This window comes from Oncorhynchus tshawytscha, linkage group LG08 (genome assembly GCF_018296145.1).
Source record: "Oncorhynchus tshawytscha isolate Ot180627B linkage group LG08, Otsh_v2.0, whole genome shotgun sequence".
Taxonomy (NCBI): Eukaryota; Metazoa; Chordata; class Actinopteri; order Salmoniformes; family Salmonidae; genus Oncorhynchus; species Oncorhynchus tshawytscha.
The window spans coordinates 85,107,645-85,171,440 of record NC_056436.1 but is presented as its reverse complement, the minus strand read 5'-3'; the positions used below and the strand labels follow the sequence as shown (position 1 = coordinate 85,171,440).

The following is a 63,796-nucleotide window of genomic DNA, read 5'->3' as shown; positions in this document are numbered from 1 at the left end:
ATTATTGTAAAGTGTTACTCATATTTAATAGTATATATCTCCAGATACTGATATAGGATTATTGTAAAGTGTTACCCATATTTAATAGTATATATCTCCAGATACTGATATAGGATTATTGTAAAGTGTTACCCATATTTAATAGTATATATCTCCAGATACTGATATAGGATTATTGTAAAGTGTTACCCATATTTAATAGTATATATCTCCAGATACTGATATAGGATTATTGTAAAGTGTTACCCATATTTAATAGTATATATCTCCAGATACTGATATAGGATTATTGTAAAGTGTTACCTATATTTAATAGTATACATCTCCAGATACTGATATAGGATTATTGTAAAGTGTTACTTATATTTAGTAGTATATATCTCCAGATACTGATATAGGATTATTGTAAAGTGTTACCCATATTGTATAGTGTATATCTCCAGATACTGATATAGGATTATTGTAAAGTGTTACCCATATTTAATAGTATATATCTCCAGATACTGATATAGGATTATTGTAAAGTGTTACTCATATTTAATAGTATATATCTCCAGATACTGATATAGGATTATTGTAAAGTGTTACCCATATTTAATAGTATATATCTCCAGATACTGATATAGGATTATTGTAAAGTGTTACTTATATTTAATAGTATATATCTCCAGATACTGATATAGGATTATTGTAAAGTGTTACCCATATTGTATAGTATATATCTCCAGATACTGATATAGGATTATTGTAAAGTGTTACTTATATTTAATAGTATATATCTCCAGATACTGATATAGGATTATTGTAAAGTGTTACATATATTTAATAGTATATATCTCCAGATACTGATATAGGTTTTGGGAAAGCATATGACTTCTGATCTCAGTTTATGATTCATGGCTTAAGATATTTATGATATCTCCACTGCCATACGTATGTATTTGTTATTCAATCTATGCAATATAACAGCATTAATATATCCAGTATGTTGACAAGGTTTTAATAAATACAGTATGTTGACAAGGTTTTAATATACACAGTATGTTGACAAGGTTTTAATATATACAGTATGTTGACAAGGTTTTAATATATACAGTATGTTGACAAGGTTTTAATATATACAGTATGTTGACAAGGTTTTAATATATACAGTATGTTGACAATATATTAATATATACAGTATGTTGACAATATATTAATATATACAGTATGTTGACAATATATTAATATATACAGTATGTTGACAATATATTAATATATACAGTATTGTGACAAGGTAATAATATATACAGTATGTGGTCAAGATATTAATATATACAGTATGTGGTCAAGATATTGACATAGAGTGCGTTGACAAGGTGTGACTGTCTGTGTCAAAATAAACCACATGAAATGCTTAAAGGGGCATTCTTTGGACTTTTAAATTACTTACATTGTTGTTGATTGAATCTGACATTTCCCCTTTCCTGTTCTGTCCTTTGGTTACACTGTCATTAGTAGACCTCCTGTCCATACAGTAACAACTATAACGTAGGAGCACAAATAACACATCACTATAGAAACCACAACTACAGAGCTATAGCTCGTGGTCTGTCTGTGGCGTCCACATCTAACTCGGCATTGCACATCGTTCCTTCATTATCGAAATCAATTACTTCACTAGCCTTTTTTGGGCATGTTTAATTTTTTTCTGATCACTAATTTCTCATTTCCCATAAAGAGCGACAAGAATCACTGTGGACAATGTACCATACTGCAACTCATACTATACTGTTATTTTCCTATGCTGTGGATGTTGTCAAGATCGATTGAATTGTCCTCAGATTACCCTGCATACTACATCAAACCATCTCTTTACTCCTTACCCTAAAGTCCACATCCGGGACCATGTGATACAGGAAGCGGCTACATGTCTACATCACCTATTTACATTTTAATCTGCATTTACTTTACAAGTAAGAATTTGATGTCTTTGAAAACTGATCAGCAGTGGCAGCTTATCGACCTTGACGGATCATCACTAACGCTGCGTTTCTACCAGTATGAGGAGGACTGAACGGAGAGAATCATTATTCTGCATGGTTGAGTGCCTGCATTGAGAGATAGAGCCTCTTTCCCTATGGGATGCTGTGAGACGTGTGGGGGGGGATGACAGTAGTGTGTAGGCAGATGTGATGTGATGTGTGTTTGTGTGTGTGTGTGCATCTTGTATGATAGCATAGCGTGAGGCTTTCGGTGAGGAACCCTACTTCTAGAGATGGAGGATATAGTGCTGTCGTTCTTTTCTTCCCTTCCTCAGAGAAGAGATGATTTACTTGGTTAAGCTGTGACCTCATCATGCTGTGTGTATATGATAGCCAACCCCTTCTCCCTCTCTCCCCCTCCCTTTGGTGAGGGGATGGGGCTGCCTAGTCCAACATTATGGGATGGGCATTTCTGTTTCGGTTCCTCTGTGTGCGTGTGCAGTGAGGACGCGGAGCGAGTGAGCGAGACCAAGAAGACAAGCGAGGGAGGGAGCGTGTGTCATGTATGTGCTTTAACTGAGCTAACAGGGAGCAGCAGGAGGAACATCAGCTGAAACAGAGAGAGAGACATAGAGAGAGAGAGACATAGAGAGAGACATAGAGAGAGGGACATAGAGAGAGAGAGAGACATAGAGAGAGAGAGACATGAGAGAGAGAGACATAGAGAGAGAGAGAGAGAGACATAGAGAGACATAGAGAGAGAGAGACAGAGGGACATAGAGAGACATAGAGAGAGAGACATAGAGAGACATAGAGAGACATAGAGACATAGACATAGAGAGACATAGAGAGAGAGACATAGAGAGAGAGAGGGAGAGAGAGAGACATAGAGAGAGAGAGAGACATAGAGAGAGAGAGACATAGAGAGAGAGAGGGAGAGAGACATAGAGAGAGAGAGACATAGAGAGAGAGAGACATAGAGAGAGAGAGACATAGAGAGAGAGAGAGAGAGACATAGAGAGAGAGAGGGAGAGAGAGAGAGTGTGAGAGAGAGAGAGACAGAGGGAGAGAGAGGGAGAGAGAGAGCCATAGAGAGAAAGAGAGAGAGAGACATAGAGAGGGAGAGAGAGGGAGAGAGAGAGAGAGCCATAGAGAAGAGGGGCATAGAGAGAGAGAGTTGGAGGGAGGAGGAAAATAAGCCCAGGCACAGGGAGACAAAAGCTGCAGAGAGAGAGAAGACTGTTACCTTCTTGCCCTCCACTAAAAGAACAACGGAGGAGGAGGAAGAAGACAAAAGGAGGAGGAAGAGGAAGAAGACAAAAGGAGGAGGAAGGCGTACAGTACTGAACATACTGGAACCGAATTCATAGGCTCCTTTTTCATTACCCTCCTCCATGTTTTAGGGGGATTCTACACTAGTGCATTTGACTGCTGCTGCCTTCTTCATCTCTAAAAAGAAAGAAAGAGAGGAAGAAAGAAAGAGAGGAGGATGTCGGGGAAGAAAGAGTTTGACGTGAAACAGATCCTCAGGCTGCGTTGGCGCTGGTTTAGTCATTCATCCCAGAGTTCTGCTGGTGGTGGAGGAGGAGGAGGAGGAGGAGGTGGAGGAGGAGGTGGAGGAGGAGGAGGAGGAGTAGGTTACCTCCAGGGGAGCTTTGATCACAGAGGGACCCCAGTCCAGGGCAGGCTGAAGAGTCACTCCCGGGACAGAGGTGGCAGCGGAGGGGGACTCTGGAAGCAGAACAGCAACAGTCCGGTCCATAGTATCCTGGCCCCCACGCCTGTCTATGTCAGAGCCAGTAATCAATCATGGCACCAGCAGAACATTATTCAGCACCTGCAGCAGCAAGGTGGCCACGAGCTGCCTAAGAACAGCAGCTCACCTAACAACACCAGGAAGGAGGACTGCTCCAAGAGCAGCCGGGAGAATGTGAAGAGTGTAGAGGAGTCCTCGGAGACGGAAGCAAGACACAGGTATGGCAACGCAAGAGACACGTATGGATGGAACTGAGTCGAAACAATCATAGTCAGATTAAGAACCAAGTTCGGTAAAGCCAGAGGCAGTTGTATTTTCCAAGAGATGACTGCTTTAGCACCTTGTTTACATCCACAGTAGGTCAGTGGTGTAAATGACTCAATAAGTAAAACTACTGGAAAGTATTACTTACAGTATATTGTTTTCTGGGGTATCTGTACTTCACGTTACTATTTATATTGTTGACAGGTTTTACTTTTACTTCAGACATTTTCCCTGACACCCAAAAGTACTTGTTACATTTTGAATGCTTAGCAGGACACGAAAACGATCTAATTCGCACACTTATCAAGAGAACATCCCTGGTCATTCCTACACATGCGTCATTTGTAAATGATGTCTGTGTTGGAGTGTGCCCTTGGCTTTCCATAAATAAATAAAAACTAGAAAATGGTGCCGCCTGGTTTGCTTAATATTTTATTAATATTATATTATAATTATATATTTATTAATATATTTTGAAATGACTTACACTTTTAGCAATTACATTTACTTTGAATACTTTAGTATATTTAAAACCAAATACTTTTAGATTTTTTATTAATTTTTCCTGGTTGACTTTCACTTTTACTTGAGTCATTTTCTACTTTTACTCATGTATGACAATAGGATACTTTTTCCAACACTGCAGTAAGCTATGGTGGAGGTTCACAAAACAAGTCTGCATTGACAAATTGCAAAATGTTAGTCTGCCATTATTCCAAATAGGTGAAAGCCTAAATTGAGTTGCATTATTTTGTGAGTCCATTTTTGTAACATTTGTTTCATTATTACGATACTTATTGTCAGTCAAATACAAATACAAATACAATCAGATTTAATTTTGTATTTTGTTGTTTTATTTATGGGTAATTTTTAGCATGAGTTACCATTGTATATGGATACAGTTCCCAATGATGATTAACTATACAATTCCCCATGATTAACTATACAGTTCCCCATAATTAACTATACATTTCCCCATGATTAACTATACAGTTCCCCATGATGATTAACTATACAGTTCCCCATGATGATTAACTATACAGTTCCCCATGATGATTAACTATACAGTTCCCCATGATGATTAACTATACCGTTCCCCATGATGATTAACTATACAGTTCCCCATGATTAACTATACAGTTCCCCATGATGATTAACTATACAGTTCCCCATGATTAACTACACAGTTCCCCATGATGATTAACTATACAGTTCCCCATGATTAACTATACAGTTCCCCATGATGATTAACTATACAGTTCCCCATGATTAACTATACAGTTCCCCATGATTAACTATACAGTTCCCCATGATGATTAACTATACAGTTCCCCATGATTAACTACACAGTTCCCCATGATGATTAACTATACAGTTCCCCATGATTAACTATACAGTTCCCCATGATTAACTATACAGTTCCCCATATTATTGATTAACTATACAGTTCCCCATGATTAACTATACAGTTCCCCATGATGATTAACTATACAGTTCCCCATGATTAACTATGCAGTTCCCCATGATGATTAACTATACAGTTCCCCATGATTGACTATACAGTTCCCCATGATTAACTATACAGTTCACCATGATTAACTATACAGTTCCCCATGATGATTAACTATACAGTCCCCCATGATTAACTATACAGTTCCCCATGATTAACTATACAGTTCCCCATGATTAACTATACAGTTCACCATGATTAACTATACAGTTCCCCATGATGATTAACTATACAGTTCCCCATGATTAATTATACAGTTCCCCATGATAATTAACTATACAGTTCACCATGATGATTGACTATACAGTTCCCCATGATTAACTATACAGTTCCCCATGATTAACTATACAGTTCACCATGATTAACTATACAGTTCCCCATGATGATTAACTATACAGTTCACCATGATGATTAACTATACAGTTCCCCAGGATGATCAACTATACAGTTCCCCATGATTGACTATACAGTTCCCCATGATTAACTATACAGCCCCCCATGATGATTAACTATACAGTCCCCCATGATTAACTATACAGTTCCCCATGATGATTAACTATACAGTTCCCCATGATTAACTATACAGTTCCCCCATGATTGATATAAGTCCCCCTAACTATACAGTCCCCCATGATTAACTATACAGTTCCCCATGATTAACTATACAGTCCCCATGATTAACTATACAGTCCCCCATGATTAACTATACAGTCCCCCATGATTAACTATACAGTCCCCCATGATTAACTATACAGTCCCCCATGATTAACTATACAGTTCCCCATGATTAACTATACAGTCCCCCATGATTAACTATACAGTTCCCCATGAGTAACTATACAGTCCCCCATGATTAACTATACAGTCCCCCATGATTAACTATACAGTTCCTCATGATTAACTATACAGTAGCTAATAAATGAGCTGTGTAGCTACTGAAGCCCAACTGGTACAGCTGCCTTTATAACTCACCTGGGGTGTAGTTCACTCACACTCTACAGGACAAAGATACACAAACCAATAGAATATCTTAAAATTATTCATTGGATGTTACAGTCGTCATGCATGGTATCACAGACGACTTTGTGCTTTTGTACAGATAAGGCTTCCTAAGCCTTTTGCTTTATTCCTGTGAGAATAAAGAAGTATATATATATATTCAGTTTGACTCAACACGGTCCTCAGCTCAGACAACAGCAGCAACAGAGACTTTAGTGCACGTTTTAATGTATTCATCCTGTGAGTTAAAGTGGTTACAGGACAAACACCCATTACATCAGAGAGAGGAGAGAACACAGTCACAGGCAGACAGACAGGCAGACAGAGAGACAAAGAGAGGAGAGAACACAGTCACAGGCAGACAGACAGGCTTTAGAAAACAGAAAGAGAGAGAGGAGAGAGCACACTAACAGGCAGACAGACAGGCAGACAGAGAGAGAGAGAGAGACAGAGAGAGAGAGAGACAGAGAGAAAGACAGAGAGAGACAGAGAGAGACAGAGAGAGAACGAGAGAGAGAGAGAGACAGAGAGAGAGACAGAGAGAGAGACAGAGAGAGAGAGAGAGAGAGAATAAAGGCAGACAGACAGGCCTTATAAAACAGTGAGAGAGAGAAAAGAGAAGAACAAATGCATGAATATTAATTATCCACACTAGAGGATCAAAATATGACAGTTCTTATGAAAATAGTTTTTTTCAATTGTTCTCCAGAAACATAGTAATATCTCAGATTGTGATATTAAACTCCCACTCCCATATATCTTTTTTATGCTTTATCCGTTTGCTAGTTCATCTCTGGCATATATATTTTTTTCCGTAAAGTAACCTATAAAAGGATCGTGTTCAAATACATACTTGGGAGTTTGTGGGTGTGTTATCTTGCTGAGTACAATTTTTAGCTCATTTTATATTCCAGGTGATTTCTGGGGTGATATCTTGTTCTGCTTGTGTTGTCGCAGGGACGTTAACAGGTGTTGCTATTGAAAGGTAAGCACTAAAGGCCAATCAGAGATGAAGAGGATCTGTTTCCCTTTAATCCTCTACGAGGTTTGGTTGTCCCTAAACCCGGGAAGGTTGCTGCTAACGTGCGCTACTGTGACTAGAATGACGTTGTGTACAACAGTCAACTTTCTGGGACATAGACATGTCTTATAAATGCTTGTTAATCTCACTGCAGTGTCCAATCAACAGTAGCTATTATAGTGGAAAAAAATACCATGCTATTGTTTGAGGAGAAATCACAAGAAAATCACTTATCACGGCAACTGGTTTGATGCACTCACCTCTGAAGGTAAATAATGTACTTACATTTAGTGATCTTGGGGCGGCGGGTAGCCTGGTGGTTAGAGCGTTGGTCTAATAACCAAAAAGGTTGCAAGATCGAATCCCCGAGCTGACAAAGTAAAAAACGGTCGTTCTGCCCCTGAACAAGGCAGTTAACACAGTGTTCCTAGGCCGTCATAGAAAATAAGAATTTGTTCTTAACTGACTTGCCTAGTTAAATAAAGGTTTTTAAAAAGATCTTGCTCTGATTTGTCATCCTGAGGGTCCCAGAGATAAAATGTAACATAGTAAATAAAATCAATTTTAAGTTCAAATGTAGGAACTGGGGTCTAACATTAATAGTGTTAATAGACTGTTACCAATATCAATAGACTGTTACCAATATCAATAGACTGTTACCAATATTAATAGACTGTTACCAATATTAAAAGTGTTACCAGTATCAATAGTGTTACCAATATTAATAGTGTTACCAATATTAATAGAGTTACCAATATTAATAGACTGTTACCAATATTAAACGTGTTACCAATATTAAAAGTGTTACCAGTATCAATAGTGTTACCAATATTAATAGTGTTACCAATATTAATAGACTGTTACCAATATTAAAAGTGTTACCAGTATCAATAGTGTTACCAATATTAATAGTGTTACCAATATTAATAGAGTTACCAATATTAATAGACTGTTACCAATATTAATAGAGTGTTACCAATATTAATAGTGTTACCAATATTAGTAGTGTTACCATTATTAATAGAGTGTTACCAATATTAATAGTTTTATGAATATGAATATAGTCACCAATTTTAATATAATCTTACCAATATTAATAGTCTGTTACCAGTATTAATAGTGTTACCAATATTAATAGAGTTACCAATATTAATAGAGTTACCAATATTAATAGAGTTACCAACATTAATAGTGTTACCAATATTAACAGACTGTTACCAATATTAATAGTGTTACCAATATTAATAGTGTTACCAACATTAATAGTGTTACCAATATTAATAGTGTTACCAATATTAATAGTTTTACCAATATTAATACAGTTACAGAGTCTCCCACATGCCTTTTGGTGAACACCAAACGTGTTTGCTTATTTTTTTCTTTAAGCAATGGCTTTCTTCTGGCCACTCTTCCGTAAAGCCCAGCTCTGTGGAGTGTACGGCTTAAAGTGGTCCCATGGACAGATACTCCAATCTCCACTGTGGAGCTTTGCAGCTCCTTCAGGGTTATCTTTGGTCTTTTTGTTGGCTCTCTGATTAATGCCCTCCTTGCCTGGTCCATGAATTTTGGTGGGCGGCCCTCTCTTAGCAGGTTTGTTGTGGTGCCATATTCTTTTTTAAATTTTTTATATATAATGGATTTAATGTGGGATGTTCAAAGTTTCTGATATTTTTTTATAACCCAACCCTGATCTGTACCTCTCCACAACTTTGTCCTTGACCTGTTTGGAGAGCTCGTTGGTCTTCATGGTGTTGTTTGCTTGGTGGTGCCGCTTGCTTAGTGGTGTTGCAGACTCTGGGGGTGAATACATATGCAAACACCACTTTTTCGTTTTTGAATTTTTTGAATTTTTTGAGACAAGTTTTTTTTTCTTTATTTCCCTTCACAACTATTTAGTGTTTGTCCTTTACATGAAATCCAAATAAAAATCCATTTAAATTACAGGTTGTAATGCAACAAAATTGTAAAAACGCCAAGGGGGATGAATACTTTTGCAAGGCACTGTACATGTACAAATGACCTCAATTACCACTACTAACCTGTACCCCCGCACATTGACTCGGTACAGGTGCTCCCTCTACATAGGGCTTGTAAGCAAGCATTTCATGTTAAATTCAGCGCATGTGAAAAATAACATTTGATTTGAGACATAGACAAATGGTTAAATCACTAACCTAGCTCCTCCTCCCCTCACACAGCACATAGACAGATGTTAAGTCACTAACCTAGCTCCTCCTCCCCTCACACAGCACTTAGACAGATGTTAAATCACTAACCTAGCACGTCCTCCCCTCACACAGCACATAGACAGATGTTACATCACTAACCTAGCTTCTCCTCTCCTCACACAGCACATAGACAGATGTTACATCACTAACCTAGCTTCTCCTCTCCTCACACAGCACATAGACAGATGTTACATCACTAACCTAGCTCCTCCTCTCCTCACACAGCACATAGACAGATGTTACATCACTAACCTAGCTCCTCCTCTCCTCACACAGCACATAGACAGATGTTACATCACTAACCTAGCTCCTCCTCTCCTCCCATGAATATGTATTGATTACTCTGTATCTGTTTTCAATTATTATGTTTTATTATTCATCTGTACACAGCACTTATTCGATCAGTGAAACATTGTAGTATGAGTTGTATTGGAATTAAACATAAATATAACATTACATGTAGTGTAAATGTAAATATAAACATTTTATATGTTTATATGAAACATCATCAACAAGCACATATTTAAAAGCAAGTTTTCTCTCAGGCTGCATGCTATTTAATGTAGTGAACTACAGTGTCTTCGGAAATGATCCAAATCCCTTGATTTTTTTCCCCCCACATTTTTGTTAAGTTACAGCCCTTTTCTAACATGAATTAAATAGTTTTTCCCCTCATCAATCTACACACAATACCCCATAATGATAAAGCAAAAACGGGTTTATAAAAATGTTTACTAATTTACTCAGTACTTTGTTGAACAACCTTTGGCAGCGATTACAGCCTCGAGTCTTCCTGGGTATGACGCTACAAGCTTGGCACATCTGTATTTGGAGAGTTTTGGAGTATTTTTATTTTACCTTTATTTAACCAGGCAAATCAGTTAAGAACAAATTCTTATTTTCAATGACGGCCTGGGAACAGTGGGTTAACTGCCTGTTCAGGGGCAGAACAACAGATTTGTACCTTGTCAGCTCGGGGGTTTGAACTTGCAACCTTCCGGTCATTAGTCCAACGCTCTAACCACTAGGCTACCCTGCCGTCCCATTATTCTCTAAAGGTCCTCTCAAGCTCTGTCAGGTTGGATGGGGAGCGTTGCTGCACAGCTACTATTTTCAGGTCCCTCCAGAGATGTTTGATCGGGTTCAAGTCCGGGCTCTGGCTGGGCCACTCAAGGACATTCAGAGACTTGTCCTGAAGCCACCCCTGTGTTGTCTTGGCTGTGTGCTTAGGGTCATTGTCCTGTTGGAAGGTGAACTTTCATCTCAGTATGAGGTCCTGAGTGCTCTGGTGCAGGTTTTCATCAAGGATCTCTCTCTACTTTGCCTCGATCCTGACTAGTCTCAGTCCCTGCTGCTGAAAACATTCCCACAGCATGATGCTGCTACCTTCATGCTTCACTGTAGGGATGATGCCAGGTTTCCTCCGGACGTGACACTTGGCATTCAGACCAAAGAGTTCAATCTTGGTTTCATCAGATCAGAGAATCTTGTTTCTCATGGTCTGAGATTCTTTAGGTCCCTTTTGGCAAACTCCAAGTGGGCTGTCATTTGCCTTTTACTGAGGAGTGGCTTCCGTCTGGCCACTCTAACATAAAGGTGTGATTGGTAGAGTGCTGTGGAGATGGTTGTCCTTCTGGAATGTTCTTCCAACTCCACAGAGGAACTCCAGAGCTCTGTTAGAGTGACCAAGGCCCTTCTTCCCCGACTGCTCAGTTTGGTCGGGTGGCCAGCTCTAGGAAGAGTCTTGGTGGTTCCAAACTTCTTCCATTTAAGAATGATGGAGGCCACTGTGTTCTTGGGGACCTTCAATGCTGCAGAAATTTGTTGGTACCCTTCCCCAGATCTGTTCCTCAACACAATGACTGTTTCAAAGCTCTACAGACAATTCCTTCGACCTCATGGCTTGGTTTTTCCTCTGACATGCACTAATAACTGTTTGACCTTAAAGAGACAGGTTTGTGCCTTTTCAAATCATGTCCAATCAATTGAATTTACCACAGGTGGACTCCAATGAAGTTGAAGACACATCTCAAGGATGATCAATGGAAACAGGATGCACCTGAGCTCAGTTTCGAACCTCTGTCTTTATCATTATGGGGTATTTTGTGTAGATTCTTCATGATTTTTATTTATTTAATCCATTTTAGAATAAGGCTGTAACCTAATAAAATGTGGAAAAAGTCAAGGGGTCTGAATAACTTTCTGAAGGCAATTTATATCTAATATGGTAAAGTCTTTGTTGTGAAGATGGTGGGCAGGCAGTGCTCTAAGTGAACTATATCTAGTATGGTAAAGTCTTTGGGTAGGCAATGCTGTAGAACTCTTGAACTGCTCGTTCAATGAACTGGTTATTATGTTAATTATCTGGACTCAAACAGAATGGGTCAATCAGGATCAAAAACACAGCTGATTCATTTTTCTCTCGCTGCTTTATGCTATTCTTCCAAGATGAACAAATGGTCGTTTGTGGCTCAGTTCGTTGAGACTGGCGCTTGAAACACCAGGGTTGTGGGTTTGATTCCCGAGTGGAACCAGTATGGAAAAAGTTACAAAAAAATGTATCCACTCATTACTGTAAAGTGCTTTGATGAGAGTGTCTGCTAAATTATGTAAATCCCCTGTTACTCTGTGTTATTCTACCATGAGGATCAAATCCCCTGTTACTCTGTGGTATTCTACCATGAGGATCAAATCCCCTGTTACTCTGTGGTATTCTATCATGAGGATCAAATCCCCTGTTACTCTGTGCTATTCTACCATGAGGATCAAATCCCCTGTTACTCTGTGTTATTCTATCATGAGGATCAAATCCCCTGTTACTCTGTGCTATTCTACCATGAGGATCAAATCCCCTGTTACTCGGTGGTATTCTACCATGAGGATCAAATCCCCTGTTACTCTGTGGTATTCTACCATGAGGATCAAATCCCCTGTTACTCTGTGCTATTCTACCATGAGGATCAAATCCCCTGTTACTCGGTGGTATTCTACCATGAGGATCAAATCCCCTGTTACTCTGTGTTATGCTATCATGAGGATCAAATCCCCTGTTACTCTGTGTTATTCTATCATGAGGATCAAATCCCCTGTTACTCTGTGTTATTCTATCATGAGGATCAAATCCCCTGTTACTCTGTGGTATTCTACCATGAGGATCAAATCCCCTGTTACTCTGTGCTATTCTACCATGAGGATCAAATCCCCTGTTACTCTGTGTTATGCTATCATGAGGATCAAATCCCCTGTTACTCTGTGTTATTCTATCATGAGGATCAAATCCCCTGTTACTCTGTGTTATTCTATCATGAGGATCAAATCCCCTGTTACTCTGTGATATTCTACCATGAGGATCAAATCCCCTGTTACTCTGTGGTATTCTACCATGAGGATCAAATCCCCTGTTACTCTGTGGTATTCTATCATGAGGATCAAATCCCCTGTTCCTCTGTGCTATTCTATCATGAGGATCAAATCCCCTGTTATTCTCAATCATCTCTAATGAAATTCCATGAGCTCCCTCAGTGGTCCATGATAAGGGGCCGTTTTAGTGAACTCCTCAAAAATGTAATGACCTTCCAAGTTGACAGTACAGTGCAGATCAGATAACATAGATATGATGTATTTAAAATATATATATCTTGTAATATCAAGTCAATAATATCTATCCCAGGATGGAGAGATAAACAGTTGATTGGAGATGTATTTTAATGCATGGTGGAATTTGTCTATTATATATCATTTATTTAACTAGGCAAGTAAGTTAAGAACAAATTCTTATTTTCAATGATGGCATAGGAACAGTGGGTTAACTGCCTTGTTCAGGGGCAGAACGACAGATTTTTACCTTGTCAGCTCTGGGATTTGATCTAGCAACCTTCCAAGTTACGAGTCTAACGCTCTAACCGCTAGGCTACCTGCCTCTAACCACTAGGCTACCTGCCTCTAACCGCTAGGCTACCTGCCTCTAACCGCTAGGCTACCTGCCTCTAACCGCTAGGCTACCTGCCTCTAACCGCTAGGCTACCTGCCTCTAACCGCTAGGCTACCTGCCTCTAACTGCTAGGCAACCTGCCTCTAACCGCTAGGCTACCTGCCTCTAAACGCTAGGCTACCTGCCTCTAACCGCTAGGCTACCTGCCTCTAACCGCTAGGCTTTGTGACTCTAACCGCTAGGCTATGTGACTCTAACCGCTAGGCTACGTGACTCTAACCGCTAAGCTACCTTCCTCTAACCGCTAGGCTACCTGCCTCTAAACGCTAGGCTACCTGCCTCTAAACGCTAGGCTACGTGACTCTAACCGCTAGGCTACCTGCCTATAACCGCTAGGCTTCCTGCCTCTAAACGCTAGGCTACGTGACTCTAACCGCTAGGCTACGTGACTCTAACCGCTAGGCTACCTGACTCTAACCACTAGGCTACGTGACTCTAACCGCTAGGCTACCTGACTCTAACCGCTAGGCTACGTGACTCTAACCGCTAGGCTACGTGACTCTAAACGCTAGGCTACATGACTCTAACCGCTAGGCTACCTGCCGCTCCATCATTGGTTTCACACGCATCAAAAGCTAAGCGAATACATGTAGTATTTAATAAAGATATTCACATTAATTCCCTCTACCATCTGGGTGATGATCCAATTACTTTTCACATCATCAATTGGTTGACGTGTAATTTCGGACAATCTCATAAATCTACCAAATGAATCATCTGGATGTCAAAAAACATGAATTCCAGTCTCTTGCCACCTGCACATTTAAGTCATAGTCATTAGTCAAACTTAGTTCCTCTCAATAAACCCACCACAAACCAATACATCACAGTGTACCATTGGATTTCTCCTTGGACCACTTGGATTTCTCCACATCACTGACATCCAAACGACCTCTCATTGCTGCCAAACAAACAACTTCTCATCAACCTGCTTTCTCTGAAAATATACGACACAACCCAAAAGAAATCGAAACCCTGACCCCTTTTCCTTATAACATTCTAACAAGAGGTTTGAGTCAGCAGCTGTTACCATGAATGATATCTCAATTCCACCCTCAATCGCCTTGGAAGAGAAATACCACCACCATCTCCCTGTCAATGGCAGTAACTCAGTTGTTTTTCACGATGGCTTATAGGCTCTCAGTTGGTGGTTGACACCCAGTCTGACGTTAAGATCCATATAAAACATGGGGAATAAGCGAGCAGTAGGAGGATGTATTACCTAGTAAGAAAGGGAATTGTTAAAGAATCTGCAAGATACGAAAAAATCGAACAATCCCTTTTCCAATTAAAATGTTATGTTTGTATCCTTTAAATGTGTTGCTAGGGACCTTTCCAAACAGGTATATGTAGGAGCTGTTTTATTGTGAGTTAATACATTAAATGTGTTGCTATGGACCTATCCCAACAGGTATCCCCGTGGGAACAGTCTTATTGTGCATATTTTGCCAACTAGGTAAAATGGTTTGCTAACACCTGCTAATTTTCCACTTAAATATGCATTTCCCCTTTCCTGAAGTCACACAGGCCTCAGCAGAGTAACCATATAGGTGATCTATGAATGTGGAATGCAAACCTCACTAAGGAATTGAATGTCGTTTTCACTACCAAGGTAAAACCTATATTTCTACATGCAATACATTTTCAGCATATTTTATACACACACACATATGACATATCAGCAAGCACTATGAACACTCACACCCCTGTAAATATGAACGGTTGAATCAGCAATGAAACCACTAATTCTAAAGGGTTGCAGATGGCCTAGAAGTTTAGAGAGTTGGGCCAGTAATCGGAAGTTCGCTGGTTTGAGTCCCCTAGTCGACTAGATTCTATTTTTTTTTTAAACTGCCAATGTGCCATTGAGCAAGGCTCTTAAACCCTAGTTGCTCTGGATAAGAGTGTCTACTAAATGAGTCAAATGTAAATACATGTCTGATTCTATGCCTCTTCATTTAAACCAAACTGACGTACTATGAATCAATATCTTACCAGCTGTATCCTACATTATCTATCAAGGCTGTGGAGACATTACGCTGACAAGACGACTTTACTGACACGCTTTGCAACACGCAGTGTTGTCTCAAATAGCACCCTATTCCATATACAGGGCACTTCCATTGACCAGAGAACAGGGTGCCATTTGGGACGCTATAGTCCCTGGTCAAAGGAAGTGCATTATAGGAAACAGGGTGCAATTTGGGACGAACCCAGGGGGGTTCATAATAGCAGCGAGGGAGAGATGCAGTATACTGATATAGTATATTGGTACAGTATACTGATACAGTATATTGGTACAGTATATTGGTACAGTATATTGATACAGTATATTGATACAATATATGGGTACAGTACATTGGTACAGTATATTGGTACAGTATATTGATACAGTATATTGATACAGTATATTGATACAGTATATTGGTTACAGTACATTGGTACAGTATATTGGGGCAATAACCCTTCTCCATTAATAGCCGATGCCCCTGGTAGATACAGACACAAAGAGACCTGATACCTCTGGTAGATACAGACACAAAGAGACCTGATACCTCTGGTAGATACAGACGCAAAGAGACCTGCACCTCTGGTAGATACAGACACAAAGAGATCTGATACCTCTGGTAGATACAGACACAAAGAGACCTGATACCTCTGGTAGATACAGACACAAACAGACCTGATACCTCTGGTAGATACAGACACAAAGACACCTGATACCTCTGGTAGATACAGACGCAAAGAGACCCGATACCTCTGGTAGATACAGACACAAAGAGACCTGATACCTCTGGTAGATACAGACACAAAGAGACCTGATACCTCTAGTAGATACAGACACAAAGAGACCTGATACCTCTGGTAGATACAGACACAAAGAGACCTGAAACCTCTGGTAGATACAGACACAAAGAGACCCAATACCCTGCAAAAAAAGATAGTAACAATAGTAACTTACTGTACCTCTTCAATAGTAACTTACTGTACCTCTTCAATAGTAACTTACTATACCTCTGACATAGTAACTTACTGTACCTCTGACATAGTAACTTACTGTACCTCTTCAATAGTAACTTACTGTGCCTCTGGTATAGTAACTTACTGTACCTCTTCAATAGTCACTTACTGTACCTCTGGTATAGTAACTTACTGTACCTTCAATAGTAACTTACTGTACCTCTTCAATAGTAACTTACTGTACCTCTTCAATAGTAACTTACTGTACCTCTGACATAGTAACTTACTGTACCTCTTCAATAGTAACTTACTGTACCTCTGGTATAGTAACTTACTGTACCTCTGACAAATGAACCTTGTGCTCAACTCATTGTTTTTTCTTGTATTCCTGCCTACATACTATATGTTACCCCCTCACATGTATCCCGAAACAATGCCTAGGTATTGTGGCATTAAGAATTCTTGATGGAGTTTTCAAAAGATGCTCCTAGTTTAGAGGCTAATTTAATGGCTGATGAAACAACACCATTCTGAAAAGAAAATAAACACCTAATGAAAATGTACTGCTCCCTAGAGCGCTGTTCCAAAGCAATTAGTGTCCTGGAGATTGGTAGGCATGAAAAATCCTTACAGCGTTCCTTTGAGCCCAAACAGGAGGTGATACATCTAGGTTTTACAGCCTCAGTCCCTTATTCAGTCTAGTTTAGTGTTGCCAACCAAGGCTTGTGTCCCAACTGCCCCCCTATAGTCCCTGTTCAAAACTAGTTCACTATGTAGGGAATATGGTGCTATTTGGAATGAGCTCAAGACTCTCTGAGTCAAACAGGGATAAATGTGACAGGGCAATAAATTACAGCAGTATTTACCATAAAGCATCCCAATAAATGTTTATACTATAGGCTGTGGACCCGGCTTCCTATGTACAGTTGACGACAGAAGTTTACATACACTTAGGTTAGAGTCATTAAAAGTAGTTTTTCAACCACTCTCCACACAGTTTTGGCAAGTCGGTTAGGATATCTACTTTGTGCATGACACAAGACATTTTTCCAACAATTGTTTACAGACAGATTATTTAACTTATAATTCACAGGATCACAATTCCAGTGGGTCAGAAGTTTACATACACTAAGTTGACTGTGCACTTAAACAGCTTGGAAAATTCCAGAAAATGGTGTAATGGCTATAGAAGCTTCTGATAGGCAAATTGACATCATTTGAGTCAATTGGAGGTGTACCTGTGGATGCATTTCCACACCTACCTTCAAATTCAGTGCCTCTACTTGACATCATGGGAAAATCAAAAGAAATCAGCCAAGACCTCAGAAAAAAAATGTAGACCTCCACAAGTCTGGTTCATCCTTGGGAGCAATTTCCAAACACCTGAAGGTACCACGTTCATCTGTACAAACAATAATTTGCAAGTATTAACACCATGGGACCACGCAGCCATCATACCGCTCAGGAAGGAGACACGTTCTGTCTCCCAGAGATGAACGTACTTTGGTGCGAAAAGTAAATCAATCCCCGAACAACAGCAAAGGATCCTGTGAAGATGCTGGAGGAAACAGGTACAAAAGTATCTATATCCACAGTAAAATGAGTCCTATATCGACATAACCTGAAGGCCACTCAGCAAGGAAGAAGCCACTGCTCCAAAACCGCCAGACTACGTTTTGCAACTGCACATGGGGACAAAGACATCATTTTTGGAGAAATATCCTCTGGTTTGATTAAACAAAAATAGAACTGTTTGGCCATAACGACCATCGCTATGTTTGGAGGAAAAAGGGGGAGGCTTGCAAGCTGAAGAACACCATCCCAACCGTGAAGCATGGGGGTGGTAGCATCATGCTGTGGGGGTGCTTTGCTGAAGGAGGGACTGGTGCACTTCACAAAGTAGATGGCATCATGAGGTAGAAAAATTATGTGGATATATTGAAGCAACATCTCAAGACATCAGTCATGAAGTTAATGCTTGGTCGCAAATGGGTCTTCCAAATGGACAATGAACCCAAGCATACTTCCAAAGTTGTGGCAAAATGGCTTAAGGACAACAAAGTCAAGGTATTGGAGTGGCCATCACAAAGCCCTGACCTCAATCCCATAGAAAATATGTGGGCAGAACTGAACAAGTGTGTGAGAGCAAGGAGGCCTACAAACCTGACTCAGTTACACCAGCTCTGTCAGGAGGAATGGGACAACATTCACCCAACTTATTGTGGGAAGCTTGTGGAAGGCTACCAGAAATGTTTGACCCAAGTTAAACAATTTAACGGCAATGCTAACAAATACTATTTGAGTGTATGTAAACTTCTGACCCACTGGAAATGTGAAGAAAGAAATAAAAACTGAAATAAATCATTCACATTCTTAAAATAAAGTGGTGATCCTAACTGACCTAAATTAGGGAATGTTTACTAGGATTAAATGTCAGGAATTGTGAAAAACTGAGTTATGATGTATTTGGCTCAGGTGGTACGTAAAACTTCCAATTTCAACTATATAAAATAAAATGCATTCAGCAAAATTAGTTCGACAGATTTTTGTTTCTGAAAAGAGGAAAGCGACCGTTGTCCCGTGTGTGTGTGAATTCTGTTCCTGTTCTCTTTTTATATGGTGGTGTGGACTGATATATAACGTCATAGATGTTGACATTTCTTACAGTCTCCATGTACAGTGTTGTTCTTTGAAAACTATGAATCTCCTCATAGAAAAAAAGCTTTTAGGATCAGTTAATTCCCCCTGAGAGTTGAGATTGTTTACGCAGTGTAACAAACAACTTAAATGTCAGCAAGTGGATTTTATCCCTTGAAGGACACTAAAGTAACTGGTCTGAATTATTTGCCACAAATCTGAAGGATTATTTTGACTGTGTAAAACAGCATGTAATCTATCGGTCTTTGGGGAGCGGGGCTCAGAATACAGCATTAACACAATACTGTGAAGGGGAAGCCAGCTCAATTGCTTAGTCCATGTCTATAAAAAAAAAACACGTTTTGTTTGGCAGGCGAGGCGGATTTGCTCAGATTGTCAACAGACTGTCCCGCTGGAGTTTAGCGCTCAGTTTCTTTACCACTTAGGTACGCAGTTTAGTTGTTAGACTTTTAATCTGGCTCAGACTGGTGGGGAAAGAAGACGGTTTAGTCAATATAAATGATGTTTGACTGCCGCATAGCAAGTTGCGTTTCATCGAATCAATATAATTGTGTTACTTTGATTGTGATACAATATACCTTTTAGGTCTGCTAGGTTCACTCTTCGCTCCAAAAAGGTTATTTGTCTGTCCCCGTAAGAGAACCTATCTTGTTACCAGGTATAACTCTTTTGGGTTCCAGGTAGAACCCTCGGTGTAAAGGGTACTACGTGGAACCCAAAAGGGTTCTACCCGGAACCAAAATGGTTCTACTCAAAGGGTTTTCTTTGGGACAGTCGTAGAACCCTTTAAGATTCTAGATAGCACCTTTTTTCTAAGAGTGTATGCTGTATCCAACTTCTCATACTTGGTTAAACAAAACATTACAGTGATGCTGTAGGTCTCTCAGTTTTTGTTTATGGGGGTTCTACCAAATGGGAATTGCGTTCCACTTATTAAATAATATGTTATTCACAGTTCATATGTGGTTCATAAAAATGCTGATATAAGTTGCATTATATGGTCATATAACTTCTTCCATGTAGGGCTATAACCATGATTACTTACACATATCCTTCTTCTTCTTCTGCTTCCCCCCCCCCTCCTCCTCCTCCTCCTCCTCCTACTCCAGGATGTGCTCCAACGGCTCGGATGAGTTCTTCCAGGCTACAAACCATGCGGAACAGACCTTTCGCAAGATGGAGACTTATTTTCAGCACAAGCAGCTGTGTGATGTTGTCTTGATAGCAGGAGATCATAAGATCCCGGCTCACAGGTGAGTGCTGCTCTTCATGTAATTACACCTGGTGAAATACTGGCTCTGCTATACTGGCTCTGTTCCAAGTGACACCCTTATTCCCTGTAAAGTGCACTGCTTTAGACCACGGACCATAAGGCTCTGGTTAAAAGTAGGGCACTATATAGGGAATTTGGTGCCATTTGGGACATAGACTATATGATTAATCTGGATCAATAATATTATGATAGCCACCTGTGGGAATCTTTTCACTGATTACCACCATAGATAACACAAGACTTAGATTATCTGTTCAATCAATTTTTACTATCTAATAAAACAAGGCTGCTCTTATTTCAGAAGGGCCTGCTTCAGATAAGAATTTGAGGGTCCAGAAAATCCAGAGGAATTTGTATTTATTTATTTAACCTTTATTTAACTAGGCAAGTCAGTTAAAGAACAAATTATTATTTACAATGACGGCCTAGGAACAAGTGGGTTAACTGCCTTGTTCAGGGGCAGAACGACAGATTTTTACCTTGTCAGCTCAAGGATTCAATCTAGCAACGTTTCGGTTACTGGCCCAACGCTCTAACCACTAGGCTACCTGTCTCCTCTACACTCTAACCACTAGGCTACCTGCCGCCCCTACACTCTAACCACTAGACTACCTGTCTCCGCTACACTCTAACCACTAGGCTACCTGCCGCCCCTACACTCTAACCACTAGGCTACCTGCCGCCCCTACACTCTAACCACTAGGCTATCTGTCTCCCCCACACTCTAACCACTAGGCTACCTGCCGCCCCTACGCTCTAACCACTAGGCTACCTGCCGTCTCTACGCTCTAACCACTAGGCTATCTGTCTCCCCACACTCCCCACACTGCCGCCCCTACACTAACCACTAGGCTACCTGCCGCCCCAACACTCTAACCACTAGGCTACCTGCCGCCCCAACACTCTAACCACTAGGCTACCTGCCGCCCCAACACTCTAACCACTAGGCTACCTGCCGCCCCTACGCTCTAACCACTAGGCTACCTGCCGTCTCTACGCTCTAACCACTAGGCTACCTGCCACCCCTACACTCTAACCACTAGGCTACCTGCCGCCCCAACACTCTAACTACTAGGCTACCTGCCGCCCCTACACTCTAACCACTAGGCTACCTGCCGCCCCTACACTCTAACCACTAGGCTATCTGTCTCCCCACACTCTAACCACTAGGCTACCTGTCTCCCTATACTCTAACCAATAGGCTACCTGCCACCCCTACACTCTAACCACTAGGCTACCTGCCGCCCCTACACTCTAACCACTAGGCTACCTGCCGCCCCAACACTCTAACCACTAGGCTACCTGCCGCCCCAACACTCTAACCACTAGGCTACCTGCCGCCCCTACGCTCTAACCACTAGGCTACCTGCCGTCTCTACGCTCTAACCACTAGGCTACCTGCCACCCCTACACTCTAACCACTAGGCTACCTGCCGCCCCAACACTCTAACCACTAGGCTACCTGCCGCCCCTACACTCTAACCACTAGGCTACCTGCCGCCCCTACACTCTAACCACTAGGCTACCTAACCCGCCCCTACACTCTAACCACTAGGCTACCTGCCGCCCCTACACTCTAACCACTAAGCTACCTGCCTACCTACACTCTAACCACTAGGCTACCTGTCGCCCCCACACTCTAACCACTAGGCTACCTGTCTCCCCACACTCTAACCACTAGGCTACCTGTCTAACCACCCCACACTCTAACCACTAGGCTACCTGCCGCCCCTACACTCTAACCACTAGGCTACCTGTCTCCCCCACACTCTAACCACTAGGCTACCTGTCTCCCCCCACACTCTAACCACTAGGCTACCTGTCTCCCCCACACTCTAACCACTAGGCTACCTGCCTACCTACACTCTAACCACTAGGCTACCTGCCGCCCCCCTACACTCTAACCACTAGGCTACCACTAGGCCGCCCCCACACTCTAACCACTAGGCTACATGCCTACCTACACTCTAACCACTAGGCTACCTGCCACCTCTACACTCTAACCACTAGGCTACCTGCCGCCCCTACACTCTAACCCGCCCCTACACTCTAACCACTAGGCTACCTGCCGCCCCTACACTCTAACCACTAGGCTACCTGCCTACCCCCTAACCACACTCTAACCACTAGGCTACCTGCCTACCTACACTCTAACCACTAGGCTACCTGCCACCTCTACACTCTAACCACTAGGCTACCTGCCGCCCCTACACTCTAACCACTAGGCTACCTGCCTACCTACACTCTAACCACTAGGCTACCTGCCTACCCTACACTCTAACCACTAGACTACCAGCCGCCCCTACACTCTAACCACTAGGCTACCTGCCGCCCCTACACTCTAACCACTAGACTACCAGCCGCCCCCTACACTCTAACCACTAGGCTACCTGCCGCCCCTACACTCTAACCACTAGGCTACCTGCCTACCTACACTCTAACCACTAGACTACCAGCCGCCCCTACACTCTAACCACTAGGCTACCTGCCTACCTACACTCTAACCACTAGGCTACCTGCCGCCCCTACACTCTAACCACTAGGCTACCTGCCGCCCCTACACTCTAACCACTAGGCTACCTGCCGCCCCTACACTCTAACCACTAGGCTACCTACCTCCCCTACACTCTAACCACTAGGCTACCTGTCTCCCCCACAAACAGGAATGACTGTTAACTGAGTCGGTGAAGAAAACAACAGAAAAACATGTTGCATGGCCTCAACAGGGCAATCGAAGAAAAGGAGTCATGACTCCTTGCCATAAGCATTCATAAAACACTTAGTACAAAGCGTAATACTACACGATCATTACACATGCATTTACAAAAGTTTTATTATCTGCTCTGTAGAGGACAGACCATAATATCCGCTGTTTCATTTAATAACACATTTCAAAGAAAACTCATTTCCTTGTGCTAGCAGATTTTGATGACTCTCCACTTCAGTCCTTACATTAGCAGACTTGTGAAGCAAACCAGACGGAGACATTAACACGATTAGAGCTCCTGAGTCTTTTCTCTATTAGAAATAATTGTAAATGTTGTTCATGAGATACTTTCATTTGTATTTTTTTCATATGCTGCTTCAACCAATAGGATGTGTAGTCAAGGGGAACACAAAGGGTTGTTAGGGGCGGTTAGAGAACCACTGAGCTGAACATCCACTGAAACACCCAGCCAGTCAGCCATTCAACCTGTAAATCACTGAGCTGTGTCCCAACATCATCTAAAACACCGGGCCAGCCGACCGTCCAGCCGACCGGCCAGCCAGCCAACCAGCCAGCCATTCTACCTGTAAATCACTGAGCTGTGTCCTAACATCATCTGAAACACCGGGCCAGCCGACCGTCCAGCCAACCAGCCAGCCGACCAGCCAGCCAGCCAACCAGCCAGCCATTCTACTATAAATCACTGAGCTGTTTCCCAATCATCTGAAACACCCAGCCAGCCAGTCAGCCATTCAACCTGTAAATCACTGAGCTGTGTCCCAACATCATCTGAAACACCGGGCCAGCCATCCATCCAGCCGACCGTCCAGCCGACCAGCCAGCCAGCCAGCCATTCTACATATAAATCACTGAGCTGTGTCCCAACATCTGAAACACCCAGCCAGCCAGCCAGCCATTCTACCTGTACATCACTGAGCTGTGTCCCACATCATCTGAAACACCCAGCCAGCCAGCCAGCCACCTTTCTACCTGTACATCACTGAGCCGTGTCCCAACATCTGAAACACCCAGCCAGCCAGACAGCCTACCTTTCTACCTGTACATCACTGAGCCGTGTCCCAACATCTGAAACACCAGCCAGCCAGCCAGCCATTCTACCTGTACATCACTGAGCCGTGTAAATCATCTGAAACACCCAGTTTACCTTTCTACCTGTACATCACTGAGCCGTGTCCCAACATCTGAAACACCCAGCCAGCAAGCCAGCCATTCTACCTGTACATCACTGAGCCGTGTCCCAACATCTGAAACACCCAGCCAGCCATCCAGCCATTCTACCTGTACATCACTGAGCCGTGTCCCAACATCTGAAACACCCAGCCAACCAGCCAGCCATTCTACATATAAATCACTGAGCTGTGTCCCAACATCTGAAACACCCAGCCAGCCAGCCAGCCATTCTACCTGTACATCACTGAGCCGTGTCCCAACATCTGAAACACCCAGCCAGCCATCCATCCAGCCTACCTTTCCAGCCGACCAGCCTGAGCCAGTGTCCCAACATCTAAATCACCCAGCCAGCCAGACAGCCTACCTTTCTACCTGTACATCACTGAGCCGTGTCCCAACATCGAACCAGCCAGCCAGCCAGACCAGCCCGCCATTCTACATATAAATCACTGAGCTGTTTCCCAACATCTGAAACACCCAGCCAGCCAGCCAGCCATTCTACCTGTACATCACTGAGCCGTGTCCCAACATCATCTGAAACACCCAGCCAGCCAGCCAGCCATTCTACCTGTACATCACTGAGCTGTGTCCCACATCATCTGAAACACCCAGCCAGCCAGCCAGCCATTCTACCTGTACATCACTGAGCCGTGTCCCAACATCATCTGAAACACCCAGCCAGCCAGACAGCCTACCTTTCTACCTGTGAATCACTGAGCCGTGTCCCAACATCAATACCCAGAAAGCCAACCAGTCAGCCAGCCATTCAACCTTTTTAAAAAATCTAATAAAATCCCAATGTTTTGGTCACATACACATATTTAGCAGATGTTATTGTGGGTGTAGCGAAATGCTTGTGTTCCTAGCTCCAACAGTCCAGTAATATTTAACAATTCACAACAATACACACAAATCTAAAAGTAAAAATATATAAATATTAGGACGAGTAATGTCTGAGTGGCATTGACTAAAATACAGTAGAAAGTAGTATATACATATAAAATTAGTAAAACAGTATGTAAACATTAAAGTGACCAGCGATTCCATGTTTATGTACATAAGGCAGTGGTAGCCAGCTAGTGATGGCTATTTAACAGTCTGATGGCCTTGAGATAGAAGCTGTTTTTCAGTCTTTCGGTCTCTGCTTTGATACACCTGTAATAACCTCGCCTTCTAGAACACGCCAGGGTGACTCTGGTGGTTGATATCCTTGATGATCTTTTTGTCTTTCCTCTGACATTGAGTGCTGTAGATGTCCTGAAGGGTAGGCAATGCGCCCACGGGGATGTGTTGGCCAGACTGCACCACCTGCAACCGCAGGGCTCTCCTGAGGGTGGTGCAGTCTGCCCAACACATCACCGTGGAGAGCTCTCTGGAGAGTAGGTGGTACAGTTGCCGTACCAGGCGGTGATACAGCCCAACAGGATGCTCTGTAAAAGTTTGTGAGGGTCTCAAGGGGCCGAAAAAGTTTACGTGGAAAAGTTTGTGTGGGTGGACCATTTCAGATTGTCAGTGACGCCGAGGAAATTGAACCTTTTCACCTTCTCCACTGCGGCCCCGTCGATGTGGATAGGGGCGTGTTCTCTCTGCTGTTTCCTGAAGTCCACGATACGCTGCTTCATTTTGTTGATGTTGAGGGAAGGGTATTTTCCTGGCACCACTCCACCAGAGCCCTCACCTCCTCCCTGTAGACTTTATCATCATTGTTGGTAATCAGGCCTACTACTGTTGTATCATCTGCAAACTTGATGATTGAGTTGGAGGCGTGCGTGGCCACGCAGTCACAGTCATTGTTGAACAGGGAGTACAGGAGGGGGCTGAGCACACACCTTTGTGGGGCCCCAGTGTTGAGGGTCAGTGTAGTGGAGATGTTGTTTCCTACCTTCTCCACCTGGAGGAGGACAGTCAGGAAGTCCAGGACCTAGTTGAACAAGGCGGGGTTCAGACCCAGGGTCCCGAGCTTAATGATGAGCTTAGAGGGTACTATGGTGCTGAATGCTGAGCTATAGTCAATTAACAGTATTCTTACATAGGTATTCCTCTTGTCCAGATGGGATAGGACAGTGTGCAGTGCGATATTGATTGCATCGTCTGTGGATCTATTGGGGTGGTAAGCAAATTGAAGTGAGTCTAGGGTGTCAGGTAAGGTGGAGGTGATATGAACCTTAACTAGCCTCTCAAAGCACTTCATGATGACAGAAGTGAGTGCTTCGAGGCGATAGTAATTTAATTCAGTTACCTTTCCTTTCTTGGGTACAGGAACAATGGTGGACATCTTGAAGCAAGTGGGGACAGCAGACTGGGATATGGAGAGATTGAATATGTCCGTAAACATGCCAGCCAGCTGGTCTGTGCATGCTCTGAGGACGCGGCTAGGGACACCGTCTGGGCCGGGAGCCAAGGGTTAACATGCTTAAATGTCTTACTCACGTCAGTAACGGAGAAGGAGAGCACAGAGTCCTTGGTAGTGGGGCCGCATCGGTGGCACTGTGTTATCCGTTATCCTCAAAGCGGGCTAAGAAGATGTTTAGTTTGTACGAGAGCAAGTTGTCGGTGTCCGCGATGTGGCTGGTTTTCCGTTTGTAATCCGTGATTGTCTGTAGACCCTGCCACATACGTCTTGTGTCTGAGTCATTAAATTGCAACTCCACTTTGTCTGACGTTTTGCCTGTTTCATTGCCTTATGGAAGGAATAATTGCAGTGTTTGTATTCGACCATTTTCCCAGTCACCGTGCCGTGGTTAAATGCCGTGGTTCACACTTTCAGTTTATCTGTTCGCGGTTCTGGTTTGGGTAGGTTTTAATATTCACAGTCGGAACAACATCCCCCTATACACTTCAGAACGGCAGATTTGTACCTTGTCAGCTTGGGGATTTGATCCAGCAACCTTTCGGTTATTGGCCCAACGCTCCAACCACCTGTCTACCTGCCGCCCCACTATACGTTATCACAATCACACCATGAGTAGTTAATCACGAAACATACACCACCGCCTGTCTTCGTCCCAGAGAGTTCTTTATTCCTGTCTGTGTGATGTACTGAGCCCAACTGGCTGTATGGACGGGGACAGTATATCCGAAGAAAGATGTGATTCCGAGAAACAGCGTATGTTACATTCCCTGATGTCGCTCTGGAAGGAGATCCTCGCCCTGAGCTCGTTTACTTTATTGCCCAGGGATTGAATATTAGTGAGTAAAATATTGGATGGTGTGCAGCCTCTGGGATAAGTTCAATTGCCCTATGGGTTACAAACAAACAATCCATTTCAGGAAAGTCGTATTTCTAGTCGTAATGCTGGTGAGTTACCGCAGCTCTGCTATCCAAAAGTTATTTCCATCTGCATGTAATAATTACACAAAAAATGTTCTGGGCTAATAATGTAAGACATGGCAAAAAAAACAACCTAAGTTGCTTAGGAGCTAGGTGCAGAGCTGCCATGTCTGTCGGCACCATCTTCTTAAAAATCACTGAGCTGAGGTGGGCTATATTTGAAAACATGGCACCAAAATTGTTCAAACAGGCTGTGCTATTCGATGATATACCACCTGGTATACTGTCAGTCTGATATACCACCTGGTATACTGTCTGTCTGACATACCACCTGGTATACTGCCTGTCTGACATACCACCTGGTATTCTGTCTGTCTGATATACCACCTGGTATACTGTGTGTCTGATATACCACCTGGTATACTGTCTGTCTGTCATGGAACAGCATTTGGATAGTAAATACAGGCCATAGTATAACAGTTAAACTTGCAACTCAAACTCAGAGCATTTGGTTACATTCCTGGTCGAATTAGCTTTTGTACACCAGGACAGCCTCTCAGCTCCGTCACATCTCCCTCTCAGCTCTCTCACAGCTCCCTCTCAGCTCCCTCACATCTCCCTCTCAGCTCCATCACAGTTCCCTCTCAGCTCCCTCACATCTTCCTCTCCGCTCCATCACAGTTCCCTCTCATTTCCCTCTCAGCTTCCACTCAGCTCCCTCTCAGCTCCTTCTCAGCTCCTTCTCAGCTCCGTCACAGCTCCCTCTCAGCTCCCTCTCAGCTCCCTCACATCTCCCTCTTAGCTCCGCCACATCTCCCTCTCAGTTCCCTCACATCTCCCTCTCAGCTCCGCCACATCTCCCTCTCAGTTCCCTCTCAGCTCCGCCACATCTCCCTCTCAGCTCCCTCTCATCTCCCTCACATCTCCCTCACATCTCCCTCTCAGCTCCATCACAGTTCCCTCACATCTCCCTCTCAGCTCCATCTCCCTCTCATCTCCCCTCTCAGCTCCCTCTCAGCTCCCTCTCATCTCCCCCAGCCACATCTCCCTCTCAGCTCCTCTCATCTCCCTCTCAGCTCCCTCTCAGCTCTCACCACATCTCCCTCTCAGCTCCCTCTCAGCTCCCTCTCAGCTCCACCACATCTCCCTCTCAGCTCCCCCACATCTCCCTCTCAGCTCCGTCACATCTCCCTCTCAGCTCCGCCACATCTCCCTCTCAGCTCCCTCTCAGCTCCCTCTCAGCTCCGCCACATCTCCCTCTCACATCTCCCTCTCAGCTCCCTCTCAGCTCCCTCTCAGCTCCGCCACATCTCCCTCTCAGCTCCGCCACATCTCCCTCTCAGCTCCCTCTCAGCTCCCTCTCAGCTCCAGCTCCCTCTCACATCTCCCTCTCAGCTCCATCTCCCTCCACATCTCCCTCACATCTCCTCTCAGCTCCCTCTCAGCTCCCTCTCAGCTCCGCACATCTCCCTCTCAGCTCCGCCACATCTCCCTCAGCTCAGCTCCCTCTCAGCTCCCTCTCATCTCAGCTCCCTCTCAGCTCCCTCTCAGCTCCTCTCTCCGCCACATCTCCCTCTCAGCTCCTCTCAGCTCCGCCACATCTCCCTCTCAGCTCCCTCTCAGCTCCCTCTCAGCCACATCAGCTCCCTCTCAGCTCCCTCTCAGCTCCGCCACATCTCCCTCTCAGCTCCGCCACATCTCCCTCTCAGCTCCCTCACATCTCCCTCTCCTCTCAGCTCCCTCAGCTCCCTCTCAGCTCCGCCACATCTCCCTCTCAGCTCCCTCATCTCCATCTCAGCTCCTCTCAGCTCCCTCTCAGCTCCGTCACATCTCCCTCTCAGCTCCCTCTCAGCTCCGCCACATCTCCCTCTCAGCTCCCTCTCAGCTCCCTCTCAGCTCCCTCTCAGCTCCGCCACATCTCCCTCTCAGCTCCCTCTCAGCTCCCTCTCAGCTCCCTCTCTCCCTCTCAGCTCCCTCTCAGCTCCGCCACATCTCCCTCTCAGGCTCCTCACATCTCCCTCTCAGCTCCCTCTCAGCTCCTCCATCTCCCTCTCAGCTCTCCCTCTAGGCTCCCTCTCAGCTCCGCCACATCTCCCTCTAGGCTCCCTCTCAGCTCCGCCACATCTCCCTCTCAGCTCCGTCACATCTCCCTCTCAGCTCCCTCTCAGCTCTATCAGCATGCCATTATGTAACGGATAATCAATGCATATGAAGACGTCAATACAAGGCTGTCGGTTGTGATGTGTGTGCAGACTGATCCTCAGTGCAGTGACTGTGTCCCCCAAATGGCACCCTATTCACCCTACAGTTATATACTGTAATGCACTACTTTTGACCAGAGAGTAGTGCACTAAACAGGGAATAGTGTACCATTTGTGACAGGCCCTCTGATTTATTTGCTGGTTGTTGCTGTGTGCAGACAAGTCCTTAGTGCAGTATCTGACCACTACTTGGTTGATGTTGTCCTATACAGACTGGTCCTTAGTGCAGTCTCTGACCACTACTTTGTTGTTGTTGTCCTATACAGACTGGTCCTTAGTGCAGTCTCTGACCACTACTTTGTTGTTGTTGTCCTATACAGACTGGTCCTTAGTGCAGTCTCTGACCACTACTTGGTTGGTGTTGTCCTATACAGATTGGTCCTTAGTGCAGTCTCTGACCACTACTTGGTTGGTGTTGTCCTATACAGACTGGTCCTTAGTGCAGTCTCTGACCACTACTTTGTTGGTGTTGTCCTATACAGACTGGTCCTTAGTGCAGTCTCTGACCACTACTTGGTTGGTGTTGTCCTATACAGATTGGTCCTTAGTGCAGTCTCTGACCACTACTTGGTTGGTGTTGTCCTATACAGATTGGTCCTTAGTGCAGTCTCTGACTACTACTTGGTTGGTGTTGTCCTATACAGATTGGTCCTTAGTGCAGTCTCTGACCACTGCCACTTGGTGTGAGATCAAGATGGGGGGGTGGTCCAGAAGCAGATCTCTGTCCACTTTGTCACTGGTGAGTACTGCAACACTCATTTAGTCTCAAATGACCCTACTATGTGGCACTACTTTGTTTTTAGTAAATGTTGTGCAGTCCCAGGCCCTGATGTTTTTAGATTGGTCCTTGCCCCAGGCCTGCAGTCTCTGACTACTAGGCCTTGGTTTTTGGTGTTGTCCTAGGCCTACAGATTGGTCCTTAGTGCAGTTTCTGATTGTACTACTTGCCCCAGGTTGATGTTTTTGTTGTCCTATGCCCCAGGCCAGATTGGTCCTTGCCCCAGGCCTGCAGTTTTCTCTTGTACCCCTTGCCCCAGGCCTGGTGATGTTTTAGTACAGATCCCCTGGCCCCAGGCCTGGTGATGTTTTAGTAAATGTATCTCTGACTAGGCCTTTGTTTTAGTAAATGTTCCCCTGTGCCCCAGGCCTGGTGATGTTTTAGTAAAGAGGCCTGTGCCCCAGGCCTGGTGATGTTTTATCAAGATGGAGGGGGTGGATGCCCCAGATGTTTTGAGATCTCTGGTCCACTTTGCCTACACTGGTGAGTACTCCTGTGCCCCAGGCCTCATTTATGTATCTCAAATGGTACCCTATGCCCCAGGCCTCCTGATGTAGTGTATCCCTGTGCCCCAGGCCTGGTGATGTTTTAGTAAATGTATCCCCTGTGCCCCAGGCCTTTGTTTTTAGTGCCCCAGGCCTGGTGATGTTTTAGTAAATGTATCCCCTGTGCCCCAGGCCTGGTGATGTTTTTTTCCCCTGTGCCCCAGGCCTGCTGATGTTTTTTTAGTGCCCCAGGCCTGGTGATGTTTTGTAAATGTATCCCTGTGCCCCAGGCCCTGTATCCCCTGATGTTTTTAGTAATTGTATTCCCCTGTGCCCCAGGCCTGCCTGATGTTTTAGTTTTATCCCCTGTGCCCCAGGCCTGGTGATGTTTTGTATTCCCCTGTGCCCCAGGCCTGGTGATGTTTTAGTAATTGTATTCCCCTGTGCCCCAGGCCTGGTGATGTTTTAGTAATTGTATTCCCCTGTGCCCCAGGCCTGGGGATGTTTTAGTAATTGTATTCCCCTGTGCCCCAGGCCTGGGGATGTTTTAGTAATTGTATTCCCCTGTGCCCCAGGCCTGGGGATGTTTTAGTAAATGTATCCCCTGTGCCCCAGGCCTGGTGATGTTTTAGTAAATGTATCCCCTGTGCCCCAGGCCTGGTGATGTTTTAGTAAATGTATCCCCTGTGCCCCAGGCCTGGTGATGTTTTAGTAAATGTATCCCCTGTGCCCCAGGCCTGGTGATGTTTTAGTAAATGTATCCCCTGTGCCCCAGGCCTGGTGATGTTTTAGTAATTGTATTCCCCTGTGCCCCAGGCCTGGTGATGTTTTTGTAAATGTATCCCCTGTGCCCCAGGCCTGGTGATGTTTTGTTTTAGTAAATGTATCCCCTGTGCCCCAGGCCTGGTGATGTTTTAGTAAATGTATTCCCCTGTGCCCCAGGCCTGGTGATGTTTTAGTAAATGTATCCCCTGTGCCCCAGGCCTGGTGATGTTTTAGTAAATGTATCCCCTGTGCCCCAGGCCTGGTGATGTTTTTAAATGTATCCCCTGTGCCCCAGGCCTGGTGATGTTTTGTAAATGTTCCCCTGTGCCCCAGGCCTGGTGATGTTTTAGTAAATGTATCCCCTGTGCCCCAGGCCTGGTGATGTTTTAGTAAATGTATCCCCTGTGCCCCAGGCCTGGTGATGTTTTAGTAAATGTATCCCCTGTGCCCCAGGCCTGGTGATGTTTTGTAAATGTATCCCCTGTGCCCCAGGCCTGGTGATGTTTTAGTAAATGTATCCCCTGTGCCCCAGGCCTGGTGATGTTTTAGTAAATGTATCCCCTGTGCCCCAGGCCTGGTGATGTTTTAGTAATTGTATTCCCCTGTGCCCCAGGCCTGCTGATGTTTTAGAGCTAATAATACGCTCTACTTCCATTGTTCTCTGTGACAACATATCTTGTTAATGTTGCAGGTGTCCTTGAATTGAAGGAGGAGACCATAGAGAGTTTATTGTCTGCAGCCTGCCTTCTGCAGCTCTCACAAGTCATTGAGGTCTGCTGTAACTTCCTCATGAAACAACTACATCCATCTAACTGCCTGGGGATACACTCCTTCGCTGACGCCCAGGGATGCATGGATTTGCTCAATGTGGCCCACAACTACACTATGGTAGGAATCTAACCAGGTTTACACAGCCTAAACTCCAAAGAATCACCTTCATTATTATTTTTAACTGGGGGGGTCTGTTGCTATTTGCATATCTTCCTTTTGGAGGTTGCGTTAGTGTAAGGGTTTTCGTCTTCCTCTTCTGACGAAGAGGAGTAGCAGGAAGGATCGGAGGACCAAAGCGCAGCGTGGTAGGTGTACATATTGTATTTAATACGAATACTGAACACTTGAACAAAAACAATAAAATGACAAAAACAAACAGTCCTGAACGGTGCAGCAAAACACAGAAGGGAAAATAATCACCCACAACTCAAAGGTGAAACCAGGCTACCTAAGTATGGTTCTCAATCAGGGACAACCAGGCTACCTAAGTATGGTTCTCAATCAAGGAGAACGATTGACAGCTGCCTCTGATTGAGAACCATACCAGGCCAAACACAGAAATCCCAAATTATAGAAAAAGGAACATAGACTACCCACCCAACTCACGCCCTGACCATACTAAAACAACGACATAACAAAAGAACTAAGGTCAGAACGTGACAGTTAGGTCTACATCACATTGTTAGGGTTGGATGACCATTGAATGCTTAGCTAAAATGCAAATATCCATTTAAACTTTTGGATTTTATTTAAAAATGTTTGGTCAAGGTTAGCTATTTTGAGACATATCAACTTAACATTTTGAGAGGTAGGTTGGATTTTCAAAATACAGCCGAGTTATTTATTTCACACATTTTCTACGGGATCAAGAAGATGCCGTATTTGCTAGATAATGTCCCCGGCCGTCCCCGGCTGACGGAGTAAACAACTTATGGAGATAGCTGTTATCTCCGTTATCTCCTGAAAGACATCTGCTAGGCTCTGTTTAAATAGAGCTCTGTCCAGAACAGTGAGGTTCATCTAATCACAACACTAGCACGACCGCTTCCTGTTCAATCCCACCAATAAAGAACATGGAGGAAGCGTCCCAAATGGTACCTTATTTACTAGATAGTGCACTACCTTTGACCAGAGCCCATAGTGCACTACATAGGGAATAGGGCGTCATTTGGTACACAGACGGAGAGTCACAGAGCTTCCTGTACCACTGTCCTCTGGGTTCTGAATCAACAGCTTGTTATTTTGATAAGGATATTTTTGTCGCTAGTTTACGCTGGACGGATGTTCTATGTTTTCTGACATCCTGTTCCTTTGTGAGGGAAGTGTCATTTTTTTCTCCTGTAAGTGTCCTAAACCTTGCCCTGCTATCTTTTCGCCCCGTTGTTAAAGTCCTCGTGTTAGATTTCAGTGGGCTACTCCCAGAATTAGTCTACTTTAAAAAAAAGACCAGTTCAGACTAGTCCACTTTTATTCATGCTAGCATTTCTGTTTCAAACTTAACTTAACCAAAGCATCTCATGCACATTTTGAATTATGATGTGGGTTTTTTTCTGGCCACAAACCTCTTCATCTTCTCATCTTCATCTTCTCATCTTCATCTTCTCATTCTTCTAATTGTGTTTCTTCACACAACTTTTGCTCTTGTTTCTCAAACAGTTACTTACTGCAGGTTTGTCTTCGTGTATAATGAATGGGTGGGTCTGAAATGGTCAAAAAGTGGTCAAAAAGTAGTGCACTATATAGGGAATTAGGGTGCCATTTCTGAGTCACGCTTTGTTTTTAAATGTCTGTGAATCGAAGAGTCTGCAAGTGTAGCTAGCGTAATTCATGTGTTCAATTTGTTGTCAGCATTCTGGCTGATGGTCATTAAAAATAATTCACTCCCTCTCAGCTCCACCACATCTCCCTCTCAGCTCCCTCTCAGCTCCCTCTCAGCTCCCTCTCAACTCCCTCTCAGCTCCACCACATCTCCCTCTCAGCTCCACCACATCTCCCTCTCAGCTCCGTCACATCTCCCTCTCAGCTCCGCCACATCTCCCTCTCAGTTCCTCTCAGATGTTGTTTGACATTGGTATAGATGTTCCTGCAGTGTGTAGGAAGTACGATCTCTCCTTCTGAATTACCAGAACAGATCGATGAGGGAGACTCATTTCATTAGGCTTATCACTGCTAAGATCCTAAAACCAAGACTCATGATAGATTCTGTGAGCCAACTATAATTTGAAACGGATTAATGATCAATAGCATGCTTGTTGTTTTCAGAATTGTTAGGCACTTGCCCCAAAGCAAATGTTAAACGTGTCAAAATGTGTATTCTTGCTGGTGCAATAAAAAGCAGCTCAGGGTTCCCTGTTATGTTGAACATTACAGAGCAGCATAAAGGGATTTAATATAGAATCATCTCTATAATGATATTATCCAGAGAGAGTCCTTGAAAAGGCTCGTAGAGGCAATCACACAAAGCCATACTGTATATATATATATATATATACACGTATTGCACGGGATGATGGCCAACGGAATGGAAGTTTAATCTATATAAAGATGTATAGCGAGCTCCAGATTGAACATACTCTCTATTTTCTAAACTAGCCCCAATGTGACTGTTGCTGTGTATTTGACCTCATACGGACTAAGTTTAAGACCACAGTGAATCACTTGCTATGCAATGATTTTTTATGAATTACATTTCTGGCAGTGTGTTGTCACTATGTTCTCTACTAGCGCAGAGATCTGGCAACACGATTAGTCTGTGGTAAATGCGGAAGACACATTTCAGTTGAATGCATTCAGGTGTACAACTGACCCAGTATCCCTCTTTGCCTTCCCCTTCTGTGGCTTACCTGTCATGTTGGCCCATGTTAGCAACATTGGTGTTAAAATTAGATGTTCATTAGGTTTAAATAAGTTCACCGCCCGATTTATCCACCAATTCCTTCCTGTGTCAGTAAAATACGGAGAATCAATCAACCGAGAAACAAACGAGGCTCCGTATTGACTGTATATTTAGCTCCTGAGACAGACAGCTCAGGCCGTTTCTTAATACTGTTCTCCAAGACTGTAGAATTATCCTCCTGATTTCAATATATAGAAAATGTTGTTGTTGTTGTAAACAACACAGTTAAACCATCTACTGGTAAGACGTTTACACTAGATCCACGAAACCGATTTATCGACCTAACGTACTTATTTACCCAATGAATGACTGACTTCTACATGCAATAAGTCATGCATTCTTTCATTTATTCATTGTATTTTCTATCCACCTGAACATTGGATGTAAGGATGGAAACGATGGAAACGAGCCCAGCGTTTTTCACGACCGTCATCTGTAAGGTTGGGTTGCAGTATTTTCCCATTTCCAGTTACTCCTCCTCCCTGTCACATCCCTGTTTCAGGAGCACTTCATAGAGGTGATTCAGAACCAGGAGTTTCTCCTGCTTCCTACTGCTGAGATCGTCAAACTCTTGGCCAGTGACGACATAAACGTACCAGATGAGGAGACCATCTTCCAGGCTCTGATGACGTGGGTGCGGTTCGACGTTGAGCATCGCCAGCAGGACCTTGGGGTTCTCCTGGCCTACATCCGCCTGCCTCTTCTACCTCCACAGGTGGGCAGTCAGTAGGTTATCAATGACTTCATCATAAATGGTATCCTCTTCTACCTCCACAGGTGGGCAGTTAGTAGGTTATCAATGACTTCATCACAAATGGTACCCTCGTCTACCTCCACAGGTGGGCAGTCAGTAGGTTATCAATGACTTCATCACAAATGGTACCCTCTTCTACCTCCACAGGTGGGCAGTCAGTAGGTTATCAATGACTTCATCACAAATGGTACCCTCGTCTACCTCCACAGGTGGGCAGTCAGTAGGTTATCAATGACTTCATCACAAATGGTACCCTCTTCTACCTCCACAGGTGGGCAGTCAGTAGGTTATCAATGACTTCATCACAAATGGTACCCTCGTCTACCTCCACAGGTGGGCAGTCAGTAGGTTATCAATGACTTCATCACAAATGGTACCCTTCATCACAAATGGTACCCTCTTCGTCTACCTCCACAGGTGGGCAGTCAGTCAGTAGGTTATCAATGACTTCATCACAAATGGTACCCTCTTCTACCTCCACAGGTGGGCAGTCAGTAGGTTATCAATGACTTCATCACAAATGGTACCCTCTTCTACCTCCACAGGTGGGCAGTCAGTAGGTTATCAATGACTTCATCACAAATGGTACCCTCTTCTACCTCCACAGGTGGGCAGTCAGTAGGTTATCAATGACTTCATCACAAATGGTACCCTCGTCTACCTCCACAGGTGGGCAGTCAGTAGGTTATCAATGACTTCATCACAAATGGTACCCTCTTCTACCTCCACAGGTGGGCAGTCAGTAGGTTATCAATGACTTCATCACAAATGGTACCCTCGTCTACCTCCACAGGTGGGCATTCAGTAGGTTATCAATGACTTCATCACAAATGGTACCCTCGTCTACCTCCACAGGTGGGCAGTCAGTAGGTTATCAATGACTTCATCACAAATGGTACCCTTCTACCTCCACAGGTGGGCAGGTGGGCAGTCAGGTGGGCAGTAGGTTATCAATGACTTCATCACAAATGGTACCCTCTTCTACCTCCACAGGTGGGCAGTCAGTAGGTTATCAATGACTTCATCACAAATGGTACCCTCTTCTACCTCCACAGGTGGGCAGTCAGTAGGTTATCAATGACTTCATCACAAATGGTACCCTCGTCTACCTCCACAGGTGGGCAGTCAGTAGGTTATCAATGACTTCATCACAAATGGTACCCTCTTCTACCTCCACAGGTGGGCAGTCAGTAGGTTATCCTTCTACCTCCACAGGTCACAAACCTCTCCACAGGTGGGCAGTCAGTAGGTTATCAATGACTTCATCACAAATGGTACCCTCTTCTACCTCCACAGGTGGGCAGTCAGTAGGTTATCAATGACTTCATCACAAATGGTACCCTCTTCTACCTCCACAGGTGGGCAGTCAGTAGGTTATTAATGACTTCATCACAAATGGTACCCTCTTCTACCTCCACAGGTGGGCAGTCAGTAGGTTATCAATGACTTCATCACAAATGGTACCCTCTTCTACCTCCACAGGTGGGCAGTCAGTAGGTTATTAATGACTTCATCAAAACTAGACTGGAAAAGATGGTGGACTGAACACAGCAGTGTAGCTCACCTCAAGATAAAAACATAATATTCAATATCGGTAAGTTAGACTAAATATTAGCACTTCACAATCTTGTGGGTAATAAAGTTCAATCTGGATAACAACACAAAACAAATGATAAGGCCAGATAAATATATCGACACAGATTATGAAAACAACCAACACCCAAAGGTGACGGAGAGTAAGAGAGGGGAACCTATTTCAAAACGAAAACGTGACTCTTCTACAGACACAGACGATTTAATCTTTTCACCACCGGGAATGGTAAAGGTCGAAACCGATCTGTTAAAATCAATAAATGACAAACTGGGCATACTTGAACTAGTCAGTAAGGATTTAAAAGAGTTGATGGCCTCGAGATGATCGAGGAAAAACCTGCGACATTGGAGAAAAACACAAGCAAGCTAAAAGGGACACTCAAAAAGATTGAAACCAAAGTTAATAAACTTAAAAAGGAGAACATCGTTCTGAGAGAAGCCTTACTGGACATACAGACTAGATCCATGAGAGAGAATCTGCTACTTACAGGTATCCAAGAGAAAGAAGGGGAAGTTCCTGAATCTGTAGTTAGAGAGTTCCTCCTTACAGCGCTTCAGATCCCATGTGAAGCTATCGACAAAATCCAACTCGAAGGGGTACACCGTTTCGGATAGAGAGGGCAGAGGTATGAACGCCCAATCGTTACAAAATGTGCTTTCTTTAAAGATAAAATAATGGTTAAACCCCTGGGTAAAAGACTTGAATGATCAGTTCCTGAAGGAAATTACAGAACGGCGGTCTGTAGTTCTGTATCCAATATTCAAGGAAAATAAATTGAAAGGGGAAAGAGTAGCTCTAGTAGTCAATAAACTGTATATTGATAACCAATTGTTCAGAGACACAAAGATCTACTCCATGTCTATTCTAAAAATTACAAAGTTCTCATAGAGGCAAATAACGAAACACAACAATACTAGCCATGGTATGAATTGTAATAATACCAAAAAATATATAGCTTTTCTATCTATCGTGAAATAGAACTGATTGGAACACAAAAGCACTACTTAAACATGGATGTTTTATGGTGTTTGGGAAAAGTGTGGCGTTAAGTGAGTGAGAAAGGACATGGATACATATCCCAGATCCAATGTATGTCTGTGAGCAGGGGTTGTGAAAGAGCTTTCAAAGTCGTGCAGATATATTTTATAATGAATTATACATCTTTTTTTGATTAATTTTTTTATTTGTCCTATCATGGTGGAACTGCATTTAAAATAAATTATAAATCTAATTTATATAATGTCCTATCGTGGGGAACTCAATTTTAAAAATAAATTATAAGTCTAATTGATTTATTTATGGTCCTATCTTGATGGAACGGTCCACTACCTAAACCCGAGACACCCACCTGAACAACCCAGATACTAAGGAGAAGTCCCAATCTGTTTTATGTGCCTGCTGTAAGCTGCCTGTATGCAGACAAAATGTTGTCAGAGACCTTCTAGAGCAGCACCGCCCCCTCACGATCCTGAGCCTGCCTGGCAGGGTTGGTCCTGCAGAGCCAGAGCCCCCTGATGGGAGAGCATAATAGCATAACCACCGGTATGGTGCACCCACCCAGGAAGTGTCAGTGCTGGCAACACTAGCTGCAGTAACCCATGGGAAGGGGGGGTCACACTCAGACATTCAGAGAGGGGGCATATTATTGTGGCCCTGGTGACACAAAATCAAAGGTCTGACTGCATGAAGATGCCAGGGAATATGGTGACTACGGGGGGGACCATGTGTGGGTGTTTCAGGGGAAGGGGGTGTTTATCTGTCCTCCATCACCTAGGATGTGACTATGGTTAATCAAATTTCCCCATTTCTGCCTTTTTTTTGTTGTCTCATACAGCTGCAACTGTACACACATTTGTAAATCAAGACCTTTCTTGAGTTGGGCTCTGGGATGGTGCAACTGTTGAGAATCTGAGTCTACGGTTGTTGTGGGGGAAAGAGGTTGTGCGTGTGTGTGTGTGTGTTTTGTGTGTGTGTGTGTGTGTGTGTGTGTGTGTGTGTGTATCCCACAACTGTTGCGAGAGAGTAAAAGATGTTAGGGACAACATAGTATGAATCACAATAATTGTTTGCAAAAACAGTAATAATTGCTTGCCATAATGTAATTCTGGTCATGTTGAGACTGGTAGGAGGTAAAAATCCTTTACATAAGATGCCTATATTACTACAAATATTAATAGCTATATTATGGAAATGAAGATAAATAGGATTCTTTTTTAAATATACACACTACCGTTCAAATGTTTGGGGCCACTTAGAAATGGTTGAATGTTGTTAATGCTTCCTGGTTAAATGTTGTTAATGCTTCCTGGTTGAATGTTGTTACTGCTTCCTTGTTGAATGTTGTTACTGCTTCCTGGTTGAATGTTGTTAATGCTTCCTGGTTGAATGTTGTTACTGCTTCCTGGTTGAATGTTGTTACTGCTTCCTGGTTAAATGCTGTTAATGCTTCCTGGTTGAATGTTGTTACTGCTTCCTGGTTGAATGTTGTTACTGCTTCCTGGTTAAATGTTGTTAATGCTTCCTGGTTGAATGTTGTTACTGTTTCCTGGTTGAATGTTGTTACTGCTTCCTGGTTGAATGTTGTTAATGCTTCCTGGTTGAATGTTGTTACTGCTTCCTGGTTGAATGTTGTTACTGCTTCCTGGTTAAATGTTGTTAATGCTTCCTGGTTGAATGTTGTTACTGCTTCCTGGTTGAATGTTGTTAATGCTTCCTGGTTGAATGTTGTTACTGCTTCCTGGTTGAATGTTGTTAATGCTTCCTGGTTGAATGTTGTTAATGCTTCCTGGTTGAATGTTGTTAATGCTTCCTGGTTGAATGTTGTTACTGCTTCCTGGTTGAATGTTGTTACTGCTTCCTGGTTAAATGTTGTTAATGCTTCCTGGTTGAATGTTGTTACTGCTTCCTGGTTGAATGTTGCTAATGCTTCCTGGTTGAAAGACATACATTTAGCTTATACAATGTAATAATTAAAATATACATATATTTTTTTCTTGTTGTGTTGTGTTGTTTTCTGTGTGTTTTTCTGCTGCACTCACCATTGTCCTTTGGGGATAATAAAGATTTACTGAACTGAACTCCTCTTTAATTCCAGCTCCTAGCTGACCTGGAGAACAACACCATGTTCTCCGATGAGCTGGAATGCCAGAAGCTTCTAATGGAAGCCATGAAGTACCATCTGCTGCCAGAGCGTCGCCTCATGTTCCAGAGCCCCAGGACCAAACCCAGGAAGTCCACTGTAGGAGTACTCTACGCTGTGGGAGGCATGGACGCTACCAAGGGTTAGACCTAGTCTGCATTCCCTACTCCCTAATGTATATAGTGCACTAGGCCCATAGGGCTCCGGTCAGAAGAAGCGCCCTATATAGGGGTTTGCGTCCCAAATGGTACCCTACTCCCTATAGAGTGCACTACTTTGGACTAAAGCCCGATGTAGTGAATAGGGTGCCATTTCAGGTGCATCGCTAGTCTTGTTGGAGTTTGCCCCAGTGTGAGACATAAAGCTCAGTACATCCATTATGTCTATTGAACCCTAATGGCTTGCTACTATTAATAAAAGCCCACAGGTTTTGATCAACGAGCCCCATTACCAAGATGGACGCCCGCTAACGTGTGACGCCACCGTCGATCTCGCCCGACCACGGCGACCCTTTTATTGTTATAGACTTCAGGTCTATTTGGCTACTAATGTAATGCAGCTCAATCCACACGACGGAGGTTAACCCTTTCATTCCACGGACTATGCATTCAATAGAACACATTACAAAGAGTGTTTGAGAAACACACTATATTAAAAGGTAGGTGTTTAATCAAACACTATGATAGATACGGAGGGTAATAGGAATCAGAACAGAATATAATTCAATGCTAAACCTCTTTAAACCTGCTTTTTTTAAAATAAATTCTTATTTTCAATGAGGGCCTGGGAACAGTGGGTTAACTGTCTGTTCAGGGGCAGAATGACAGATTTGTACCTTGTCAGCTCGGGGGTTTGAACTCAGAACCTTCTGGTTACTAGTCCAACGCTCTAACCAATAGGCTACCCTGCCACCTGCTGCTTACTCTGAACAATTAATCAAATGGCCATCCGGACTATTTACATTGACCCCCTTTGTTTTTACACTGCTGCTACTACAGTATCTGTCAAATCAAATCAAATCAAATTTTATTTGTCACATACACATGGTTAGCAGATGTTAATGCAAGTGTAGCGAAATGCTTGTTCTTCTAGTTCCGACAATGCAGTAATAACCAACAAGTAATCTAACTAACAATTCCAAAACTACTACCTTATACACACACAAGTGTAAAGGGATAAAGAATATGTACATAACGATATATGAATGAGTGATGGTACAGAGCAGCATAGGCAAGATACAGTAGATGATATCGAGTACAGTATATACATATGAGATGAGTATGTAAACCAAGTGGCATAGTTAAAGTGGCTAGTGATACATGTATTACATAAGGATGCAGTAGATGATATAGAGTACAGTATATACGTATACATATGAGATGAATAATGTAGGGTATGTAAACATTATATTAGGTAGCATTGTTTAAAGTGGCTAGTGATATATTTTACATCATTTCCCATCAATTCCCATTATTAAAGTGGCTGGAGTTGAGTCAGTGTGTTGGCGTCCCAAATCTATTATCTATTCATAGTCACTTTACCCCTACCTACATGCACAAATGACCTCAACTAACCTGCACCCCCTGCACATTGACTTGATACCAGTACCCCCTGTATATAACCTCCTTAATGTTATTTTATTGGGTTACTTTTTATTACATTTTTTACTTTAGTTTATTTAGTAAATATTTTATTAACTCTTCTTGAACTGCGTTGTTGGTTTAGGACTTGTAAGTAAAGCATTCCACGGTAAAGTCTACACCTGTTGTATTTGGCACATGTGACAAATATACTTTTTTGGGGGGAGGTTCACCTGAAGTCGTCAGCATCATCCTTGTCTGTTCCTATAGGATCTATAGATCTCCTTGTGTGTTCCTATAGAATCTATAGATCTCCTTGAGATCTCCTTGTATATTCCGATAGGATCTATAGATCTCCTTGTCTGTTCCTATAGAATCTATAGATCTCCTTGTGTGTTCCTATAGGATCTATAGATCTCCTTGTGTGTTCCTATAGAATCTATAGATCTCCTTGTGTGTTCCTATAGAATCTATAGATCTCCTTGTGTGTTCCTATAGAATCTATAGATCTCCTTGTGTGTTCCTATAGAATCTATAGATCTCCTTGTGTGTTTCTATAGGATCTATAGATCTCATTGAGATCCCCTTGTATGTTCCTATAGGATCTATAGATCTCCTTGTCTGTTCCTATAGGATCTATAGATTTCCTTGTGTGTTCCTATAGGATCTATAGATCTCCTTGTGTGTTCCTATAGGATCTATAGATCTCCTTGTGTGTTCCTATAGGATCTACGACCATAGAGAAGTATGACCTGCGGACCAACACGTGGATCCAGGTGGGGGTGATGAACGGCCGAAGGCTGCAGTTCGGGGTGGCAGTGATCGACGACAAGCTGTACGTGGTGGGGGGTCGAGACGGGCTGAAGACTTCCAACATGGTGGAGTGTTACAACCCTTTCAACAATGTCTGGTCCACCATGCCTCCCATGTCTACACACAGACACGGACTCGGTGGGTTTACTGTTATTAACTAAACAATTACAATTCATACCTATCCTATTGTAGCACAAACTCAGTGGGATTACATTTCATACCTATCCTATTGTAGCACAAACTCAGTGGGATTACATTTCATACCTATACTATTGTAGCACAAGCTGTTCCTATGTAAAACCTTGGCAGGCTACCGTACGCCTGCTCTGATTGTCTCTTTTCCCTGGCCGTTTCTCATACGTTTCACATCAGAGGAATGGTTCGATTCACAGTTGAAACAGGTCTATGGGTGTGAACTGAGGCGATGTAGTCAAGTATTCATCTCACTTGTCTGTGGTTGGCTTTTCTGAGATATGGGTGAACACGTTTGCCCCAGAGATTACAGTGAATAGTATTACCTTAGTCTCCTTTGATCGGGGGGCTGTAGCAGATAGCTCTCGTACTTTGCTTGTGGTGAGCACGGTTTAACTGGGAAGATGTGAGGAGCTACATAGCCTCCCTGCTAAGCCTACGTCCTGTTGTGTGCATTCAGAAAACAAGGAACTACTTATTCATATTTCAAATCAACAATAACTGTTGTTTTTTAAATGTCTATTTCAGTTGAACTGTCATTCTTACAGAATGTAGAATGTTTACAGGTGAAGTTCCCTTTAGAATAATGTTGAACTCGAAGCCCGAACATTACCAGCCGTTATATAAATCCATTCATTGTGTTGTACGGTAGCATCCTATATTCATTGTTGTTAGAAAACCATTCCCCTCTGTGACCCCCAGCAATAACAGGAATAACACAGTTGTTTTATATCCTGTTTGGAGAACAGACCTGTGTTCAAGTAGTATTTGACATCTTTCTAATACTACGTTGGCCCTGGTCTGCCTGGTGCTGGATGGGCGGTTTTGTATGGACTATTATGGATGGGCTATTATTATTGGTTCCATTAAAACAAACAAATGGGAAATTATATAATTTTTTGAAATGATTTAAAATAGTACTAGAACCCAAGTCTGTTTTAAGAGAATAGAATAGACTACATTTGTTCAGTGTTCAGTTCCACACAATGGTGACTCATCTAACAGCACTTCAACTGTTCTAGAATGAGCATCGTGGTTGATGCCTCTGGTTGAGCATCTTACACGCACGCACGGACGGACGGACGGACAGACAAAGGGACAGACAGACAAAGGGACAGACAGACAGACAAAGGGACAGACAGACAGACAGACAGACATAGGGACAGACAGACAGACAGACAGACAGACAAAGGGACAGACAGACAGACAGACAGACAGACAGACAAAGGGACAGACAGACAGACAGACAGACAGACAGACAAACAGACAGACAGACAGACAGACAGACAGACAAAGACAGACAGACAGACAGACAGACAGACAAAGGGACAGACAGACAGACAGACAGACAAAGGGACAGACAGACAGACAAAGGGACAGACAGACAACAGGGACAAAGGGACAGACAGACAGACAGACAAAGGGACAGACAGACAAAGACAGACAGACAGACAGACAAAGGGACAGACAGACAAAGGGACAGACAGACAGACAGACAGACAGACAGACAGACAGACAAAGGACAGACAGACAGACAGACAAAGGGACAGACAGAGACAGACAGAGACAGACAGAGACAGACAGAGACAGACAGACAGACAGAGAGAGACAGAGACAGAGACAGACAGACAGACAGACAGACAGACAGACAGACAGACAGACAGACAGACAGACAGACAGACAGACAGACAGACAGACAGACAGACAGACAGACAGACAGACAGACAGGACACACAATTCAGTCCCTTTCGAAATTATATTTTCCCTAAGCCCTAACCCGTACTCTTACCCTAACCCTAAAACAAACCCTAGATCCTAACCATAAACCTAATTCTAACCCTAACTCTAACCTTAACCCCCTTAGAAATAGCATTTGACCTTGTGGGGACTAACAAAATTTGTTTACTATTCTTGTGGACACACACACACACACACACACACACACACACACACACACACACAGTGTATGGTTGATGGTTCCCTCCTCTTTGTAACTCTCCAGGTATAACAGTGTTGGAGGGCCCCATGTATGCAGTAGGCGGCCATGATGGATGGAGTTACCTGAATACGGTGGAGAGGTGGGACCCCCAGGCTAGACAGTGGAACTACGTGGCCAGCATGTCCACCCCACGCAGCACCATGGGAGTCACCGCACTCAACGGGAAGTAAGTGGCTGTCGTACTAAAACATTATGACAGTATCAGTTGTTACTAAATGACATAACTCACCAAATGAAATGAAATGAAATGAATTTCTAACGTATATACTGTACACACTAGAAGATAATAACCAACACAACAGGAAGACTAAGTTCTGTTTCCTGTTATGTAAAACATTTTGGTTAAGGTCTAATCTTCGTATAAAAACAAGAAGTCTCTTCTTGGTGTGTAAGCCTGGGCTTAGACTACCACAGCTCTACCTTACATAATGGCAGACAACAAAGTGCTGTTTTGCAGTGTGGTTTCACTCTATAAAACCCTTTTCGATTTTCTTCCTTTTGCATCTGGGTGAAAAATAGAAAACATGGAAGGAAGACTTTTCTACAATCCGCCATGTCTCTCCTCTTAAGGAAGGAAGACTTTTCTACAATCCGCCATGTCTCTCCTCTTAAGGAAGGAAGACTTTTCTACAATCCGCCATGTCTCTCCCCTTAAGGAAGGAAGACTTTTCTACAATCCGCCATGTCTCTCCTCTTAAGGAAAGAAGATGTTTCTACAATCCGCCATGTCTCTCCTCTTAAGGAAAGAAGATGTTTCTACAATCCATGTCTCTCCTCTTAAGGAAAGAAGATGTTTCTACAATCCACCATGTCTCTCCTCTTAAGGAAAGAAGATGTTTCTACAATCCGCCATGTCTCTCCTCTTAAGGAAAGAAGATGTTTCTACAATCCGCCATGTCTCTCCTCTTAAGGAAGGAAGACTTTTCTACAATCCGCCATGTCTCTCCTCTTAAGGAAAGAAGACTTTTCTACAATCCGCCATGTCTCTCCTCTTAAGGAAAGAAGATGTTTCTACAATCCGCCATGTCTCTCCTCTTAAGGAAAGAAGATGTTTCTACAATCCGCCATGTCTCTCCTCTTAAGGAAAGAAGATGTTTCTACAATCCGCCATGTCTCTCCTCTTAAGGAAAGAAGATGTTTCTACAATCCGCCATGTCTCTCCTCTTAAGGAAGGAAGACTTTTCTACAATCCGCCATGTCTCTCCTCTTAAGGAAGGAAGACTTTTCTACAATCCGCCATGTCTCTCCTCTTAAGGAAAGAAGATGTTTCTACAATCCTTCATCCCTCTCTGCTAGGGAAGATGTTTCTACAATCCTTCATCCCTCTCTGCTAGGGAAGATGTTTCTACAATCCTTCATCCCTCTCTGCTAAGGAAGATGTTTCTACAATCTTTATCCCTCTCTGCTAAGGAAGATGTTTCTACAATCCTTCATCCCTCTCTGCTAAGGAAGATGTTTCTACAATCCTTCATCCCTCTCTGCTAGGGAAGATGTTTCTACAATCCTTCATCCCTCTCTGCTAAGGAAGATGTTTCTACAATCCTTCATCCCTCTCTGCTAAGGAAGATGTTTCTACAATCCTTCATCCCTCTCTGCTAGGGAAGATGTTTCTACAATCCTTCATCCCTCTCTGCTAGGGAAGATGTTTCTACAATCCTTCATCCCTCTCTGCTAGGGAAGATGTTTCTACAATCCTTCATCCCTCTCTGCTAAGGAAACCTGGGATTATCCCTCCCTTAAAAGACAATACTTTCTAGGAATGACCGACAACATTTCTTGAAGAGAAATGAGCATCAATTTCTGAGCAGCATCCAAAGTCAGATTTGTAACGCTTTTATGGTCCTTACAGATTGTTTGCAGTTGGCGGTCGGGATGGGAGCTCGTGTCTGCGGTCGATGGAATGCTTTGATCCACACACCAACAAGTGGAGTATGTGTGCCCCCATGGCGAAGCGGAGAGGAGGGGTGGGTGTGGCCACGTACAACAGCTTCCTTTATGCTGTGGGTGGTCATGATGCCCCGGCGTCCAACCACTGCTCCAGGCTATCAGACTGTGTAGAGAGGTAAACAACCACTGCTCCAGGCTATCAGACTGTGTAGAGAGGTAAACAACCACTGCTCCAGGCTATCAGACTGTGTGGAGAGGTAAACAACCACTGTCCCAGACTCTCAGACTGTTTAGAGAGGTAAACAACCACTACTCCAGGCTATCAGACTGTGTAGAGAGGTAAACAACCACTGCTCCAGGCTATCAGACTGTGTAGAGAGGTAAACAACCACTGCTCCAGGCTATCAGACTGTGTAGAGAGGTAAACAACCACTGTCCCAGACTCTCAGACTGTGTAGAGGTAAACAACCACTGCTCCAGGCTATCAGACTGTGTAGAGAGATAAACAACCACTGTCCCAGACTCTCAGACTGTGTAGAGAGGTAAACAACCACTGCTCCAGACTCTCAGACTGTGTAGAGAGGTAAACAACCACTGCTCCAGGCTATCAGACTGTGTAGAGAGGTAAACAACCACTGCTCCAGGCTATCAGACTGTGTAGAGAGGTAAACAACCACTGCTCCAGACTCTCAGACTGTGTAGAGAGGTAAACAACCACTGCTCCAGACTCTCAGACTGTGTAGAGAGGTAAACAACCACTGTCCCAGACTCTCAGACTGTGTAAAGAGGTAAACAACCACTGACCCAGACTCTCAGACTGTGTATAGAGGTAAAAAAAACAAAAAACACTTGCTCCCCAGACTGTGTAGAGAGGTCAACAAACATAGTTTTACTCTACAGTATGGCTACGTTTCGATTCTTGGGACTTGCACACTTCCTGAAAATGCATTCAACAATGGTGGAAACTCCCTCTAGCCAAGGCGACCAATCCATTGCAGAAAGGGAAGTGCACACTTTGGGGAGGAGGGCAGAATGTAGCCTATGTCAGTACTGTACTAGAGCAACAACAACAATAAGTCTACATCGTTTTGTCCAACTGTCTTGTTATAGACTCATGAATTTTCTGCCGATGAAGTATACCTATACATATGGAGACACAGAGACATTTTAGGTTGTGGTGCTTTCTGAGACTTTGGCCGTGTTCGAGAGCATTAAAACTGGGTGATATAAGACTGAGTAGTTCATTTTGATGCAAGGGGGTTTGGTACTAGTCTGTCTCTACACGCCTTTAACGTCGGCTGCAACGCGCCCATTGGGTTTGTTTGAAGTTGCAGCTGATGGTGCAGGCGACTGCCGACAGACTGATCTACAACAACAAAAAACATTGCGTCATAAATAACTACTCATTATTATTTGTAGATCAGTCAGTCAAGTCACAATTTACACACAATGCATCACATTTTTTAATGCTCTCTAACATGGCCATTGTCTCTGTCTGTCTGTATGTACAGGGCAAACCCAAGACACGTCATTCTTTCCATGGGAGTTGGTTTTAGCAGTGTGATTATCTGGCTTCTGCCACCCTCTGCTGGCCATTTTGTTAAAAAAAAAAATCTACCTGTATCTGATACACACTGCACAGAATACCATCATGTCAAAACAATTCAATTGAAGAAGAAAAAATTACATAAAAATAAATCACAAGATATTGTTGAATTCATCCATATACAAGTTGTGCTCTTTCCTCTGTGTCTGGGGCGGCAGGGTAGCCTAGTGGTTAGTGACCGGAAGGTTGCAAGTTCAAACCCCCGAACTGACAAGGTACAAATCTGTCGTTCTACAGTTAACCCACTGTTCCTAGGCCGTCGTTGAAAATAAGAATTTGTTCTTAACTGACTTGCCTAGTTAAATAAAGGTAAAATAAATCAAATAAAATCTCTTAAATATCCCAGGACTCACTATACTTCTATAGATATTTCCCATTACCCTTCTGTGTCACTGCAGGTATGATCCCAAAACAGACACATGGACCACGGTGTCCTCTCTGAGTGTCCCCAGGGATGCTGTAGGTATCTGTCTGCTAGGAGACAGGCTATATGCTGTCGGAGGATACGATGGAACGTCCTACCTGAACAGTGTTGAGTCCTATGATGCACAGAACAATGAATGGACTGAGGTAACTTGAATCAGCCTGGTACAATTCCTTACTGTTAAAAATCTATTTTTAAAACAGACCTTTAATCAACCTGTACTGTATGTATCCAATAGGAGGTCAATCTCAACATCGGAAGGGCTGGAGCCTGTGTTGTAGTTGTGAGAATACCTTGAGGACTACAACTCCCTACAACACCCTGGAATGACACACAGGAAACTGGATATGATGTCACCACTGATGTCACTAAGAATCTGTTTTTTTTTCTACTGTAAAGGCAAACCTATATTGCATTCCTCACAAACCATTGTTTCTATCAACAGTGATTTTCATTGTCCAAGGCTTTTCTCTTTGATTATGAGAATGTACTTTACCATATCTACGGATCAACAATCTACATAGTAGTGGTTAAAAAAAGTAGGAAACTCTGCCACACTCTTGCTGATATGGTCTGTCAGAAAATAATGTTTTCTATATGATACAAAGAAAGAAATGACATTTAACCCATAAGAGTGGAAACCCTGTCTAAGCCAGGGGAGGGGGATTTTACGACCCATTTGACCTGCTGTTAGCCAATACAAACGGATAACAGATTCACCACATGGAACAGGATAGACAAAAACAAAATCTAAAGGAAGTTTGTTTTGAAGTGTCTGTCCTGTATCTGAGAAATATAAGAAAGATCAGGAAGAATGTTTTTTTACATGTATTTAACCCCCACCTTTCTTTCTTCGTTTTGCACTGAACAGTCTAAGCAGGTGGGGGGGGGAATTGTTTTATATGCTATATGCTATATGGAATTGTTTTAAGAAGGTCATACCAAGGGTCATTTAGCTATTTTATTTTGAATTTTAAGACCCCTTTAAGTATCAAAAAATGATTAAAAAAAAAAAAAATGGTTTAACATTTTTTTATTTGGCCTTACTGCTATTAGCCAAAACAAACATTGAAAAACAGATTCACTACATAGAACAAGAGATAGTCCCCCCCCACAAAAAATCAAAAGGAAGTTTGTTCTGAAGTGTCTATCCTATATCTTAGAGGTATAAGAAAGAAAAACATTTGTTATTTTTGGCACTGAACAGTCTCTATATACACTATACTTCCATAAATGTTTTTCAACTGATACCGGGGGACTTTCAGACGAGTCTTGCGAGACATTTACGTGGTAATGAGAGTCTCACCTTTACACAGATGGGTTATATTAGTGTGTAGCCCAAACTGTTCGAACGCCACAGACAGCAGTTGGCAGATCGGAGTTCTAAGAACTAAGAAACTTGTGTGGGTTTGTAGAGCTAAATTGTAACGGCTTTCTTCCGTCGAAGGAGAGTAGGACCAAAATGCAGCGTGGTGGTTACTCATGTTCTTTAATGGAAGATGAACGATACATGAAATAACTAAATCTACAAACCAACAAACAGACCGTGAAAACCTATACAGCCTATCTGGTGACAACTAACACAAAGACAGGAACAATCACCCACAAGCACACAGTGAAACCCAGGCTACCTAAATATGGTTCCCAATCAGAGACAACGAGAATCACCTGACTCTGATTGAGAACCGCCTCAGGCAACCATAGACTTCACTAGACAACCCTACTCAGCCACAATCCCAATACCTACTAAAACCCCAATACAAAAACACACCACAAAATAAACCCATGTCACACCCTGGCCTGACCAAATAAATAAAGAAAACACAAAATACTAAGACCAAGGTGTGACACAAATGAAGAACACCAACATGTGTGTGAGAGTCTCATCCTTACATAGAGGGGTCATAATAGTTTTGACGTTGCATGAGATTATGTGAAGAAAAAAATTAATTGTTTTTTTGTTTTGTTTTGGGGGTCGGAGTCTCATGGTCTGACAAGCATCAGTCTAGCTCTGTCGAAATAGGAGGATATGGTGGATTGAGATACATCCAATGCAACAAAAACACAAAAAAAAACAGATATCCCTAGCTTAAACTGAGCGATTTTGATTGGAGTTTTTTGTATTATGCTAATTAGATATCCGACAGGTGCACGAACATGGACCTTAGGGGTTTAATTGATACTTTTACATTTATACAGTAGCATTCTATATTTGTCTCATCACATATTCATATTTTTTTTATTCATATTCTAAAATATATATCTCTCTTTTAGCCAACTGGAAATGAATACCTCTCTGTTGATAACTGGTTCATTTCCTATCTGGGTGAAGGTGCTCTGTTCCAATGATTTCTACTCTTGGACAAACAGTTTTTTAAGAAAGACCACTGTGAATAATACTGAAGATGATGAGTTTGTAAAGTACAACACCAAGATGCTTTGTCAGACCAATTTGAGGAAGTCATAATGGATATCGGTTTTTAGAAAGGAACGAAATCTATGATTTGACATTTTTCAAACTGTTTTTTCTCTTCTTTTTTTCTCTTGGGAGCTATAGATGAATTACACCAAAGTCATTAGCCCGTCTCACAAAATGCTTTGTACCATGTTTTTAAAATTAAGTTTACACAATCGTGAATATATAAATATATCATATTGATATTTCGCATTACTGTAAAGATTGTTTGCAAGTTTGTCTAAATTGCAGTCATCTTTATAACCTCACATCATTCCTAAACCATTATTGTCATCTCCAGATGTTGGTTTTATATTTTGGCATTCTAGTTAACATTACATTGTAATTAAACAATATGTCCTTCTTTTTTTATTTGACTTCATGTTTGCTACTGACTTATAAATATACTGTGGGCTGGTTTCCCAGACACAGATTAAGTCTAGTCTTGTACTAAGATACACTTTCAATGGAGAATCTCCATGAAACACATTTGTTTTTGTTTAGGCCTAGACCTCGGCTTTTATCTGTGTTTGGGAATCCGGCCCTGTATGACATTACTAAAGCTTTGTGTTACTACGTTATGTACAGACTCTTTCACAACATGTCGACTTCATCTGTAACAACAGGACTTTATTCTGTTTACACTGAGGATCGTTCAGCTTGGAATATTACAAATATATTGACATGCTCTGAGGCCAAATGTAGATTTTTATCATGATTTTTACACTGCGTACAGATCTAGAAATAAAACGACTTCATTGTCCTCTTTTGTGTCTGTATGTTGCCCTGGATATGAGTTTCTGCTATTTTTAGCCCCGTTCATACCTGGTGTTTACAAGACTCCTTTCTCATGATTTTTTGTCAATATTCTGATTGTGCTCACATTTTTAGACAAGTGTAAACGATTAACAGACACATCTTCCTGACCACATGTGAAGACGGATCTAGACGGTGAAACCATTTAAATCAGAATTATCAAAATCATTGACAGGTGACACCATTGACATTTATGGCTTCAATGTCTAAAAATTTTTTTATAAATAAGTATTATTTAGAACAATGTATCTGTTAAATGATTAGCATACAAGGAAATCTGGTCACAAAGCGGACACTGAATGGACAAGAGACACCTTTTAATACCATGTCTAGAGGTGACAATCCTTGATCAGATTAGTGATTGGATGTAAACTACGCTTATGGGACAAGGTAGGAACCATGTTTCCGAGTTCGTATCTGAGTCATTATGGCGTCTGTGACAGCAATTTAAAGTAGTACATTTTGTTCCTCTTTTGTGTTTGAAAAAAAAGTGTAAGTGGAGAGTGGAAATGGGGTCCAAGCACCTCCCTTCAGGTGATCGTCTTTTAGTTGTACGTCAGATACTTTTGACAAGGAAACCAATTTAAAGGGCAAATTATTTTTTCTGGGGGAAATGTAGGACCTGAATTTGATCACCCTGGTGCAGGAGAATTTTCTTTCTATGCAGGAAATGTACAAGTTGGAGTGAATTTGATGCTTAGAAAAAAACTTTTGAAGTTTGTAATTTCCACTTTGAAAACTCATTATTATCAAATCAGATCAAAGTTAATTTGTCACGTGCGCCCTAACCAACAGTGCAATTTCTAAGTAAAACATAGATATTAGGTGAACCATAGATAAGTAAGGAAAAAAAACAACAGTAAAAAGACAGTGGAAATAACAGTAGAGAGGCTATATACAGTAGAAAGGCTATATACAGTAGGTAGGCTATATACAGTAGAGAGGCTATATACAGTAGAGAGGCTATATACAGTAGAGAGGTTATATACAGTAGAGAGGCTATATACAGTAGAGAGGTTATATACAGTAGAGAGGCTATATACAGTAGAGAGGCTATATACAGTAGAGAGACTATATACAGTAGAGAGGTTATATACAGTAGAGAGGCTATATACAGTAGAGAGGCTATATACACTAGAGAGGCTATATACAGTAGAGAGGCTATATACAGTAGAGAGGCTATATACAGTAGAGAGGCTATATACAGTAGAGAGGTTATATACAGTAGAGAGGCCATATAGAGTAGAGAGGTTATATACAGTAGAGAGGCTATAACAGTAGAGAGGTTATATACACTAGAGAGGCTATATACAGTAGAGAGGTTATATACAGTAGAGAGGCTATATACAGTAGAGAGGCTATATACACTAGAGAGGCTATATACAGTAGAGAGGCTATATACAGTAGAGAGGCTATATACAGTAGAGAGGCTATATACACTAGAGAGGCTATATACAGTAGAGAGGTTATATACACTAGAGAGGCTATATACAGTAGAGAGGCTATATACACTAGAGAGGCTATATACAGTAGAGAGGTTATATACACTAGAGAGGCTATATACAGTAGAGAGGCTATATACAGTAGAGAGGTTATATACACTAGAGAGGCTATATACACTAGAGGGGCTATATACAGTAGAGAGGCTATAACAGTAGCGAGGCTATATACACTAGAGGCTATATACAGTAGAGAGGCTATATACAGTAGCGAGGCTATATACAGTAGAGAGGCTATATACAGTAGGGAGGCTATATACAGTAGGGAGGCTATATACAGTAGGGAGGCTATATACAGTAGAGAGGCTATATACAGTAGGGAGGTTATATACAGTAGGGAGGCTATATACAGTAGAGAGGCTATATACAGTAGAGAGGCTATATACAGTAGGGAGGCTATATACAGTAGAGAGGCTATATACAGTAGAGAGGCTATATACAGTAGGGAGGCTATATACAGTAGGGAGGCTATATACAGTAGGGAGGCTATATACAGTAGAGAGGCTATATACAGTAGGGAGGCTATATACAGTAGGGAGGTTATATACAGTAGGGAGGCTATATACAGTAGGGAGGCTATATACAGTAGAGAGGCTATATACAGTAGAGAGGCTATATACAGTAGGGAGGCTATATACAGTAGAGAGGCTATATACAGTAGGGAGGCTATATACAGTAGGGAGGCTATATACAGTAGAGAGGCTATATACAGTAGAGAGGCTATATACAGTAGGGAGGCTATATACAGTAGGGAGGCTATATACAGTAGGGAGGCTATATACAGTAGGGAGGCTATATACAGTAGGGAGGCTATATACAGTAGCAGGGCTATATACAGTAGCAGGGCTATATACAGTAGGGAGGCTATATACAGTAGGGAGGCTATATACAGTAGGGAGGCTATATACAGTAGGGAGGCTATATACAGTAGGGAGGCTATATACAGTAGGGAGGCTATATACAGTAGGGAGGCTATATACAGTAGAGAGGCTATATACAGTAGGGAGGCTATATACAGTAGGGAGGCTATATACAGTAGGGAGGCTATATACAGTAGAGAGGCTATATACAGTAGAGAGGCTATATACAGTAGAGAGGCTATATACAGTAGGGAGGCTATATACAGTAGAGAGGCTATATACAGTAGGGAGGCTATATACAGTAGGGAGGCTATATACAGTAGAGAGGCTATATACAGTAGAGAGGATATATACAGTAGGGAGGCTATATACAGTAGGGAGGCTATATACAGTAGAGAGGCTATATACAGTAGGGAGGCTATATACAGTAGAGAGGCTATATACAGTAGGGAGGCTATATACAGTAGAGAGGCTATATACAGTAGCGAGGCTATATACAGTAGAGAGGCTATATACAGTAGCGAGGCTATATACAGTAGAGAGGTTATATACAGTAGAGAGGCTATAACAGTAGCGAGGCTATATACACTAGAGGCTATATACAGTAGAGAGGCTATATACAGTAGAGAGGCTATATACAGTAGAGAGGCTATATACAGTAGGTAGGCTATATACAGTAGAGAGGCTATATACAGTAGAGAGACTATATACAGTAGAGGCTATATACAGTAGAGAGGCTCTATACAGTAGAGAGGCTATATACAGTAGAGAGGCTATATACAGTAGAGAGGCTATATACAGTAGAGAGGTTATATACAGTAGAGAGGCTATAACAGTAGCGAGGCTATATACACTAGAGGCTATATACAGTAGAGAGGCTATATACAGTAGCGAGGCTATATACAGTAGAGAGGTTATATACAGTAGAGAGGCTATATACAGTAGAGAGGTTATATACAGTAGAGAGGCTATATACAGTAGAGAGGCTATATACAGTAGCGAGGCCATATACAGTAGAGAGGCTATAACAGTAGAGAGGCTATACAAGTAGCGAGGCTATAACAGTAGCGAGGCTATATACAGGCACTGCTTAGTCAGGCTAATTAAGGTAGTATGTACATGTAGGTATGGTTAAAGTTACTATGTATATATGATAAACAGAGAGTAGCAGTAGCGTAAAAGAGGGTTTGGCGGGTGGTGGGTTGAGGGACACAATGTAGATAGTCCGGCTAGCAAATGTGCGGGGGCACCGGTTAGCCGGGCAAATTGAGGTAGTATGTGCATGTAGGTATGTTTAAAGTGCCTATGTATATATGATAAACAGAGTAGGAAGGTGTTCCTAATATTTGGTATAATCAGTGTACATTTAGATGGAAATCACCCTAGTACAGGATAACACCAGTTATTCCTAGCTGTTACTTGAACCAAACAATAGCATCAATCCATAATAGGAATGAGAATATATGAAAAATTAAACAATTCTCCTTGACGTCGACCGATTATGATTTTTCAACACCAATACCGATTATTGGAGGACCAATATTTGTAATAATGACAATTACAACAATACTGAATGAACACTTATTTTAACTTAATATAATACATCAATAAAATCAATTTAGCATCAAATAAATAATGAAACATGTTCAATTTGGTTTAAATAATGCAAAAACAAAGTGTTGGAGAAGAAAGTAAAAGTGCAATATGTGCCATGTAAGAAAGCTAACGTTTAAGTTCCTTGCTCAGAACATGAGAACATATGAAAGCTGGTGGTTCCTTTTAACATGAGTCTTCAATATTCCTAGGTAAGACGTTTTAGGTTGTAGTTATTATAAGACTATTTCTCTCTATATGATTTGTATTTCATATACTTTTGACTATTGGATGTTCTTATAGGCACTTTAGTATTGCCAGTGTAACAGTATAGCTTCCGTCCCTCTCCTCCCTGGGCTCGAACCAGGAACGCATCGACAACAGCCACCCTCTAAGCAGCGTTACCCATGCAGAGCAAGGGGAACAACTACTCCAAGTCTCAGAGCGAGTGACGTTTGAAACACTATTAGCTCGCACCCCGCTAACTAGATAGCCATTTCACTTCGGTTACACCAGCCTAATCTCGGGAGTTGATAGGCTTGAAGTCATAAACAGCGACTATACGCACGAAAGTGCTGTTTGAATGAATGCTTATGAGCCTGCTGGTGCCTACCACCGCTCAGTCAGACGGCTCTATTAAATTATAACATAGTAACACACAGAAATACGAGCCTTAGGTCATTAATATATTAATATGGTCGAATCCGGAAACTATCATTTCGAAAACAAAACGTTTATTCTTTCAGTGAAATACGGGACTGTTCCGTATTTTATCTAACGTTAGTCTAAATATCCCTGTTACACTGCACAACCTTCAATGTTATGTCATAATTACATAATATTCTGGCAAATTAGTTCGCAACGAGCCAGGCGGCCCAAACTGTTGCATATACCCTGGCTCTGCGTGCAATGAATGCAAGAGAAGTGACGCAATTTCACCTGGTTAATATTGCCTGCTAACCTGGATTTCTTTTAGCTAAATATGGAGGTTTAAAAATATATACTTCGGTGTATTGATTTTAAGAAAGGCATTGATGTTTATGGTTAGGTACATGTTGGAGCAACAACAGTCCTTTTTCGCGAATGCGCACCGCATCGATTATATGCCATGCAGGACACGCTAGATAAACTAGTAATATCATCAATCATGTGTAGTTATAACTAGTGATTATGATTGATTGATTGATAGTTTTTTATAAGATAAGTTTAATGCTAGCTAGCAACTTACCTTGGCTTCTTAATGCATTCGTGTAACAGGCAGTCTCCTCATGAGTCAGGTGGTTAGAGTTGGACTAGTCAACCGAAAGGTTGCAAGATTAAATCCCTGAGCTGACAGGTAAAAATCTGTCGTTCTGCCCCTGAACAGGCAGTTAACCCACTGTTCCTAGGCCATCATTGAAAATAAGAATGTGTTCTTAACTGACTTGCCTAGTTAAATAAATGTTAACTAAATGTTAAAAAATTCGGCCAAATCGGTGTCCAAAAATACCAACTTCCGATTGTTATGAGAACCTGAAATCGGCCCCAATTAATCGGCCATTCCGATTAATCGGTCGACCTCTAGACTACAGTATCTGTGTACTTGTCACCTATTTCTTTTTTTTTAGTTTGAAAGAGGTCTCCGATAACAGTCATTTATGTATGGAAGGTTTGTTCTACAACATTTTTTTGCATATGAAAAATGCTCTGAAAGCTGAAAGCACTCCTGAAGTACTCTGTCCCTTTGAACACTCCATGTGCTCAGACTAGCCATTCTACACAGGCAGGAAGACATCCATTTATCTGCTTTGTCTTTAAAAGAAACTGTTTCTGGATTGCAAAGATGGTGTTTATTATGATGTCGTTGTTGTCTGTAAACACATGCAAGAGCTCTCTGTAATATTGAGTGGTTCTCTGTAATATCGACATGAATAGTGCTCTCCAAATGCGCTCCAGATGTTGGTGTTATATTTTAAAGCACCAGTAGAGGGCACTGTTGTATTGTGGAGGTCTTGCTGATACAGACCCACTGCAGACTGGGGAAATCAAAGATCCCAGTCTACCACTACTGTTAGCAAGAAACGTCAACCTGAATTAAGTGAACCAAGGACAAAAGTTTCAGCTAATAACCCTGCATAATTATTGAGGTACTGTGATGAAATATTAGGAAATTGGATGCTACGTTTTTGGGGTTTTTAAATTAGCCTCTTACTGAGTTATACGAATTATAACTCAAAGCCAAGTTCAATTTGGACTGGATGGATCTAGGACATCTGGTATGGAAGAGATCCTAAACAGATATCACACTCTATAGCTTTTACTGATGTCATTTAGCACAGGCTTCCAATTTCAAGTGCTAATTCCAACTTCACCCCCAAAAATCCTTGACGCACGCAATCTATATGTTTATCTTGTTGAATGGAGACATCACTAATATGTACAATATGTTTTAGCTCTAATTCTACTTGGTAACAAACAGGTGGTCTGAAAGGCGTTAAGCCCTAAAGCCTTTACAAGACATGGGAATCACTGACACATTCACACTGACATTCGAGATTTTTGAGCCACAGATTTCAACTCTTTTCGTCAATATGATACATAAAAGGGGAAAAAAACGCCCGGCTTGATATTGACATATTGTCAAGTTGACCAATGTCAAAAAATGCCTATCAAACACAGCATGTTTATTTCTCAAAGAGAAAGGAGGAGAGAAAAAGGATAAGAAATCACAGTGGTGTAGAGTGTGGTGGTCATGTTGGCATCACAACACATGGAGCAGATGGGGGGGGGGGACCCATCTATATTCATGGTCTCTGTGATGTGATGGAGATCTTCATATTCATGAATAAAGGACTTGAAGAAAATCCCATCTGATGAAGAGGGCTGGAGGAGAACTAGATGCCAAGCAGTGCTTTTCTGTCTGTAATGTGCTGCCTTAAAATACATATTAGCAAAGCATCAAATAATATTGGATATCAGTCAGAATAAAGCATCACATCATGTTGGATATCAGTCAGAATAAATCATCACATCATGTTGGATATCAGTCAGAATAAAGCATCACATCATGTTGGATATCAGTCAGAATAAATCATCACATCATGTTGGATATCAGTCAGAATAAATCATCAAATAATATTGGATATCAGTCAGAATAAAGCATCACATCATGTTGGATATCAGTCAGAATAAATCATCACATCATGTTGGATATCAGTCAGAATAAATCATCACATCATGTTGGATATCAGTCAGAATAAAGCATCACATCATGTTGGATATCAGTCAGAATAAATCATCACATCATGTTGGATATCAGTCAGAATAAATCATCAAATAATATTGGATATCAGTCAGAATAAAGCATCACATCATGTTGGATATCAGTCAGAATAAATCATCACATCATGTTGGATATCAGTCAGAATAAATCATCACATCATGTTGGATATCAGTCAGAATAAATCATCACATCATGTTGGATATCAGTCAGAATAAATCATCACATCATGTTGGATATCAGTCAGAATAAATCATCTAATAATATTGGATATCAGTCAGAATAAATCATCACATCATGTTGGATATCAGTCAGAATAAATCATCACATCATGTTGGATATCAGTGAAAGCCGCTATAATGAAAGCCGCTATAAATGTACAAATCCAATGTTAAAACTCCCAGAACATACATTGGTAAACTGTGATTGTAATATGGATTATGGGATTTTGTCTAGTATCAAACACACAGCAAGACATGAGGTCAAGGGTCGGTGGGTTAGCCAGCCAAAGGGAAAGTAGAATTAGCTACACAACTCTTTTTACATTGTAGGCCTGTTTTTTTTAACCTAAAAACAATCAGTTTGAACTCGTCAAAATGTCTGGTTAAATGATATCCATGACAACAGTGGCGATAGAACAGACACAATGCCGTTCCACAATGGCACCCTATTCCCTACGTAGTGCACTACTTTAGACTAGAGCCCGTATGACCCCTGGTCAAAAGTAGTGCACTATAAAGGGAATAGGTTGCCATTTGGGACACAGGCACAGCTTTCACGGTCCGCAGATACCTAGAGAGACAGCTGGATCTCTGATCAAAGACTGTGGATAAGTGCTGTAGAATGTCTCCCCCCCTCCTCTCTCCTCTCTAAGGTCGGTTGAATACATTGTCACCTCATTATCTTTGAAAAAAAATAAAAAATAGGAGCGATGTCTCTCACCATAAAGTGAGCCGGCGGTAGATTGGCCGAGTACAGTCTCATTATCCCAGTAAGATATATAATACACATCACCAGAGGTTAAAGGGGGGGGACCTGCATCAGTGATTTTGAACAGATAGACATCCTCTGCAAAGATGGTACACCTTATGGACTCGCTTGTGGTTGTACCTCGGTATGACTGTGTACAACATCTAAATGACCTTACATATAGGCTTAGATGCAGTCAAAACAGCTCATAAAAGTCGGTCACTGGTATGAATACTTGGTAGAACTGTGATACAGAAGCCACATACCCTTTGAAAAGAGACATAGTGATGTATTGGTGTGAATTCTCAGAAAATGCGTTATTCTAAGGGGAAGGCTTTAGATATATATACAGTGCCTTGCGAAAGTATTCGGCCCCCTTGAACTTTGCGACCTTTTGCCACATTTCAGGCTTCAAACATAAAGATATGAAACTGTATTTTTTTGTGAAGAATCAACAACAAGTGGGACACAATCATGAAGTGGAACGACATTTATTGGATATTTCAAACTTTTTTAACAAATCAAAAACTGAAAAATTGGGCGTGCAAAATTATTCAGCCCCCTTAAATTAATACTTTGTAGCGCCAACTTTTGCTGCGATTACAGCTGTAAGTCGCTTGGGGTATGTCTCTATCAGTTTTGCACATCGAGAGACTGAAATTGTTTCCCATTCCTCCTTGCAAAACAGCTCGAGCTCAGTGAGGTTGGATGGAGAGCATTTGTGAACAGCAGTTTTCAGTTCTTTCCACAGATTCTCGATTGGATTCAGGTCTGGACTTTGACTTGGCCATTCTAACACCTGGATATGTTTATTTTTGAACCATTCCATTGTAGATTTTGCTTTATGTTTTGGATCATTGTCTTGTTGGAAGACAAATCTCTGTCCCAGTCTCAGGTCTTTTGCAGACTCCATCAGGTTTTCTTCCAGAATGGTCCTGTATTTGGCTCCATCCATCTTCCCATCAATTTTAACCATCTTCCCTGTCCCTGCTGAAGAAAAGCAGGCCCAAACTATGATGCTGCCACCACCATGTTTGACAGTGGGGATGGTGTGTTCAGGGTGATGACCTGTGTTGCTTTTACACCAAACATAATGTTTTGCATTGTTGCCAAAAAGTTCAATTTTGGTTTCATCTGACCAGAGCACCTTCTTCCACATGTGTGGTGTGTCTCCCAGGTGGCTTGTGGCAAACTTTAAACAACACTTTTTATAGATATCTTTAAGAAATGGCTTTCTTCTTGCCACTCTTCCATAAAGGCCAGATTCGTGCAATATACGACTGATTGTTGTCCTATGGACAGAGTCTCCCACCTCAGCTGTAGATCTCTGCAGTTCATCCAGAGTGATCATGGGCCTCTTGGCTGCATCTCTGATCAGTCTTCTCCTTGTATGAGCTGAAAGTTTAGAGGGACAGCCAGGTCTTGGTAGATTTGCAGTGGTCTGATACTCCTTCCATTTCAATATTATCGCTTGCACAGTGCTCCTTGGGATGTTTAAAGCTTGGGAAATATTTTTGTATCCAAATCCGGCTTTAAACTTCTTCACAACAGTATCTCGGACCTGCCTGGTGTGTTCCTTGTTCTTCATGATGCTCTCTGCGCTTTTAACGGACCTCTGAGACTATCACAGTGCAGGTGCATTTATACGGAGACTTGATTACACACAGGTGGATTGTATTTATCATCATTAGTCATTTAGGTCAACATTGGATCATTCAGAGATCCTCACTGAACTTCTGGAGAGAGTTTGCTGCACTGAAAGTAAAGGGGCTGAATAATTTTGCACGCCCAATTTTTCCGTTTTTTATTTGTTAAAAAAGTTTGAAATATCCAATAAATGTCATTCCACTTCATGATTGTGTCCCACTTGTTGTTGATTCTTCACAAAAAAATACAGTTTTATATCTTTATGTTTGAAGCCTGAAATGTGTCAAAAGGTCGCAAAGTTCAAGGGGGCCGAATACTTTCGCAAGGCACTATATATATATATATATATATATATATATATATATATATATATATATATACACCAGAATTCCTATAATATCCTTCAATATTATATATAGTACCAGTCAAAAGTTTGGACAGACTTACTCATTACAGGGTTTTTCTTTATTGTTACTATTTTCTACATTGTACAATAAAAGTGAAGACATCAAAACTATGAAATAACACATATGGAATCATGTAGTAACCAAAAAAGTGTTAAACAAATCTAAATATATTTTATATTTGAAATTCTTCAAAGTAGCCACCTTTTGCCTTGATGACAGCTTTGCACACTGTTGGCATTCTCTCAACCAGCTTCATGGGGTAGTCACCTGGAATGCATTTCAATTAACAGGTTTGCCTTGTTAAAAGTTTATTTGGGGTATCTTTTCCTTCTTAATGCATTTGAGCCAATCAGTTGTGTTGTGACAAGGTAGGGGTGGTATACAGAAGATAGCCCTACTTGGTAAAAGACCATATTATGGCAAGAACAGCTGAAATAAGCAAAGAGAAACGACAGTCCATCATTACTTTAAGACAAGAAGGTCAGTCAATTCGGGAAAATGTCAAGAACTTTGAAAGCTTTTTCAAGTGCAGTTACAAAAACCATCAAGCGCT

General features: G+C 42.2%; 1 pseudogene; it reads left to right on the top strand.

The window, feature by feature from the left end:
• Positions 1-3,080: 3,080 nt before the first annotated feature.
• On the top strand, positions 3,081-52,956 carry LOC112247152 (annotated as a pseudogene).
• Positions 52,957-63,796: the final 10,840 nt, after the last annotated feature.